This window comes from Argopecten irradians, chromosome 2 (assembly GCF_041381155.1).
Source record: "Argopecten irradians isolate NY chromosome 2, Ai_NY, whole genome shotgun sequence".
NCBI classification, from domain to species: domain Eukaryota; kingdom Metazoa; phylum Mollusca; class Bivalvia; order Pectinida; family Pectinidae; genus Argopecten; species Argopecten irradians.
Window position 1 is genome coordinate 16,304,744 of NC_091135.1, and position 63,953 is coordinate 16,368,696.

The 63,953-nt window shown below is 40.2% G+C and overlaps 2 protein-coding genes and 1 non-coding gene across 3 annotated transcripts; 2 read left to right on the forward strand and 1 right to left on the reverse strand.

Moving 5' to 3' along the window:
• Positions 1-6,750: 6,750 nt before the first annotated feature.
• On the reverse strand, positions 6,751-6,833 carry Trnal-uaa (transfer RNA leucine (anticodon UAA)). The gene has a single exon. It is a non-coding gene; the product is annotated as a tRNA-Leu (tRNA).
• A 2,651-nt stretch (positions 6,834-9,484) lies between these two features.
• Positions 9,485-39,595, forward strand: LOC138316467 (sodium- and chloride-dependent taurine transporter-like). The gene is made up of 13 exons (XM_069258161.1): positions 9,485-9,506; positions 10,513-10,686; positions 11,646-11,777; positions 12,165-12,309; positions 13,726-13,858; positions 33,421-33,555; positions 34,004-34,107; positions 34,231-34,355; positions 34,749-34,861; positions 34,992-35,129; positions 35,934-36,036; positions 39,048-39,148; positions 39,428-39,595. Exons 1-13 carry the CDS (start codon positions 9,485-9,487, stop codon positions 39,593-39,595), a joined length of 1,593 nt encoding a protein of 530 aa, XP_069114262.1.
• Positions 39,596-39,848: 253 nt separating this feature from the next.
• LOC138316468 (sodium- and chloride-dependent taurine transporter-like) lies at positions 39,849-60,405 on the forward strand. Its single transcript, XM_069258162.1, has 10 exons — positions 39,849-39,866; positions 53,314-53,448; positions 53,897-54,000; positions 54,124-54,248; positions 54,642-54,754; positions 54,885-55,022; positions 55,826-55,928; positions 58,944-59,044; positions 59,335-59,505; positions 60,343-60,405. Exons 1-10 carry the CDS (start codon positions 39,849-39,851, stop codon positions 60,403-60,405), a joined length of 1,071 nt encoding a protein of 356 aa, XP_069114263.1.
• Positions 60,406-63,953: the final 3,548 nt, after the last annotated feature.

Genomic DNA, 63,953 nt, shown 5'->3' on the forward strand with positions numbered 1-63,953 from the left:
TTCAATTAATCCATTTATATAATTCATAAGCATTTTTATGTAACACAAATAATATCTTACTTTTATACGTTGCCTAGTAATTAAGGGATATAAAACTGACTCAAGAACAGGTAAGCAAAGGTGTAAATTGCCTTCTTCAATCGCATAGCGGATTCTCACAAAAGTTTGCAAACAAAATTTATCGCATAACACGATGAAGTTAAAATAGTGACACCAATGCTTATATTTTTTTCAGACTACTTGATAACATGAAATACGTTTACACGTACGATTCCATTGACTTTCCAATTGATTATTTTTCTAAATTAGTACGCAACATCGACGTCTCTATTGTGCCATTCTCGGATTTTTTCTCCATAGTATATGAAGAAAAAGTATCTGCTAATCAGAAAGTCGGATTTACGATGAAAACAAATAAATATTAATCATACTTTAAACATGCTGTTTTCATATAAATTAGAATTGATATAACATAGTAAGGATAAATCTGCTCTATTACAGGTTTCTTCAATGTCCACAAAGCACAAAACTATTTCAAATCATTTTATAATGTATTGGGTATAAAAAAGTAATTATTTAAGGAATAGATTTTATTTTGTTGAGGTTATGGGGTATAATGATAATGGAGCATATGTAAATTATGTAACCCTGTACTTATTATTTTCGAGTCATTCATATTTTCCCACGTATATTTTTGCACGAGGTTATACTGCCGTATACATATGTACGTTTTACGCTGGAAATGTTCTTTAATATTTCCAAATGGGACAAGTCACTTGATTGTCATCGTTTTTTCAACACGTTCGCAATTTGGTAGTTCTGAACAAAGTGTGGTAAATTAAAGACAAATTAATGAAGTCAAGATAATCAAATGGAGGCGAATTACTATCTGCCGGATGCTGTGAAGCGCCTTCACATCCCGCCAAAAAGCCACAGATGGAACACTTACGTAAAATAAAACGTTAATCTTGAAGACACTGAGCCATCGGGAGTCATGCAGCTCTCTGTAGAATCTCAACGTGCTCTGTATACACCAGACAAGTATCACCCATTGCTAGTTACGTCCACCCTCCAGACAGAAAAGTCTTCGATCAGTTCAATGTGTCTCTAACATGTCAGCTCTGTAAGAAGGAAAACGTTTCATGATGCTACAAGATCAGCGGACAGACATCATGGATAGTATTACATTATTAGGTAAGACAAATGGAGTCATATATCCAGGGTCAAGAAAACGACCTCAACAAGGATGCCAGTATAGGGGTTATTTACAATAAGCGGTATACGTATACGCATATGTATACGGGGGCATTTATTATTCATGATATCTTGCAGATATTATATTTCTGCGTCTAAAATAGTAATTTTATATCATACAAATACGTATAAATATTTATCATTTAATCCGCCTGATATCCAGTGATTTCGCCCGTGTCATATTTTTGAATATTTACAATTGCCACTGTTTCTGTATCGATAAACTAAGTTGGAGCAAATATGTTTATTTCCAATAACTTGAGTGCAGAACGTGACCCAGTGCGTATGAATACTAATAAACATTGGCAGACTTCCTTTGACATTCCACAAAATCACGTGTCAATATTAACAAATAACACATATTCGAGATAATCGGAGGCATACAATAAACAAATTGTTTTTTAATATATTATTGCTATTTGACATGAATAAAATAACTGAAATATAAGAACTATTTTCTGTGACGTCATAGTAAAAAAGGCGGATGAAGCTGTCAGTCAACGGCGCGCTTTTTTGTATGGGCGTTGAGCAAGGCAATGTGAAACATGACGGCAGTATAATTTTGACGGCGAATAGCACACGGTAAATAATTGTATCTGATGTTCTGAGTGATTTTATTGTTAAAATAAAATATTGTAAATATAAGGATTAATCTCTTACTTTGTTTAGTTTATGAGATGATAAACCCAATGGAGCAGTCGGTAAATTTTACGTAACGCTTCGCGTTTACGCAATTTACCTCCTTCTCAATTGGGTTTATCATCTCATAAACTAAACAAAGTAAGAGGTTAATCTTTCAATATGTCACTAGTGTTTTCATTGGCTGAAAATTCATTGTGAGACAGAAACAATAAAATGACTTAAGGAAAAATGACTTGACGTCAGGATTACGATGACGGCGGAACAAAATGGCGATCCCTGCTAGATTTTCGGAATACATTTTTTACGTGAAAGTCCTTCGTTATTCGTAATTATTTGTAGATATGTGATAAATTAATGTTCATTTCATATGAGATCTTATGAAACTTGTCTCAAAGTTTTATTTTTTACTCGCCAAGGCTCGCAAAAATAAAAACTTCTTAGACTCGTTTCATAAAATCTTACATGGTCGATATCGGTGACAGTTCGACAGTCCACCATGTGACAACGCGACATTGCATGTCGCTTGGCGCGTTATCGCACAGTTGGATGGCGAATTATCGCACTGTCGCCTCTTCACTTGGCACATTATCGCATGGCGCAACACCTTCGCCTACCAAGCAATACCGACATACGTCGATAATCCCTTGGCCTCTTGATCCGTTTTACCGGTTCTTTGGAAACCCGCGCGCTGATTGGCTGCAGTGATAGTCGACAGCACAATCAGAGCGCACTTAAGCAAATGTGACGCTAAAATTAGCAACCCTCAAGAAAAAATTGAGCGCTCTGATTGGTCAGAATTTACGTCATCGACCAGTAACGGTACTGCCATCAGATGGCAGCAGTAGTAAAGCACCGCAAAAGCGGCGGATTCTGTTAAGGCTAGTTAGGAGTGTTATGATTATCTTGTCTTGACAGGTGAACATGATGGCGCATTGTCGCTCTACGCTTGACTCATTGTCGTATTGCCGCTTTTCGCTTAGCGCATTATTGCATGACCCATTGTCGCACGGCGCATTATCGCACTGTCGCATAGTCACACTGTTGCATGGCAGGGTCGCGACTGGCGGCAAAGCGCCATGCGAGAGTGCGCTATATGCGAATATCGACAAAGCGTCATACAACAATGTGTCATGCGACATTGTCATACTGTCGTTTATAATCAATTCCTTCTATAATAACTTACATTGAATACGTAAATTGAAAATATATGGAACATTTCTACTTTCACTTTAAAGGTTGGACAAAATCTATAAAAAGGGTGGTTGACAATTTATACATACATTTGTATAGTGCATAGTGACCAGCCTCTGCACTGGCACATAGATACCACTGTAGAAGCTTGTGTCATACAAGGGTTCCAAACTGAAGTATAGGTTCTGTCAACATTTTCGTTTAAATGGGAAACTGCCAGCTCTGACCTTGTGAGTAACTGCCTGTCATCATAAATGATATCATATTGACTTGAAATATGTTCATGCTGTTATTCAATCCTTCCCACACAAAAAAGTATTCCGATGGGGCCGCGGTGGCCGAGTGGTTAAGATGTCCCGACATATTACCACAAGCCCTCCACCTCTGGGAAGCGGGTTCGAATCCCATGTGGGGCAGTTGCCAGGTACTGACCGTTGGCCGGTGGTTTTTCTCCGGGTACTCCGGCTTTCCTCCACCAACAAACCTGGCACGTCCTTACATGACCCTGGCTGTTAATAGGACGTAAAAAAAAATAAATAAATAAACAAACCGATAAAGTACTTACTTCTCAGGGTGTTTGAAAGCTGCCGAATCTTTTTTTGTATTTCTAATTGCCTGCATTGAATTAGTGTTAGAAACCATTTTATATAAAAATCGTAGCATTAATCAATTTCTTAAGTTACATTGAATACATAACCGGGGAAAAATACATAGCATAGAACATTTCTACTTTCACTTTAAAGGATGGACAAGACCTATAAAAAACTAAGTGATTGACAATTATACATGAAGTACATAGTGATCAGCCTCTACACTGGCACATGGGAAACCATATAGTAAGATTATACTGTAAACAACGATTATTACTTGGCAGGCATATACATATACTACAGTATCAAAAGCAAAATTATGTGCATTTATGGCTCCGGTGGCAGTGAGATATGAAGACTTATTTATTCGAAGGTGTAATATTTTCCGAGGATTCGCCCGACAGAAATATTACATGTGCAAGTAAGATGTAGTAATATTTTCATCAGCAAAAAGGCACTAATTAATATTCAAAAAGTCATATTTTAATGAATAATTCATTTATATAAAAATCTTCTAGATCTAATTGGGAACAATTTTACGATGAACACTTTACGTATTATTAAATGATATTTTTATTCAAAGTTATTTCAACAATATAACACTCACTGTATGACCATATACACGTAAAAGCATTCGCACAGCAGAGACGCGCCGTACTTTTACTTCCCGCCAAACAATCATCACGCCATTGTTATCAAGTTCAAGTCCGTTACAGACCCGTTTAATCTACCAAACTCAACAGTAAGATCTTTTTCCGTCACAATGAATAACACAGATTATTATACTACACATAAAAACGTCATGTTTTTGACAATAACCACGTCACAAACGTTACGCTTTCCAGAAGCAGTTATGACATGAAGCAACGATCACAACATAGCATGACGTCACTCGATTATTCAAGACGTTGACAAATGTTGACGTGGCACTGAAAAATAAGAAGTGCGATCAATGTTCGCCATATAAGCCAATCAGAATGCGTAAAGAATTAATACCATCTGTGGTATAAACAAATTGTTAATCAACAGCTGCATCTTTTATCTGATACCTTGAGAGTTGAATAACATTGTGGCAGAAAATAATTTTAAGTAGTTTAAATTCAACGCAGAATTTTTGAATATTATTCCTGATAAGCAATACAAATAACAGTTATATGATATAATATGTAAATAATATATGTCTTGTATGTAAATATATGTAAATTGCACATTCAGAAAAAACACCAATAATAAATGATATCTAACTTATCGTTCACAGGATGTCAATTCCACAATCTGTAAAATTGCTATACATTTTCCTTTCAACAAAAACCGTCATATTTAGTTGTAACGTAAATAATATCTGACTGTAACTTAAATCTTTTATATGTTACCTAGTAAGTAAGAGATGCAAAACTGAATCAATGTCATGCATACAAACGTGTGAATAGCATTTTTCCTTAAAACTCTTTTAAAACAATAACAGTTATAAGCAGTAATTGTAGCTATAAAGGCAACACCATTTTATATCTAGAAGCCTTTTGAGCTGTAATATTGCAGTTATTTGAAATCGTGGCCAACGACTCGTACCTTCAGGTACATGTAGGCAGCCATGTATGTCTATCACTTCATCAACCCTAATATATTGAAAATGATGCTTTAATTTGATTTAAGTAACAAATAAAGTTTGGACGCAATTGATATTTAAGCCACGATCTTTTTTAAACGGTTGTTTTTATTATAAAATTGATTAGATATCGATAGAATTGTTATTAAACTGAGCTGTTGTGTGGTAAAGGTTACTATTGGTCAGAATATACACTGTAGAGGGTAAACAACAATTACAACTCGTCAGGCACATACAAATGTACTGGTATCAAAATCATTTTATATTAGTAGTTAATTTTTCAACATAGAATATATTGATAAACATTGCAGATAAGGGTTATATGTTAGATATGTAAATTATACATATATTTTATGTAATATATGTGCATAATTTGCAATTAAAATATGTCTCTATATTGTCAATTTAATATATATATATATTATTGAATTATTTTGAAATATTCAAATTATTTACATATGCAGGTATATGTTGAAACCTAAATTGGATAAAGAAGGTGAATTCAAAATTAATATCTGCTTTACTGTCATATAAACAAATAAATGTATTTGTATACATACATATACAGCATGCAAACATTTACACGTTTTAGACAAAAAAAATTCACAATTTCAACATTTCAATTATTTCTGAATAACGAATAAGTAAACGAAATTTATGAAGCGACCAATATATACATGCCAATATAAAACGTATATCTACAATCGCATCACGTATAGTTTGGCATAGTTTGATTAACCAGGTAAGTATCAGTGACTGAATGTGGGAGCTTGTGTCCTAAAAGGCTTCCAAACTTAAGTTTAGGTTCTGTCAACATTCTCGTTCTAATGACAAACAGCCAGCTCTGACCTTGCGAGGTGCTGACTGTCATCAAATGATATTCACTTGTCTTGAAATATGTCCATGGTGTTGTTGAAGCTTTCCACACAAAAAGTATTCCCAGAAAGTAAAGACTTTTAAGGATGTTTGAAAACGGCTAAATGCGTAATCATTCTTTGGAGTCATTTTTCGGCAAATGGATGCAACAGAAGGTTCGTATTTCTGCTCCTGTTGACACCTGGCCGAGGATGAAAGTTGCCATGATCATTTAGGTAATGCTGGGTAGCATTGGTCAGGATCCTTCGGCTTGTAATATATCTGCATCATGAAAACTTTGTTATAATGTAGATACATTATGTATAAATTGTATGCATGTAGGCTATATTGGTATAAGTTGTCTACAAAATGAGGTTAAAAGCGGTATAAAACTAGTTAATTGATAATCCGAAATTAAAGGCCAATATAAATTCAAAGTAAAATAAAAAATCATTTCTATGGAGTATATATTCAGCCACTATAGGGCCTTCTTCAGTCCAAAATAACGCGAACACAACGTGTTTGTCTACAAGACAAGACATCGTGTAAATATCATATGTGTCTTAAAGTTCTTAGATGTCCTTGTACAGTAAGATTCATGAGAAAAAATAGTAGTACGGGTGGGGTTCGAACCCACGCGGAGAGACCTCCATTGGAACTTAAGTCCAACGCCTTAACCACTCGGCCACCGTACTGCATGATGGGTAATTTGCAAACGTTAACCTTATCCTCGTTTATTGCAAAACTAGGTCTGATTATTGGTTGCATAATGTCTCATACATAGAATTTATCAAGAAAGAATCTAATTGTCAGGCTAAATTTACTATAATGAACAAGATGCTTTTCTATGAATAGACCTGTCTTTTTGGGACTGAAATTTCACAGACTAAAAATCGATTATTCAATATTTGCAAGTCTTGCAGAAACATAGTCTGTTACACACATAATGTTTCTCATCCTTGAAAATAACTTCATGTAGAAAATTTGTGAGAATGAAATTACACATAAACCTTAAGAAATGGTGATATAGAGCCTTAATACAAAACATTATAATTTCGGTTTTGTGAGCTCTCACACAGCAAACAGGTATTTATCCACAGACGTTCCGCCCAAACCGTTTCATCTCAAACTATTTTGCAAAGCCCAGTGTCAATGAGAGCATACTGCTTGAACTTTATCACCCAGTTCTTCTGACAAAGCAATTCATTTTAATATGCTTGCCCTTTAGATACACAGTTTTTCAAACCGTTCATGTGTTTGGGACACAACATCATCAGCTTTTGTTACAAATGTCAACTCTAGGACCTTGTGCAATTATTTACCAATAACAACGACGCTGCAATCTTTTTTTTTCTCCAACCATAGTAACTTATGCTGATTCTGTTTTAAACTATTAACTCTTATTGCAGCCACATGTCATTCACTGCATGGTCTGAGAGTGACTACTGAGTTTGCTAGCACAAAATCGAACATGGTTCTCAGTGGATTTACCTAACCTATGTAGTGATGGTTTTGCTGTCAGAAACACGGTTTCGGCAACATTGGTTTTGGCTCCTGAAAAAAATATAGACGTTTTGAAGGAATAAACATTCATTGATGGTATTTACGGTAGCAATTTGCACTCATATACAACAGAACATAGTTTAGAATAATTGTGTAAGTTTATCCTGAAACAAAAATTATTTTTAGTTTAATGATCAATAGTTCTGTAATTTTAATTGTATGTCATTAACTAAATTAAGTATTTCAAATCATATTCTAACAATTTCATACATCTAATTGATTTTTTTTCTTTAAAACAGGACACCTATTCAAATTATTCACAAAATCTGGTGAGGGGTACATGTATATGTAACTACGTATTACTACAAAATGTAAAATTCTATCTCATAGGATATAGGTTTTACAATGTATAGTCATTTTGTTATTTTTTTACTACACTAGATATATGGGTAAGAAAGGGATTGAATTGAATTGTTTGACTAGAACCTGTAGACCCAAGCCAGGATGTTAGTTACAGGTAAAACATTTCATGACCAGAGGGCAGAATTAGTGTCATTGTGGTAAAATTTGGTGTTCTCTGAACGAAAACATATAGGTTCCCAAACAACAGTCACACGTTGGGGAACTTATTTATCCCATAACTTTATACCGTGGTGACCATTTTCTCGTCTAAATTCTGAGGGAAACTTACCGCCATATATTGTGTAGTGACATCTTTCCGCCATAAAATATAGTGCCTAAATAGAGAACCAATATTCTATTGTTTGATACTTTGAATAAGCAACTACCTGTTAAACAGTAAATCCTATGCTATTTAAAAGAAAATGAGCTATGAAAAGTAGCCCGAAGTTGAGAGCCAATCGGAATCAAGAGATCTTGGAATTGACCAATCAGAGGCGCCGAAGGTGTTTACACACTGGAGTGTATAAACATGAATGATAACCAACTGCTATGGAATTTATCACATAGTTTTCCATTGTGAAACATGCATAGTTATGTAATAAATATTCATTAACAATAGATATACTTTGCTTTTGGAAACCATAGGAAGTCAATTATATACTGTTTCATATAAGCTGTCTTTATTTTCACCTGTTAAGTCACCTGAGATTTACCTGTATGTCAATCAGTATTAAAGGTCACATTGGTGTTTTTTGGAAAAAATAATTCCTTCAATACATCTTAAGAACTTTATTTGACACCGCTTACAATATAATGAAGGAAATTATTATCCGGTAATTAAAGATAATCAGTGCTTTACATTATTATATACATTTCGGTTCATAATTTCATTAATCGCTCGAACTGTTTTAAGTAGATATAAATACATTGCACACATGCTGGTTATTTTACTCCGACCCGTACTAGGTTTTACTAAGATGATCAAACTATGACCGACTTCGTCCTCTCAACAAATCTCTAGCTTTGTATGGTTGAAGACAAAAAAACACTTTACTTTACTGAATCCCTGCACTTCTTCTTATTTCCTACCCCAGCACCTTAGCACGAATGATTTATATAGTAAATATAATCAGTACTGTCCAGTTGCTAATGTGTTATATATATGGAGACGGATTGATATAAGTACTTTGTACTTGTTTCTGAATCCAACCTCTCTTACATGTTTGTTGTACTGTATCATTATTGATTGGTATTTATTTATGCAATTATATATATGTATATATATATATAACGATCGTGTTTTCTTATTCGCTAGAAAAGTAAGTGTGCGGTCTTGCATATTTATATTCATTAGTAATTTCCTATGACATTAACCCACGCTGTGTCATTAGGGAGCACCACGCATTTTGTTTGATTAGAGCGAGCTGCTTTATCGCTAATGATGGAGTTAAAAGACGACATAGGTAAGACCTATACAATTTATGTTAATATCAGTCATGTATAATTCATTTATGTATCACCATTTTAATCTATTTATTACGATTTTATGAGGACTAAAATTCCCAGCAAGGCATTGTTAATCTAAAGTAGAAAAGATAGATTTCATCGAAGTATGTTCGCCTGAAATTGGAAAAACATTATACTATTTTGATTTTAAGATGATAGTTTGATGGTAAGCGAAACAACATTTTGCTCTGGGTTTTTTTCATGCAAACGCTTGAATTAAACAGCATTTCCTCTTTGAAGTTATGATTAATGTATTTATTTGTTTTAAGAATAACTATTTTAAGTTCAAAATATTTGATTAAACATTTTGTATTTAATTTCATCGGGCAAGTTTTGTTTGTAAACAATGTGACCCCGCGTAGTAGATAAATAGTTATGGATGGACACGTTTGACAGAGACATACATGTAGGTAAGCAACACGACATACACAAAAAATGGCAATTATGTTGCAAAAACCAGTTGAAATAGGAAAGGTAATCAATTTTTACTGCTAAAGTTCATTCAATAATTCAAGCTGTTAAGATATCAGTCTATTGCTACCTAAAACTAATTATTTGTTTCTTCTCCAGTTTATTATGTTATTTAGATGGAGTCTTCAAATAAAAATCTGGCCTACACATGTTGAATATAACTTGTTCAAATATTAGATTTTATTGTTTACAGCTTCATAATAAGTGGTCACTTAGAAATCAAAGGGACTGATTACACTGTGTTTATAAGTAAACTGAAACTGGTTCATACTTGACATTCGAAAAGAGAAAAGTGAAAAACTTTGCTGAAAATCGGATCATGAGTTATATACAATTTCAGAATTATCTTAAGATGTTGATAAAAAGCAAATTCGGCAATAGGCAAGGTCTATATTAACTCTCTCCCGCAAATCATATCTATTTTATGCTACTTTCCAGTAAGTGGCATCAAGACGTTTAATACTTTTTGTTATTTTGTAAATTGCTCAATAGAAAGCGACAGTCTTGGCGTTGTGGAGAAGATAGTCGAGAAGGATGAAGAGAAACGCAGCGACCGGAGAGATGTATGGACAAATAAACTGGACTTTATACTAGCATGTGTAGGCATGGCGGTCGGATTGGGGAACCTGTGGAGATTTCCTTATCTTTGTTACAAAAATGGCGGAGGTAAATATAACTTTTGCTGATGTTTTATGCCTTACTATATCAGTGCTCAACAATGATAAATCAGAACACATTTATGCGAAACTTTCGGATCAAGACATTGATATAAGCATCGATTGTTTATTTCAAAACTATGTTATATTCGTGAATTTGTCCTACGGGTAGGGCGTAAGAATCGTACCTGCTGCCTCTATTGCATGATCGTAAATGGCGACTAAATTTTAAATCTTAGTTTCTTCTTACTAACGTGTTACTTGACACCACCCACTTTTGACCATCTATTGAACGCTCCCCTCCGTGAGGAAGGCCGTGGGCTCTGTCCCTGGCCGAGACACACCATTGTCTATGAAAGTGGTCGTTTCTGCTCCTGCTTAGACCTCAGCACAAGTGGAGTGGGACGACTGGATCTCCAGTTGTCCGTGTATTGTGATTTGTTGCTTGGTGTCTTCGGCGGCATGTTTTAGTGATATAGCACTGTAAAAAGAGTTTAACTTTACAAGAATACATAACATACCGCAGTCTCCCAAAACACACACCACACACTTAATACACGCTACACTCCGCATACATGGGAGGCCGTCCTAACATGACACTGGCTTTTAATAGGACGTTAATTTAATCAACCAAATTTCGTGAATTAGTTGTTAACATGCATATCTAAACTGGTCCTATTTTTACTTCAAGTTTTCAAATACTTACACACATCAACAGTACGTGAACTGGCTTAAACCATGTCCAAACATGTACTTCAGCAAGCATCCAAAGCATTTTTTGTTAAATTGCCTATATATTTTAGCAAAATAGCCCAGACAAAATTCTATTTTTAAATATTAATTCCTATGACTAAACATGAACATGATACTTAATATGATATCCATGTACCTTGACAGGACTTTGTAGTTGTGTTTGACAATGTAAATACTGACTAGCTTGTTCTGATATTGACCTCTCTATTGTTATAGGTGCATTCCTCATTCCGTTCCTTTTCTTTATCGTAATTGGCGGTGTGCCTGTCTTCGTGTTGGAGCTCGGCCTGGGCCAATACACCAGCTTGTCAGGCATGAAGGCGTGGAATATTTGTCCCATGTTCCAAGGTTAAATATGAATCTCTGATTAAGATTTATAATGGATGAGACAAAATAACAATTGCTTTAAAGAATTTGAACATTTAGGATAAATCCTTCTTGTGAATTATATGATTTTAAAATATTTTCGTTTTCAAATATAAACTTTTTCTGTTGCTTAATTCGGAAGGAATTACTCAGACAAATGTACAAACAAAACCATAATAACAATAATTGTTTCGAGCTTATAAATATAGCGATTTTAGACATTACTGTTAAAAGAGCAATTAAGATAATTTTGAATATTGACATTCACGCCGAAAGGACAGCAGTGACTAGGTATTTGAATACTACCGATGTAATAAAACTCTCTTTGAATTAGTCGATGAGATAGGCAATGGTATTATCATTTTTCAGGTATAGGTATAGCTAATGTCATTACGACGTCATTGACCAATATCTACTATGTCATGGTACTAGCCTGGGCCGGGTACTACTTTGTGCTTAGTCTAAAAGCCGTCCTTCCTTGGTCCAACTGTAACAACGACTGGAACACAAAAAGGTAATCAGTTCGGCTGTCTCTATCAACACACACAAAGGTACTCAACTCGTCTGTCTCTATCAACACACACAAAGGTACTCAGTTCGTCTGTCTCTATCAACACACACAAAGGTACTCAGTTCGTCTGTCTCTATCAACACACACAAAGGTACTCAGTTCGTCTGTCTCTATCATCACACACAAAGGTACTCAGTTCGTCTGTCTCTATCAACACACACAAAGGTAATCAGTTCGTCTGTCTCTATCATCACACACAAAGGTACTCAGTTCGTCTGTCTCTATCAACACACACAAAGGTACTCAGTTCGTCTGTCTCTATCAACACACACAAAGGTACTCAGTTCGTCTGTCTCTATCAACACACACAAAGGTACTCAGTTCGTCTGTCTCTATCAACACACACAAAGGTACTCAGTTCGTCTGTCTCTATCAACACACACAAAGGTACTCAGTTCGTCTGTCTCTATCAACACACACAAAGGTACTCAGTTCGTCTGTCACTACTAACACACACAAAGGTACTCAGTTCGTCTGTCACTACTAACACACACAAAGTTAATCGGTTCGTCTGTATCTGGTAATGAAAACGGATAACTCTTTACTCTTACATTAAAACATAATTATAGTAATATACTTCTAGATGGCTACTTTGAAATTCCTTTTATATGGATGCTCACCTTGGAAACAGAATTTGATTAGATCGATAATCACAAAACTTATGCTTTTATTATATTTGTTTTTAGATTTTATTTTTATTTTCAAAAAATAATAATCTTGATCGATATTGTACCAATTCTTTGTAATAAATTCGTTAATATACGGAATTATATAGCTGATTAACATGCAATTTCCATTCCAGGTGCCTGCCATATAATCTGGATGTCAGCACTACTCTGCCTGGTAACATAACTCTAGTCAACAATAGTGTTGTGAGCTACGAACCGGTCGATCCTGCTGTGGAGTTTTGGGAGTAAGATTTAAATAATTCTGTATAAAAGGAAGCTCTTACCTTTTAATGCAATGGGATAATAATAATCAACTTTATAAGTTATTTTATTGTCTGACTTATTAGGGGAATTACTTTTAGCCTTTTAGCAGCAAAATGCAATTATTCCGTCGATGGTTTTTTTTTCGATTTTGTATTGCGATCAGATGGAAAATAGTTTTTCAATTACTTCAGTGTAAATATATTTTTAGCGGTTAAACGAGTTTATTGCTTTTCGCACAATATATTTTGAGTTAAGTATTAATGCGTTAATTTCTTTTCCTGATTGTCATCAGTAAAGAAAATGCTAACGCGCCAAAATGGAGTATTAAAGTGAATTTTATTGCGCTAAATGAGTAGGTTTATAGTATCGGGTTAGACACCAGAATGAAATGTCCATACTACAGCATGTATACATATATCATCAACAGGAGAGGTTTTTTACAACTAACTACAGACGTTACGGAGGGTGGCGGGATAATATGGCAAATAGCCCTGTCATTACTGGTGGTGTGGGTGATCGTCTACTTCTGTGTGTGGAAAGGAGTTAAATGGATGGGTAAGGTGGGTATAACAACAGGAAATGTGTCGTCCGGGTAAGGTGGGTATAACAACAGGTAATGTGTCGTCCGGGTAAGGTGGGTATAACAACAGGTAATGTGTCATCCCGGTAAGGTGGGTATAACAACAGGTAATGTGTCGTCTGGGTAAGGTGGGTATAACAACGGGTAATGTGTCGTCCGGGTAAGATGGGTATAACAACAGGTAATGTGTCGTCCGGGTAAGGTGGGTATAACAACAGGTAATGTGTCGTCCGGGTAAGGTGGGTATAACAACAGGTAATGTGTCGTCCGGGTAAGGTGGGTATAAACAACAGGTAATGTGTCGTCTGGGTAAGATGGGTATAACAACAGGTAATGTGTCGTCGGTAAGGGTAAGGGTGGGTATAACAACAGGTAATGTGTCGTCCGGGTAAGGTGGGTATAACAACAGGTAATGTGTCGTCCGGGTAAGGTGGGTATAACAACAGGTAATGTGTCGTCCGGGTAAGGTGGGTATAACAACAGGTAATGTGTCGTCCGGGTAAGGTGGGTATAACAACAGGTAATGTGTCGTCCGGGTAAGGTAACAACAGGTAATTGTCGGGTAAGGTGGGTATAACAACAGGTAATGTGTCGTCCGGGTAAGGTGGGTATAACAACAGGTAATGTGTCGTCCGGGTAAGGTGGGTATAACAACAGGTAATGTGTCGTCCGGGTAAGGTTGGGTATAACAACAGGTAATGTGTCGTCCGGGTAAGGTGGGTATAACAACAGGTAATGTGTCGTCCTGGTAAGGTGGGTATAACAAAGGTAATGTGTCGTCCGGGTAAGGTGGGTATAATAACAGGTAATGTGTCGTCCTGGTAAGGTGAGTTATAACAACAGGTAATGTGTCGTCCGGGTAAGGTGGGTATAACAACAGGTAATGTATCGTCCGGGTAAGGTGGGTATAAAACAGGTAATGTGTCGTCCGGGTAAGGTGGGTATAACAACAGGTAATGTGTCGTCCGGGTAAGGTGGGTATAACAACAGGTAATGTGTCGTCCGGGTAAGGTGGGTATAACAACAGGTAATGTGTCGTCCGGGTAAGGTGGGTATAACAACAGGTAATGTGTCGTCCGGGTAAGGTGGGTATAACAACAGGTAATGTGTCGTCCGGGTAAGGTGGGTATAACAACAGGTAATGTGTCGTCCGGGTAAGGTGGGTATATAACAACAGGTAATGTGTCGTCCGGGTAAGGTGGGTATAACAACAGGTAATGTGTCGTCCGGGTAAGGTGGGTATAACAACAGGTAATGTGTCGTCCGGGTAAGGTGGGTATAACAACAGGTAATGTGTCGTCCGGGTAAGGTGGGTATAACAACAGGTAATGTGTCGTCCGGTAAGGTGGGTATAACAACAGGTAATATGTCGTCCGGGTAAGGTGGGTATAACAACAGGTAATGTGTCGTCCGGGTAAGGTGGGTATAACAACAGGTAATGTGTCGTCCGGGTAAGGTGGGTATAACAACAGGTAATGTGTCGTCCGGGTAAGGTGGGTATAACAACAGGTAATGTGTCGTCCGGGTAAGGTGGGTATAACAACAGGTAATGTGTCGTCCGGGTAAGGTGGGTATAACAACAGGTAATGTGTCGTCCGGGTAAGGTGGGTATAACAACAGGTAATGTGTCGTCCGGGTAAGGTGGGTATAACAACAGGTAATGTGTCGTCCGGGTAAGGTGGGTATAACTACAGGTAATGTATCGTCCGGGTAGGTGGGTATAACAACAGGTAATGTGCCGTCCTGGTAAGGTGAGTATAACAACAGGTAATGTGTCGTCCAGGTAAGGTGGGTATAACAACAGGTAATGTATCGTCCGGGTAGGTGGGTATAACTACAGGTAATGTGTCGTCCTGGTAAGGTGGGTATAACAACAGGTAATGTGTCGTCCAGGTAAGGTGGGTATAACAACAGGTAATGTGTCGTCCGGGTAAGGTGGGTATAACAACAGGTAATGTGTCGTCCGGGTAAGGTGGGTATAACAACAGGTAATGTGTCGTCCTGGTAAGGTGGGTATAACAACAGGTAATGTGTCGTCCGGGTAAGGTGGGTATAACAACAGGTAATGTGTCGTCCGGGTAAGGTGGGTATAACAACAGGTAATGTGTCGTCCGGGTAAGGTGGGTATAACAACAGGTAATGTGTCGTCCGGGTAAGGTGGGTATAACAACAGGTAATGTGTCGTCCGGGTAAGGTGGGTATAACAACAGGTAATGTGTCGTCCGGGTAAGGTGGGTATAACAACAGGTAATGTGTCGTCCGGGTAAGGTGGGTATAACAACAGGTAATGTGTCGTCCGGGTAAGGTGGGTATAACAACAGGTAATGTGTCGTCCGGGTAAGGTGGGTATAACAACAGGTAATGTGTCGTCCGGGTAAGGTGGGTATAACAACAGGTAATGTGTCGTCCGGGTAAGGTGGGTATAACAACAGGTAATGTGTCGTCCGGGTAAGGTGGGTATAACAACAGGTAATGTGTCGTCCGGGTAAGGTGGGTATAACAACAGGTAATGTGTCGTCCGGGTAAGGTGGGTATAACAACAGGTAATGTGTCGTCCGGGTAAGGTGGGTATAACAACAGGTAATGTGTCGTCCGGGTAAGGTGGGTATAACAACAAGGTAATGTGTCGTCCGGGTAAGGTGGGTATAACAACAGGTAATGTGTCGTCCGGGTAAGGTGGGTATAAACAAGGTAATGTGTCGTCCGGGTAAGGTGGGTATAACAACAGGTAATGTGTCGTCCGGGTAAGGTGAGTATAACAACAGGTAATGTGTCGTCCGGGTAAGGTGGGTATAACAACAGGTAATGTGTCGTCCGGGTAAGGTGGGTATAACAACAGGTAATGTGTCGTCCGGGTAAGGTGGGTATAACAACAGGTAATGTGTCGTCCGGTAAGGTGGGTATAACAACAGGTAATGTGTCGTCCGGTAAGGTGGTATAACAAACAGGTAATGTGTCGTCCGGGTAAGGTGGGTATAACAACAGGTAATGTGTCGTCCGGGTAAGGTGGGTATAACAACAGGTAATGTGTCGTCCTGGTAAGGTGAGTATAACAACAGGTAATGTGTCGTCCAGGTAAGGTGGGTATAACAACAGGTAATGTGTCGTCCGGGTAAGGTGGGTATAACAACAGGTAATGTGTCGTCCGGGTAAGGTGGGTATAACAACAGGTAATGTGTCGTCCGGGTAAGGTGGGTATAACAACAGGTAATGTGTCGTCCGGGTAAGGTGGGTATAACAACAGGTAATGTGTCGTCCGGGTAAGGTGGGTATAACAACATAAATGTGTCGTCCAGGTAAGGTGGGTATAACAACAGGTAATGTGTCGTCCGGGTAAGGTGGGTATAACAACAGGTAATGTGTCGTCCGGGTAAGGTGGGTATAACAACAGGTAATGTGTCGTCCGGGTAAGGTGGGTATAACAACAGGTAATGTGTCGTCCGGGTAAGGTGGGTATAACAACAGGTAATGTGTCGTCCGGGTAAGGTGGGTATAACAACAGGTAATGTGTCGTCCTGGTAAGGTGGGTATAACAACAGGTAATGTGTCGTCCTGGTAAGGTGGGTATAACAACAGGTAATGTGTCGTCCGGTAAGGTGGGTATAACAACAGGTAATGTGTCGTCGGTAAGGTGGGTATAACAACAGGTAATGTGTCGTCCGGGTAAGGTGGGTATAACAACAGGTAATGTGTCGTCCGGGTAAGGTGGGTATAACAACAGGTAATGTGTCGTCTGGTAAGGTGGGTATAACAACAGGTAATGTGTCGTCCGGGTAAGGTGGGTATAACAACAGGTAATGTGTCGTCCGGTAAGGTGGGTATAACAACAGGTAATGTGTCGTCCGGGTAAGGTGGGTATAACAACAGGTAATGTGTCGTCCGGTAAGGTGGGTATAACAACAGGTAATTGTCGTCCGGTAAGGTGGGTATAACAACAGGTAATGTGTCGTCCGGGTAAGGTGGGTATAACAACAGGTAATGTGTCGTCCGGGTAAGGTGGGTATAACAACAGGTAATGTGTCGTCCGGGTAAGGTGGGTATAACAACAGGTAATGTGTCGTCCGGGTAAGGTGGGTATAACAACAGGTAATGTGTCGTCCGGGTAAGGTGGGTATAACAACAGGTAATGTGTCGTCCGGGTAAGGTGGGTATAACAACAGGTAATGTGTCGGTAGGGGTCCGGGTAATGTGGTGGGTATAACAACAGGTAATGTGTCGTCCGGGTAAGGTGGGTATAACAACAGGTAATGTGTCGTCCGGGTAAGGTGGGTATAACAACAGGTAATGTGTCGTCCGGGTAAGGTGGGTATAACAACAGGTAATGTGTCGTCCGGGTAAGGTGGGTATAACAACAGGTAATGTGTCGTCCGGGTAAGGTGGGTATAACAACAGGTAATGTGTCGTCCGGGTAAGGTGGGTATAACAACAGGTAATGTGTCGTCCGGGTAAGGTGGGTATAACAACAGGTAATGTGTCGTCCGGGTAAGGTGGGTATAACAACAGGTAATGTGTCGTCCGGGTAAGGTGGGTATAACAACAGGTAATGTATCGTCCGGGTAAGGTGGGTATAACAACAGGTAATGTGTCGTCCGGGTAAGGTGGGTATAACAACAGGTAATGTGTCGTCCGGGTAAGGTGGGTATAACAACAGGTAATGTGTCGTCCGGGTAAGGTGGGTATAACAACAGGTAATGTGTCGTCCGGGTAAGGTGGGTATAACAACAGGTAATGTGTCGTCCGGGTAAGGTGGGTATAACAACAGGTAATGTGTCGTCCGGGTAAGGTGGGTATAACAACAGGTAATGTGTCGTCCGGGTAAGGTGGGTATAACAACAGGTAATGTGTCGTCCGGGTAAGGTGGGTATAACAACAGGTAATGTGTCGTCCGGGTAAGGTGGGTATAACAACAGGTAATGTGTCGTCCGGGTAAGGTGGGTATAACAACAGGTAATGTGTCGTCCGGGTAAGGTGGGTATAACAACAGGTAATGTGTCGTCCGGGTAAGGTGGGTATAACAACAGGTAATGTGTCGTCCGGGTAAGGTGGGTATAACAACAGGTAATGTGTCGTCCGGGTAAGGTGGGTATAACAACAGGTAATGTGTCGTCCGGGTAAGGTGGGTATAACAACAGGTAATGTGTCGTCCGGGTAAGGTGGGTATAACAACAGGTAATGTGTCGTCCGGGTAAGGTGGGTATAACAACAGGTAATGTGTCGTCCGGGTAAGGTGGGTATAACAACAGGTAATGTGTCGTCCGGGTAAGGTGGGTATAACAACAGGTAATGTGTCGTCCGGGTAAGGTGGGTATAACAACAGGTAATGTGTCGTCCGGGTAAGGTGGGTATAACAACAGGTAATGTGTCGTCCGGGTAAGGTGGGTATAACAACAGGTAATGTGTCGTCCGGGTAAGGTGGGTATAACAACAGGTAATGTGTCGTCCGGGTAAGGTGGGTATAACAACAGGTAATGTGTCGTCCGGGTAAGGTGGGTATAACAACAGGTAATGTGTCGTCCGGGTAAGGTGGGTATAACAACAGGTAATGTGTCGTCCGGGTAAGGTGGGTATAACAACAGGTAATGTGTCGTCCGGGTAAGGTGGGTATAACAACAGGTAATGTGTCGTCCGGTAAGGTGGGTATAACAACAGGTAATGTGTCGTCCGGGTAAGGTGGGTATAACAACAGGTAATGTGTCGTCCGGGTAAGGTGGGTATAACAACAGGTAATGTGTCGTCCGGGTAAGGTGGGTATAACAACAGGTAATGTGTCGTCCGGGTAAGGTGGGTATAACAACAGGTAATGTGTCGTCCGGGTAAGGTGGGTATAACAACAGGTAATGTGTCGTCCGGGTAAGGTGGGTATAACAACAGGTAATGTGTCGTCCGGGTAAGGTGGGTATAACAACAGGTAATGTGTCGTCCGGGTAAGGTGGGTATAACAACAGGTAATGTGTCGTCCGGGTAAGGTGGGTATAACAACAGGTAATGTGTCGTCCGGGTAAGGTGGGTATAACAACAGGTAATGTGTCGTCCGGGTAAGGTGGGTATAACAACAGGTAATGTGTCGTCCGGGTAAGGTGGGTATAACAACAGGTAATGTGTCGTCCGGGTAAGGTGGGTATAACAACAGGTAATGTGTCGTCCGGGTAAGGTGGGTATAACAACAGGTAATGTGTCGTCCGGGTAAGGTGGGTATAACAACAGGTAATGTGTCGTCCGGGTAAGGTGGGTATAACAACAGGTAATGTGTCGTCCGGGTAAGGTGGGTATAACAACAGGTAATGTGTCGTCCGGGTAAGGTGGGTATAACAACAGGTAAGTGTCGTCCGGTAGGTGGGTATAACAACAGGTAAGGTGGGTATAAACAACAGGTAATGTGTCGTCCGGGTAAGGTGGGTATAACAACAGGTAATGTGTCGTCCGGGTAAGGTGGGTATAACAACAGGTAATGTGTCGTCCGGGTAAGGTGGGTATAACAACAGGTAATGTGTCGTCCGGGTAAGGTGGGTATAACAACAGGTAATGTGTCGTCCGGGTAAGGTGGGTATAACAACAGGTAATGTGTCGTCCGGGTAAGGTGGGTATAACAACAGGTAATGTGTCGTCCGGGTAAGGTGGGTATAACAACAGGTAATGTGTCGTCCGGGTAAGGTGGGTATAACAACAGGTAATGTGTCGTCCGGGTAAGGTGGGTATAACAACAGGTAATGTGTCGTCCGGGTAAGGTGGGTATAACAACAGGTAGTGTCGTCCGGGTAAGGTGGGTATAACAACAGGTAATGTGTCGTCCGGGTAAGGTGGGTATAACAACAGGTAATGTGTCGTCCGGGTAAGGTGGGTATAACAACAGGTAATGTGTCGTCCGGGTAAGGTGGGTATAACAACAGGTAATGTGTCGTCCGGGTAAGGTGGGTATAACAACAGGTAATGTGTCGTCCGGGTAAGGTGGGTATAACAACAGGTAATGTGTCGTCCGGGTAAGGTGGGTATAACAACAGGTAATGTGTCGTCCGGGTAAGGTGGGTATAACAACAGGTAATGTGTCGTCCGGGTAAGGTGGGTATAACAACAGGTAATGTGTCGTCCGGGTAAGGTGGGTATAACAACAGGTAATGTGTCGTCCTGGTAAGGTGAGTATAACAACAGGTAATGTGTCGTCCAGGTAAGGTGGGTATAACAACAGGTAATGTGTCGTCCGGGTAAGGTGGGTATAACAACAGGTAATGTGTCGTCCGGGTAAGGTGGGTATAACAACAGGTAATGTGTCGTCCGGGTAAGGTGGGTATAACAACAGGTAATGTGTCGTCCGGGTAAGGTGGGTATAACTACAGGTAATGTACCGTGTGGGTAAGGTGGGTATAACAACAGGTAATGTGTCGTCCGGGTAAGGTGGGTATAACAACAGGTAATGTGTCGTCCGGGTAAGGTGGGTATAACAACAGGTAATGTGTCGTCCGGGTAAGGTTTGTATAACAACAGGTAATGTGTCGTCCGGGTAAGGTTGGTATAACAACAGGTAATGTGTCGTCCGGGTAAGGTGGGTATAACAACAGGTAATGTGTCGTCCGGGTAAGGTGGGTATAACAACAGGTAATGTGTCGTCCTGGTAAGGTGGGTATAACAACAGGTAATGTGTCGTCCTGGTAAGGTGGGTATAACAACAGGTAATGTGTCGTCCGGGTAAGGTGGGTATAACAACAGGTAATGTGTCGTCCGGGTAAGGTGGGTATAACAACAGGTAATGTGTCGTCCGGGTAAGGTGGGTATAACAACAGGTAATGTGTCGTCCGGGTAAGGTGGGTATAACAACAGGTAATGTGTCGTCCGGGTAAGGTGGGTATAACAACAGGTAATGTGTCGTCCGGGTAAGGTGGGTATAACAACAGGTAATGTGTCGTCCGGGTAAGGTGGGTATAACAACAGGTAATGTGTCGTCCGGGTAAGGTGGGTATAACAACAGGTAATGTGTCGTCCTGGTAAGGTGGGTATAACAACAGGTAATGTGTCGTCCTGGTAAGGTGGGTATAACAACAGGTAATGTGTCGTCCGGGTAAGGTGGGTATAACAACAGGTAATGTGTCGTCCGGGTAAGGTGGGTATAACAACAGGTAATGTGTCGTCCGGGTAAGGTGGGTATAACAACAGGTAATGTGTCGTCCGGGTAAGGTGGGTATAACAACAGGTAATGTGTCGTCCGGGTAAGGAGGGTATAACAACAGGTAATGTGTCGTCCGGGTAAGGTGGGTATAACAACAGGTAATGTGTCGTCCGGGTAAGGTGGGTATAACAACAGGTAATGTGTCGTCCGGGTAAGGTGGTATAACAACAGGTAATGTGTCGTCCGGGTAAGGTGGGTATAACAACAGGTAATGTGTCGTCCGGGTAAGGTGGGTATAACAACAGGTAATGTGTCGTCCGGGTAAGGTGGGTATAACAACAGGTAAATGTGTCGTCCGGGTAAGGTGGGTATAACAACAGGTAATGTGTCGTCCGGGTAAGGTGGGTATAACAACAGGTAATGTGTCGTCCGGGTAAGGTGGGTATAACAACAGGTAATGTGTCGTCCGGGTAAGGTGGGTATAACAACAGGTAATGTGTCGTCCGGGTAAGGTGGGTATAACAACAGGTAATGTGTCGTCCGGGTAAGGTGGGTATAACAACAGGTAATGTGTCGTCCGGGTAAGGTGGGTATAACAACAGGTAATGTGTCGTCCGGGTAAGGTGGGTATAACAACAGGTAATGTGTCGTCCGGGTAAGGTGGGTATAACAACAGGTAATGTGTCGTCCGGGTAAGGTGGGTATAACAACAGGTAATGTGTCGTCCGGGTAAGGTGGGTATAACAACAGGTAATGTGTCGTCCGGGTAAGGTGGGTATAACAACAGGTAATGTGTCGTCCGGGTAAGGTGGGTATAACAACAGGTAATGTGTCGTCCGGGTAAGGTGGGTATAACAACAGGTAATGTGTCGTCCGGGTAAGGTGGGTATAACAACAGGTAATGTGTCGTCCGGGTAAGGTGGGTATAACAACAGGTAATGTGTCGTCCGGGTAAGGTGGGTATAACAACAGGTAATGTGTCGTCCGGGTAAGGTGGGTATAACAACAGGTAATGTGTCGTCCGGGTAAGGTGGGTATAACAACAGGTAATGTGTCGTCCGGGTAAGGTGGGTATAACAACAGGTAATGTGTCGTCCGGGTAAGGTGGGGTATAACAACAGGTAATGTGTCGTCCGGGTAAGGTGGGTATAACAACAGGTAATGTGTCGTCCGGGTAAGGTGGGTATAACAACAGGTAATGTGTCGTCCGGGTAAGGTGGGTATAACAACAGGTAATGTGTCGTCCGGGTAAGGTGGGTATAACAACAGGTAATGTGTCGTCCGGGTAAGGTGGGTATAACAACAGGTAATGTGTCGTCCGGGTAAGGTGGGTATAACAACAGGTAATGTGTCGTCCGGGTAAGGTGGGTATAACAACAGGTAATGTGTCGTCCGGGTAAGGTGGGTATAACAACAGGTAATGTGTCGTCCGGGTAAGGTGGGTATAACAACAGGTAATGTGTCGTCCGGGTAAGGTGGGTATAACAACAGGTAATGTGTCGTCCGGGTAAGGTGGGTATAACAACAGGTAATGTGTCGTCCGGGTAAGGTGGGTATAACAACAGGTAATGTGTCGTCCGGGTAAGGTGGGTATAACAACAGGTAATGTGTCGTCCGGGTAAGGTGGGTATAACAACAGGTAATGTGTCGTCCGGGTAAGGTGGGTATAACAACAGGTAATGTGTCGTCCGGGTAAGGTGGGTATAACAACAGGTAATGTGTCGTCCGGGTAAGGTGGGTATAACAACAGGTAATGTGTCGTCCGGGTAAGGTGGGTATAACAACAGGTAATGTGTCGTCCGGGTAAGGTGGGTATAAACAACAGGTAATGTGTCGTCCGGGTAAGGTGGGTATAACAACAGGTAATGTGTCGTCCGGGTAAGGTGGGTATAACAACAGGTAATGTGTCGTCCGGGTAAGGTGGGTATAACAACAGGTAATGTGTCGTCCGGGTAAGGTGGGTATAACAACAGGTAATGTGTCGTCCGGGTAAGGTGGGTATAACAACAGGTAATGTGTCGTCCGGGTAAGGTGGGTATAACAACAGGTAATGTGTCGTCCGGGTAAGGTGGGTATAACAACAGGTAATGTGTCGTCCGGGTAAGGTGGGTATAACAACAGGTAATGTGTCGTCCGGGTAAGGTGGGTATAACAACAGGTAATGTGTCGTCCGGGTAAGGTGGGTATAACAACAGGTAATGTGTCGTCCGGGTAAGGTGGGTATAACAACAGGTAATGTGTCGTCGTACCGTAATTGGGTAGGTGGTATAACAACAGGTAATGTGTCGTCCGGGTAAGGTGGGTATAACAACAGGTAATGTGTCGTCCGGGTAAGGTGGGTATAACAACAGGTAATGTGTCGTCCGGGTAAGGTGGGTATAACAACAGGTAATGTGTCGTCCGGGTAAGGTGGGTATAACAACAGGTAATGTGTCGTCCGGGTAAGGTGGGTATAACAACAGGTAATGTGTCGTCCGGGTAAGGTGGGTATAACAACAGGTAATGTGTCGTCCGGGTAAGGTGGGTATAACAACAGGTAATGTGTCGTCCGGGTAAGGTGGGTATAACAACAGGTAATGTGTCGTCCGGGTAAGGTGGGTATAACAACAGGTAATGTGTCGTCCGGGTAAGGTGGGTATAACAACAGGTAATGTGTCGTCCGGGTAAGGTGGGTATAACAACAGGTAATGTGTCGTCCGGGTAAGGTGGGTATAACAACAGGTAATGTGTCGTCCGGGTAAGGTGGGTATAACAACAGGTAATGTGTCGTCCGGGTAAGGTGGGTATAACAACAGGTAATGTGTCGTCCGGGTAAGGTGGGTATAACAACAGGTAATGTGTCGTCCGGGTAAGGTGGGTATAACAACAGGTAATGTGTCGTCCGGGTAAGGTGGGTATAACAACAGGTAATGTGTCGTCCGGGTAAGGTGGGTATAACAACAGGTAATGTGTCGTCCGGGTAAGGTGGGTATAACAACAGGTAATGTGTCGTCCGGGTAAGGTGGGTATAACAACAGGTAATGTGTCGTCCGGGTAAGGTGGGTATAACAACAGGTAATGTGTCGTCCGGGTAAGGTGGGTATAACAACAGGTAATGTGTCGTCCGGGTAAGGTGGGTATAACAACAGGTAATGTGTCGTCCGGGTAAGGTGGGTATAACAACAGGTAATGTGTCGTCCGGGTAAGGTGGGTATAACAACAGGTAATGTGTCGTCCGGGTAAGGTGGGTATAACAACAGGTAATGTGTCGTCCGGGTAAGGTGGGTATAACAACAGGTAATGTGTCGTCCGGGTAAGGTGGGTATAACAACAGGTAATGTGTCGTCCGGGTAAGGTGGGTATAACAACAGGTAATGTGTCGTCCGGGTAAGGTGGGTATAACAACAGGTAATGTGTCGTCCGGGTAAGGTGGGTATAACAACAGGTAATGTGTCGTCCGGGTAAGGTGGGTATAACAACAGGTAATGTGTCGTCCGGGTAAGGTGGGTATAACAACAGGTAATGTGTCGTCCGGGTAAGGTGGGTATAACAACAGGTAATGTGTCGTCCGGGTAAGGTGGGTATAACAACAGGTAATGTGTCGTCCGGGTAAGGTGGGTATAACAACAGGTAATGTGTCGTCCGGGTAAGGTGGGTATAACAACAGGTAATGTGTCGTCCGGGTAAGGTGGGTATAACAACAGGTAATGTGTCGTCCGGGTAAGGTGGGTATAACAACAGGTAATGTGTCGTCCGGGTAAGGTGGGTATAACAACAGGTAATGTGTCGTCCGGGTAAGGTGGGTATAACAACAGGTAATGTGTCGTCCGGGTAAGGTGGGTATAACAACAGGTAATGTGTCGTCCGGGTAAGGTGGGTATAACAACAGGTAATGTGTCGTCCGGGTAAGGTGGGTATAACAACAGGTAATGTGTCGTCCGGGTAAGGTGGGTATAACAACAGGTAATGTGTCGTCCGGGTAAGGTGGGTATAACAACAGGTAATGTGTGTCGTCCGGGTAAGGTGGGTATAACAACAGGTAATGTGTCGTCCGGGTAAGGTGGGTATAACAACAGGTAATGTGTCGTCCGGGTAAGGTGGGTATAACAACAGGTAATGTGTCGTCCGGGTAAGGTGGGTATAACAACAGGTAAATGTGTCGTCCGGGTAAGGTGGGTATAACAACAGGTAATGTGTCGTCCGGGTAAGGTGGGTATAACAACAGGTAATGTGTCGTCCGGGTAAGGTGGGTATAACAACAGGTAATGTGTCGTCCGGGTAAGGTGGGTATAACAACAGGTAATGTGTCGTCCGGGTAAGGTGGGTATAACAACAGGTAATGTGTCGTCCGGGTAAGGTGGGTATAACAACAGGTAATGTGTCGTCCGGGTAAGGTGGGTATAACAACAGGTAATGTGTCGTCCGGGTAAGGTGGGTATAACAACAGGTAATGTGTCGTCCGGGTAAGGTGGGGTATAACAACAGGTAATGTGTCGTCCGGGTAAGGTGGGTATAACAACAGGTAATGTGTCGTCCGGGTAAGGTGGGTATAACAACAGGTAATGTGTCGTCCGGGTAAGGTGGGTATAACAACAGGTAATGTGTCGTCCGGGTAAGGTGGGTATAACAACAGGTAATGTGTCGTCCGGTAAGGTGGGTATAACAACAGGTAATGTGTCGTCCGGGTAAGGTGGGTATAACAACAGGTAATGTGTCGTCCGGGTAAGGTGGGTATAACAACAGGTAATGTGTCGTCCGGGTAAGGTGGGTATAACAACAGGTAATGTGTCGTCCGGGTAAGGTGGGTATAACAACAGGTAATGTGTCGTCCGGGTAAGGTGGGTATAACAACAGGTAATGTGTCGTCCGGGTAAGGTGGGTATAACAACAGGTAATGTGTCGTCCGGGTAAGGTGGGTATAACAACAGGTAATGTGTCGTCCGGGTAAGGTGGGTATAACAACAGGTTATGTGTCGTCCGGGTAAGGTGGGTATAACAACAGGTAATGTGTCGTCCGGTAAGGTGGGTATAACAACAGGTAATGTGTCGTCCGGGTAAGGTGGGTATAACAACAGGTAATGTGTCGTCCGGGTAAGGTGGGTATAACAACAGGTAATGTGTCGTCCGGGTAAGGTGGGTATAACAACAGGTAATGTGTCGTCCGGGTAAGGTGGGTATAACAACAGGTAATGTGTCGTCGTCCGGGTAAGGTGGGTATAACAACAGGTAATGTGTCGTCCGGGTAAGGTGGGTATAACAACAGGTAATGTGTCGTCCGGGTAAGGTGGGTATAACAACAGGTAATGTGTCGTCCGGGTAAGGTGGGTATAACAACAGGTAATGTGTCGTCCGGGTAAGGTGGGTATAACAACAGGTAATGTGTCGTCCGGGTAAGGTGGGTATAACAACAGGTAATGTGTCGTCCGGGTAAGGTGGGTATAACAACAGGTAATGTGTCGTCCGGGTAAGGTGGGTATAACAACAGGTAATGTGTCGTCCGGGTAAGGTGGGTATAACAACAGGTAATGTGTCGTCCGGGTAAGGTGGGTATAACAACAGGTAATGTGTCGTCCGGGTAAGGTGGGTATAACAACAGGTAATGTGTCGTCCGGGTAAGGTGGGTATAACAACAGGTAATGTGTCGTCCGGGTAAGGTGGGTATAACAACAGGTAATGTGTCGTCCGGGTAAGGTGGGTATAACAACAGGTAATGTGTCGTCCGGGTAAGGTGGGTATAACAACAGGTAATGTGTCGTCCGGGTAAGGTGGGTATAACAACAGGTAATGTGTCGTCCGGGTAAGGTGGGTATAACAACAGGTAATGTGTCGTCCGGGTAAGGTGGGTATAACAACAGGTAATGTGTCGTCCGGGTAAGGTGGGATAACAACAGGTAATGTGTCGTCCGGGTAAGGTGGGTATAACAACAGGTAATGTGTCGTCCGGGTAAGGTGGGTATAACAACAGGTAAATGTGTCGTCCGGGTAAGGTGGGTATAACAACAGGTAATGTGTCGTCCGGTAAGGTGGTATAACAACAGGTAATGTGTCGTCCGGGTAAGGTGGGTATAACAACAGGTAATGTGTCGTCGGTCGGTAAGGTGGGTATAACAACAGGTAATGTGTCGTCCGGGTAAGGTGGGTATAACAACAGGTAATGTGTCGTCCGGGTAAGGTGGGTATAACAACAGGTAATGTGTCGTCCGGGTAAGGTGGGTATAACAACAGGTAATGTGTCGTCCGGGTAAGGTGGGTATAACAACAGGTAATGTGTCGTCCGGGTAAGGTGGGTATAACAACAGGTAATGTGTCGTCCGGGTAAGGTGGGTATAAAAGGTAAGTAATTGTCGTCCGGGTAAGGTGGGTATAACAACAGGTAATGTGTCGTCCGGGTAAGGTGGGTATAACAACAGGTAATGTGTCGTCCGGGTAAGGTGGGTATAACAACAGGTAATGTGTCGTCCGGGTAAGGTGGGTATAACAACAGGTAATGTGTCGTCCGGGTAAGGTGGGTATAACAACAGGTAATGTGTCGTCCGGGTAAGGTGGGTATAACAACAAAACAGGTAATGTGTCGTCCGGGTAAGGTGGGTATAACAACAGGTAATGTGTCGTCCGGGTAAGGTGGGTATAACAACAGGTAATGTGTCGTCCGGGTAAGGTGGGTATAACAACAGGTAATGTGTCGTCCGGGTAAGGTGGGTATAACAACAGGTAATGTGTCGTCCGGGTAAGGTGGGTATAACAACAGGTAATGTGTCGTCCTGGTAAGGTGGGTATAACAACAGGTAATGTGTCGTCCGGGTAAGGTGGGTATAACAACAGGTAATGTGTCGTCCGGGTAAGGTGGGTATAACAACAGGTAATGTGTCGTCCGGGTAAGGTGGGTATAACAACAGGTAATGTGTCGTCCGGGTAAGGTGGGTATAACAACAGGTAATGTGTCGTCCGGGTAAGGTGGGTATAACAACAGGTAATGTGTCGTCCGGGTAAGGTGGGTATAACAACAGGTAATGTGTCGTCCGGGTAAGGTGGGTATAACAACAGGTAATGTGTCGTCCGGGTAAGGTGGGTATAACAACAGGTAATGTGTCGTCCGGGTAAGGTGGGTATAACAACAGGTAATGTGTCGTCCGGGTAAGGTTGGTATAACAACAGGTAATGTGTCGTCCGGTAAGGTGGGTATAACAACAGGTAATGTGTCGTCCGGGTAAGGTGGGTATAACAACAGGTAATGTGTCGTCCGGGTAAGGTGGGTATAACAACAGGTAATGTGTCGTCCGGGTAAGGTGGGTATAACAACAGGTAATGTGTCGTCCGGGTAAGGTGGGTATAACAACAGGTAATGTGTCGTCCGGGTAAGGTGGGTATAACAACAGGTAATGTGTCGTCCGGGTAAGGTGGGTATAACAACAGGTAATGTTCGTCGGTAAGGTGGTATAACAATAATGTGTCGTCCGGGTAAGGTGGGTATAACAACAGGTAATGTGTCGTCCGGGTAAGGTGGGTATAACAACAGGTAATGTGTCGTCCGGGTAAGGTGGGTATAACAACAGGTAATGTGTCGTCCGGGTAAGGTGGGTATAACAACAGGTAATGTGTCGTCCGGGTAAGGTGGGTATAACAACAGGTAATGTGTCGTCCGGGTAAGGTGGGTATAACAACAGGTAATGTGTCGTCCGGGTAAGGTGGGTATAACAACAGGTAATGTGTCGTCCGGGTAAGGTGGGTATAACAACAGGTAATGTGTCGTCCGGGTAAGGTGGGTATAACAACAGGTAATGTGTCGTCCGGGTAAGGTGGGTATAACAACAGGTAATGTGTCGTCCGGGTAAGGTGGGTATAACAACAGGTAATGTGTCGTCCGGGTAAGGTGGGTATAACAACAGGTAATGTGTCGTCCGGGTAAGGTGGGTATAACAACAGGTAATGTGTCGTCCGGGTAAGGTGGGTATAACAACAGGTAATGTGTCGTCCGGGTAAGGTGGGTATAACAACAGGTAATGTGTCGTCCGGGTAAGGTGGGTATAACAACAGGTAATGTGTCGTCCGGGTAAGGTGGGTATAACAACAGGTAATGTGTCGTCCGGGTAAGGTGGTATAACAACAGGTAATGTGTCGTCCGGGTAAGGTGGTATAACAACAGGTAATGTGTCGTCCGGGTAAGGTGGGTATAACAACAGGTAATGTGTCGTCCGGGTAAGGTGGGTATAACAACAGGTAATGTGTCGTCCGGGTAAGGTGGGTATAACAACAGGTAATGTGTCGTCCGGGTAAGGTGGGTATAACAACAGGTAATGTGTCGTCCGGGTAAGGTGGGTATAACAACAGGTAATGTGTCGTCCGGGTAAGGTGGTATAACAACAGGTAATGTGTCGTCCGGGTAGGTGGGTATAACAACAGGTAATGTGTCGTCCGGGTAAGGTGGGTATAACAACAGGTAATGTGTCGTCCGGGTAAGGTGGGTATAACAACAGGTAATGTGTCGTCCGGGTAAGGTGGGTATAACAACAGGTAATGTGTCGTCCGGGTAAGGTGGGTATAACAACAGGTAATGTGTCGTCCGGGTAAGGTGGGTATAACAACAGGTAATGTGTCGTCCGGGTAAGGTGGGTATAACAACAGGTAATGTGTCGTCCGGGTAAGGTGGGTATAACAACAGGTAATGTGTCGTCCGGGTAAGGTGGGTATAACAACAGGTAATGTGTCGTCCTGGTAAGGTGGGTATAACAACAGGTAATGTGTCGTCCAGGTAAGGTGGGTATAACAACAGGTAATGTGTCGTCCGGGTAAGGTGGGTATAACAACAGGTAATGTGTCGTCCGGGTAAGGTGGGTATAACAACAGGTAATGTGTCGTCCGGTAAGGTGGGTATAACAACAGGTAATGTGTCGTCCGGGTAAGGTGGGTATAACAACAGGTAATGTGTCGTCCGGGTAAGGTGGGTATAACAACAGGTTATGTGTCGTCCGGGTAAGGTGGGTATAACAACAGGTTATGTGTCGTCCGGGTAAGGTGGGTATAACAACAGGTAATGTGTCGTCCGGGTAAGGTGGGTATAACAACAGGTAATGTGTCGTCCGGGTAAGGTGGGTATAACAAACAGGTAATGTGTCGTCCGGGTAAGGTGGGTATAACAACAGGTAATGTGTCGTCCGGGTAAGGTGGGTATAACAACAGGTAATGTGTCGTCCGGGTAAGGTGGGTATAACAACAGGTAATGTGTCGTCCGGGTAAGGTGGGTATAACAACAGGTAATGTGTCGTCCGGGTAAGGTGGGTATAACAACAGGTAATGTGTCGTCCGGGTAAGGTGGGTATAACAACAGGTAATGTGTCGTCCGGGTAAGGTGGGTATAACAACAGGTAATGTGTCGTCCGGGTAAGGTGGGTATAACAACAGGTAATGTGTCGTCCGGGTAAGGTGGGTATAAACACAGGTAATGTGTCGTCCGGGTAAGGTGGGTATAACAACAGGTTATGTGTCGTCCGGGTAAGGTGGGTATATCAACAGGTAATGTGTCTTCCGTCAATCAGCAATACACTTATTCATAACCACTGGTAGCATCCTTATAGAGGTTATTTTTACAAATGATCAGGCTGATTCCCAGGGCCCTGAAGGATGGGTCCTAAGGGACCAATTGGTTTTTTTTTTATAAACGACTTCTCTGAAACTAAACATGGAATATCATTCATATTGCATTGGTAGTATCCTTTTGGGGATCCGACAAAATTATGTAAATGGTGGGGCCGATTCCGGGCCCTTAAAGGCGGAGCCCAAAGTGGTTTTAGTCATATTGCTATAAACGACAACTACTCTAGATGTTACGAATGAATATCGCTCATATTTTGTATGAAGCGTCCTTATGGGTAATTATAAGTCATGTTGATTTTGAATCTAATCTGCAGCAAATGCGCTGTTGTTTCAGGTTAAAAGTTTTTTAAGAGTTTTGTTAAGAGTTTTTGTCACAAATTAACCAGGTGAGAGATAAGGCCTCATGGGCCTCTTTATATCCGTGGTTTCGGTGTATATGTAAAATATATATATATATTTGTATATGTATTAACATAAAAAGTTACTATTGCAATTCTTTAAACCAGGATACACTCATATTAAGCACCAGGATGTTTTTATTTCAGTCAGGATGTAAGGTCCAAAACAATGGCGCCTGTCTCACTTTGACCACAACTATTTTGCTGTATCCTATTGGGTCGATGTTTTTTATCCCCGCGATACGCGTTTGCGGGGGATATTAAATTGGGTTCCGTCCATCCGAGATTCTTTTCCGGGCTATAAATCAAAAACCGTTCAAAAAAACTTCTTGAAACTTTCTGTATACATCAGATAAGTACCCTAGTTGTGCCTTTTGCTATTGCGGACCTTCCATTTTGGGAATTTTTCCGTTACCGAGGAAACTTACTCAAAATACCAAATTACTATTTCCTTTTGTTTCCGGTCTATAACAATAAACCGTTCAACGGTGTTACAGGAAATTTTCTGAATATATCAGACAAGTCCCCTTATTTTGCCTTTTGTTATTGCGGACCTTCCATGTTAGGTGGTTATATTTCTGTTACTATGGAAACTAAGATAAAAATACCAAATTACTACATTCCTTTTTGTTTACGAGCCATAACTCCAAAACCGGTCAACGCAGCTCCATGAATCTTTTTGTATATATCAGACAAGTGCCCTAATTGTGCTGTTGTGGACCTTCAATGTTTTGTTAACATGGGAACACACTCAGAAACTGTTTGGTTTTTTTGTCACCTGGTGTTATTTTTTAAGTTTTACAATGCTCGCATATATTTAACATTGGGTCTCTATTCTAACTGCGGGGCGCGGGGGATAATTCCACGCTTTGCGGCTTCTTGTTCTCTCATATATTCAGTACACCTATTAATACCTGACAGGATGTCCCGATGATTTTACATAACTGTATATTCTCTCGAGAACATAGTTTCCCTTACATCAGTTCCACTAATGGAACCGCGTTATGTCTTTTTTGGTATACGCAATAACACAACACTTGCACTGCCTCGAGAGTTTAAGTACGTATACGTTCTTGTCTAGCTACATGTAAAATCACATCAGGAAGGGATCCGGCTTACAAACTCTTTCCATAAAATAAACATTTGACTTCCTCTGTAAGAGTGTGCGTTGACACCTCGGCTCAAAATGAAGTAGGAAGGTATTTTTAGCCTGATAGAAATAGCAGATTTATAACAGTTTGTCGTCTATTGATGTTTCACCTGACATCGTTTGTTTTCCAAGCAAGTTGATAAAACATACCCAGATTTTTAGCAGAGTTAGTTGGAATAGTGCAAAGTGGAGTTCTGATACCTCAAATAGTCATTAATGCACGAAAGAAGTGATATCTGATGTACATTTATCTGTTACTTAAAGAGCGTATACATATCTGCAAATTGTCAAATATCATACCTAATTATTACCTATTATATGTGTAGGTTGTATATTTCACGGCCATATTTCCTTACGTCATACTGACTGTTCTCTTGGTGCGAGGACTGACGCTAGATGGCGCCGGAGAGGGTGTGGTATACTACCTTAAGCCAGACTTGTCAAGGCTAGCTGATATACAGGTATAACAAAGTATATAGTAGTTAATATGGATTGTCGTACAATGTATTTTGGTATAAAATGACTGAAGGCAGTGCCTTGCAAATTAATACGTCATGTTAAAGAATTCTCTTCCAAATCACTTGAACATTTACAAATAAGAGCGATAACATTGAGCTTCTACCGGATAGATATTACCCTAATCGGAATCAGAGGAGTGTTTAACCGCTTGGTAATATAATGAGATTGCTTCAAATCATCATATCCATGGTGATTATTTTAATCATCATTCCCATATAAAACCAAAACGTAGAAGTGTTTCACACTTCGCGCCCTTATTAACAACATATAGGCACATTCAGATTATTAAATATATATAATTACCATTCCACTGTTTTAAGATAAACTGACGAGTTACGGAAGAATTGGTCTGATATGAAGGTTGATCGTTAGCTACTGTTTTGATCACAGGTGTGGATCGATGGAGGGACACAGGTATTTTTCTCCTATGCTGTAGCATTAAATCAAATCGTAACCCTTGGGAGCTACAACAAATTCACAAATAATTTTTACAGGTAAATATATTTTTATCCATTCGATATTAAGATCTCTCATAATTCATTCCGTTACTTTTGCCTTTTGATAGGGGTCATCTTGATGCACATATATGCACATATATATCAGTTCTTCGTTTTCAGAGATGCTATTCTGATATCGTGTATCAACAGTGGTACTAGTCTGATCGGCGGCTTCGCTGTATTTTCTGTTCTTGGGTTCATGGCTAAACAACACAATATTCCAATAGAAGACGTAGCCAATGCAGGTATGGCATCTTATTTTTTGTGTCTAAATCAAAGCACTGTTAATGCATTATATTGTAGGCGTTAAATGACTAAATATGAAAATATGGATCTACATCTAAAATCTTAATATGATAGCATACATTTAATTTTTGCATTGTATGAATTTTTCTACAATGTGTTTTCTGTAGATTAAAACTACTCACAGAATATTTCACTCATAATATAATTAACATATTCATAGAATTTTATTTCATATGAAGTTGAATATTAACAACATTTTAATACCGATATATTGTTTAACAACTCCTCAACAACAAATTTGTTTGTACTTACCTTTGTTAAAACATTCCTATGTAATGTATTCGTGAAATTCCCCTTTTGTATGATGTGTGACCTGTTTACTTCTGGTCCAGGTCCCGGTCTTGCTTTCATTACCTACCCTAACGCTGTCACACAGATGCCGATCTCTCCACTATGGGCCGCACTCTTCTTTTTGATGATACTTCTGCTTGGACTCGATAGTCAAGTGAGTAAACATTGATACATAACAACTACAATCATATCAACATTTATTAAGAAACCATTCTCATTATTCATTGTCCATTAGGTTTTGATTTGTATGATTTTTTGACAATACTCTTACATGATCTGTTAAGTTTGCTGGGGTTGAAGCTGTGATTACTGCGATGATGGATTTGTTTCCCAACTTAATGCGGAGAGGAAATCGCCGGATGTTTATAGTCGGAGTGTACTGTCTTGTGACCTTCCTCGTTGGTTTGTCCATGGTATCAAGGGTAGGTGATATATGACTATCTGACTTGTCTTGTATGTGTGTAAGTCATTGTGGGTAGAAGGCGGGGGAGGGGGGAGGGGCTAAGTTATAAATACTTGAGGAGAAACATAGAGAGCCTTCTCGAAAAAAAAAGACTGTGTCTTTATTAAAATTCACATTCTAGTTTCAGAATTTTGGTGTTATTTGTATCACGAGAAATTTATTCTTGCAATTTTTTCGCTTAAAGTAGACACGCAAAAGTGTTTCCCTCTGCTATAAAAAATCCATCTCACTATTTGAAAACAAATATTCAACTTATCATTTTTGCGATGTTGTTTTAATGCAGAGATTACACAATAAAGCAAACATAAAAGAAACTTAGTTTGCAATATTGGTCATAATGTTAATTTCGATTTATATAGATATTTAAATATTAATCATATTTTTGCTGCAACGTTCTGAAGTACAGATAAAACATCTTCAAGTCAATTTGACCTGAAAAGAGCGTGATCTGAAATTCACAAAAATCACCTGAAAATGACTTGAAATCGAGATCAAATTCACATATAGAAAACGTCAGGTCATGTGAATTATGTCAAATTTTCAACATGTATTTCAGGTCAATTGCAAATTAAAAAAAACCAACAACTTATTTAGGTAAAATACAATGAAATCATGTCAAATTCAGGAGAATTGCAAATCATGTTCTTGACCTAATTTAACGTTTGAGTAAGTAATTTCCACTAATAATCTATTAGTTAGTTAACACCGAAGACGATTCTGATAATGTCATAAAACCGTACATACCGACGATTCTTTTTTCCAGGGTGGGATGTACATCTTCCAGCTATTTGACTACTACTCGGCCAGTGGAATGGTTCTGTTGTGGTCTGTATTTTGGGAAGTTGTCGTCATAGCCTGGATCTTTGGTACGTTGTCGTGTATCACTTCTTGTCGCTATATACAAAGTTATGTCACCTGTAGAGTTACATCTACCCGACTATAATATATGACTCACAAAACGAAAATACAGTAAGAACTGATGTTTACAAGCAGATTAATTGAACAGGATAAAACTGTTATCATAACCCAACAACATTCACAAAATATGACATCAATCCTTATAATGTCAAAATTTCCAATATCTCTGCAAATTGAACACAAAATTGAGGCGATATCATAGAAATTATTTAGGAGATAATATATATAATCACTCGTTTCATTTTTTAGAGGGATGTTTTCTTAGTTATAGAGTCTCTTATTATCTATCCTGTTTGCGAATACTGAATCGCAAATTTGTGTTAATTTTTATATCTGCATATGTATTTTCCTGAATTTCATACCAACGTTTTCAAGTTTCTCAGTCTCTAGGTTATTAGATATATTTCAGTCTTACTGAATTTCAGATTTACTTTACACTCATAATAAATACAAAATGAAAATTGGCCTCTCAGAGATAAGCAAAATATTTTGTCCGTGAATATAGCTTAGGGCCAGCTGCATATTATATGATATTCAGAACACCCGATGCTTTCTGAGCTCGTGTACGTTTTAGAGATCAAAGGTAGGAAAATTCCAGATTTAGTCGCCTTTTACGATCATGGGGTGGGGCATTAGGCAGAATTCTAGCATCATACATTCAGTGTAGTTGTTGCGTAGGATTTACTTTTAAAACAAATTGAAATAACTTAAAGGCATGCTATAAATATTTGGAAAAACTGCAGATGCTTAGTTGACGGATGTCATTCAGTACTCAATATTTATATTTTCTCTTCGTTTTACTTCAATGAAGCTAGTACCAATCACTCCATTTTCAAAGAAGGTGCTTGGTCACGCGCTGACCTCTGACCGACGCGAGAATACATTTTGACATTGTTAACATTGTGACCTAGTTTAACGCCTCCTTTTATTCAACTCTCTGCAGTACATTTACAAACACAGACGGTAATGTTCGATAAAGTGATATCAAATATTCTCAGTACTATGAAGGCAATTTCGGAAAGTACGCATACTTTGATAAAACGCTGATATAGGCTCAATCCCTTGGGAAAACAATGCTTAACATACTTGTACCTAACGCAATGAAGTTCACCACGCATCTAAGTAGGTTGAATCGAACTCTAATCGTTACGATAATGAACAATATGCAAACGATGACATAATTTAGAAGCGATAAGTTCCATGTAAACACGCTCAGATTATAAAAACTAACTGACCGCAAACATTTCAAATCGATATATCACTACTTACTTTAAAGCTGACAATGCAAGTTAAAATTATTAAAATGATTTTTTTAATAAGTATACTCTTTTTTTCAAGAATCGTTTATGAGACATTCCCCGGTTGAGGACAGCCATTTTTCGTTTTACATTCCGACGACTCACCGACCCCTATATAAAGCGCGTGAATCGACACACGTGCGCTCATTCATGTACCTAAACACCTAGCAGTCTACAGGTTATATTACCTACAAATAGGTATACAAAACCCTCACCTGTAAAACTATATGGAACTTTTTTAGCAAGAAAACATGTCAACTCCTCCAAGTTGTCAATTAGATGTTTCTCAAAATAAAATCCAACGCAAGTGAATAGAAATCCAAACAATAATCCGTCCACATATCTCCACGTATATCATCGTACCCGATGCACTCAACTGACCATATACACGTGACTACGTACCTGACCCGAACGAGCGACAACTATCAAAAACACACACGTGTCGTTCTACATGTACGTGTAAAACCTACTGTATATTGAAGTGTTTTATTAGTTCGTATTGGACATATGTTGGGATTTAGCTGACAACACATTCATCTATTACTTCAACGAACTATTGTCAGGTGAGTGCAGTGTTTATTTTCAATTTGACATTGTTATTTGCAATATCGGGGCATGAGTATCTGAGACAAGACATGTTTAGAATGATACACGTGTGTCAAGTGTCCCGTGCTTTATATAGGGGGTTGGCCAGTGAAGGTTACTAAGCAGAGCAAAAGAAAAATGGCTGCCACTTCCTTAGATACCACACTGTCATAACTAGGGGATGTCTCAGAAACAATTTTTGAAAAAAAATTTCGTTAAAATATTTTTTTAAAATTTCAACTGCATGTTTTTATCTTGCATTGTCAGCTTTAATCTGAAATTTTGATCCCAAATATTCAGCTGACAATGACATAACCACATTTCAAGAATAACACAAAACTATTTGCCAATGATCTGCGACAAAATCACATTTCAAAGACGTTTAAATATCAATCCCATGTTATTTTACTGCATTGCATTCCATAGACACAGGGGATCGGTTTCACGCCAGTTTTAGTAAATTGGAATTAAATATCAGCTACAAAGACGGAAATACAGCAATCTGTTACATTATTCAATAACTGAAAATGAGCTTTAAAAGTTTTGATTATGTGTAAATAAACCAACTCTTTGGCAATCACCAATCATCAATTTCTTCGAACCTTGTACTGCCCGTACTGTACAGCATATTTAAAGCGACATACAATTTTTATAAAATTAAACCAATAATTTCTGTACTTAAAAAGTATATCAAAGGCCCTGATTAAAACTATTTTCGGAACTATATTTTGTGCTACAGTGTACGTTGGCGACAACAAGATATGTACGATAAAATATGCAACTGGTACAATGTTGCGAAGTTAAAATAATGTTACACCAAATACATCAACTTTGAATTTTTCAATACTGGAAATTTAAAATTTGTTAACGTAAATGAAAGGAGTGTTTACCAAATTTGTTTTTAGCATTCACTGATGAAGCAAGTTCTGCTCGTGCAAAAAGTGCACGGACTGATCTGCAGTTGATTTCATTTGCACGCGATGAACTTTCTTCATCAGTCAATGCAAGCAAGAAAATTGGTCCGCAATCCTTAACACACGCACATGATTTATGCAATTGCGTATTTTGCTCACAAGGTGCTGATAAGTTTTATGACGCTATAGAGATGATGATTGGCTCCCGGATTAATCCTTATCTTCACTTCTGCTGGAAATACCTGTCACCCGTGCTGTGTATGGTAATGTATCCGTTATTATTGTTTGATGGTATTCAATGTAATCGTTATTAATAGTATTTGATGAGAATTATTTGTCATTATAAGAGTTGTATACCTGATGCTAACTGTTGCAGTAGCATTGTTATAGTATCTAATATGTCTGAGCCAATAAAACTCGAAATTTGTTTTTTTTTTCATTTTTTTTTTAAATAAAGTCATTTTCCTGTTTATATGTGTCTCTGTTTCTACCCTGTTTGCGATTACGGCCGTATTGGTCACATTATTATTATTTGTTTTTAGGGGCTGCTGTTGGCGAAGTTTATCATGTTTCGTCCACTAAAATACAACAAGACTTACGTGTACCCTGACTGGGCCCAGGGGTTTGGCCTCATCTTAGCACTGTCGTCTATGGTGTGTATCCCTGTCTTCGCGCTCTTCAAACTAGCGGACAGCAAGAGGATCATTTAGACAGGTAGGATATAGTGTCGTCTGTTTCCATTCCGTTGTTTGATAAACGTTTGAAATGAGGCCAGTATAGGGCTTGTATATGTTTGTAGATGGTATATTTGAAAACAGAAGGTTTTTGGTTACCGAAAACGAATATTACAAATTACAATAAGTGTCTATTATGATATATTTACAACATTGTATTCTCTTTACTATATAACGCTACCAACCAGGAAACCGTTTACACTTGCGTAAGAATACACACACCGAAACAATGACTTCCGCAAGTAGTGTAAGTGCGCATCCTATTAGATCTATTGTATCTGTATTGACAAATCCTCAATATTATGAAGTGGGTAGGTCAACATAGGTAGACACTAAATATGTAAAAAAAAAATGGAATTATTTTAAGTCTGTTTCTAACAGGGGAGATAATCAAGATATGAATTTTATGAAAATTTTTGTCAAATTTTAGTGTGGAATTCAACGAAAGATGGAAACCCCCACATAAAGGGTTAGCAAGGTGGTACTTCTTAACCAATTTTCGTTCACATCGATGTCCCGCTTCAAAATAAGTAATGATTGACCGGATTTGAAAACTTTTAACCCGGACAGTGGGACAAAACGTTAACATTGTCGTCTATGGAAAATCATTTGGTTATACGGTCTCTATTGTTAGACGTAGCTTTACAGGTCTGGTTTCGATTACATCTAGTGATAACAAGCGAGCTGTACTGTATTGTTTTTATCCCCTCTTATGTTCATTTTATTTTCTATATAGGTCCCGAGCAAAAGACACTGAGTGTATGCGTAATATAAATACCAAATATTTCACCTAAATATTAGATGATACATTTTTACAGAGATGGCGAAAAGTTACCACACCAATCTTGCCTAAAGATCGATGTCATCCTAGCTGGAAGTGAATTGTTCGAGAGTAAGAACCATACAAACTGAGAGAGAAACGTGTACATCGACAGAGAAATAATACCGAGGATATATCAACGAATTTTGATAGGAAATGGTGACAAATTTATGAAAGCAGTTACATTAATTGCATGTAATTTAGTACTGATACAATATATAGAACAAATCAGACAAATCATGATTGACTATTATCAATCCTAACGATTTTAGTAGAGACATTTGTTATGATGACCGTGTAAGTGAAGATCTGTGTTATGAGGACCGTGTAGAAGAAGAGATCTGTGTTATGATAACCGTATAAGTAGAGATCTGTAATTACCGTGGAAGTAGAGATCTGTGTGTTATGATGAACGTGTAAGTAGAGATCTATGTTTATGGTGACCGTGTTAGTGGGAGATTGTGTGATGGTGACCGTGTGAGTAGAGATCAGTGTTATGGTGACCGTGTAAGTAGAGATCTGTGTTATGGTGACCGTGTGAGTAAAGATCTTTGTTATGATCACCTTGTGAGTAGAGATCAGTGTTATGATGACCATGTAAGTGAAGATCTGTGTTATGGTGACCGTGTAAGTGGAGATATGTGTTATGATGACCGTGTAAGTAGAGATCTGTGTTATGGTGACCGTGTGATTAAAGATCTGTGTTATGATCACCTTGTGAGTAGAGATCAGTGTTATGATGACCGTGTAAGTGAAGATCTGTGTTATGGTGACCGTGTAAGTGGAGATATGTGTTATGATGACTGTGTGAGTAAAGATCTGTTTTATGATGACCGGGAATGTAGGAAATCTGTGATATAATGACCGTGTAAGTGGAGATCTGTGTTATGCGCCCTGCAGGGTAGGGCATTAGAATTGTACCTGTTTGCCCCTATATCATAATCCTAAAAGGCGGCTAAATTTAGGATCTTATCTTTTCTCTTCTTCCTAACTGACTTTATCTTTCCTAATGCCTCCCTTAGCATCGCCTCACTTTTGGCCTTGAGTTGAGCGTTCACCCCTGTGAGGGAGGCTCTGGGTTTTGTCCGCTGGCCGAGACACACCAAAGTCTATATATGTAGTAGTTTCTGCTCATGTTGGCGCTCAGCATACAGGAAGTGGGACGACTAGTTCGCTAGTTGTCAGTATAATGTGCCCGATGGGGCGTGTAGCTTGGTGTCTTCGGCGGCATGATTCAGTGATATAGCACTATAAAAAGAGCAACAGTTCCACTATACAAGAAGACAAAACACGAACATACCGCAGTCTCCCAAAACACGCACCTCGCACTTCACACACTCTACATACTGCATGCATGGGGGCCGTCCATACATGACCCAGGCTGTTAATAGGACGTTAAAATAATCAATCGAACAAACAAAAACGTAATGCTCACCGTGTAAGTGGAAATCTATGTTTTAATCACCGTGTAAGTTAAGATAATTTGTGTTATGATGACCGTGTAAGTGGATATCTGTGTTATAATGACCGTGTAAGTGGATATCTGTGTTATAATGATCCGTGTAAGTAAAGATCTGTCTTATGATCACCGTTTTAGTAGAGATCTGTGTTATGATGACCGTGTGAGTAAAGATCCTTGTTATGGTGACTGTGTAAGTGGATATCTGTGTTATAATGACCGTGTAATTGGAAATCTGTCTTATGATCACCGTGTTAGTGGAGATCTGTGTTATAATGACTGTTTAAAGTGGAGATTGGTGTACCGTGTTAGTAGGACATTACTGTGTTTTATGATGGCCGTGTACTGATGACCGTGGTACAGTGGAGATCTGTGTTATTGTGACCGTGACAGTAAGTGGAGATCCGTGTTATGATTGACCCGTGTAAGTAGAGATCTGTGTTATTGTGACAGTGTAAGTGGAGATCCGTGTTATGATGACCTTGTCAGTTAATGATCTGTTATGAAGACCGTGTAAGTAAGTAAAAAATATGTGAAACATTTATTTATGATGAATCGTGTACCGACATTAAAGCTCAGACATATTGATAACTTTAGTTTTAAATTATTTTAATTAATTTTTGTTTCAATGGATGTATGTTCTTATTTTATATAAATATCAAGAAGCTGTACCTGCAGTTGAGTAAGGCTTTTTATTTTTAACAAGATATTTTACGTTGAATTTCGAAAAGCATTGAGTTCTTTAGTCATTAAGTATTATTAAAAAAGAGATATATATCCAAAGTTGGTATGTACTTCAGAATGTAATATAACATATATATCATCAGTACATAGTACTCATGTATCACCAGCTGTTACTAGTAATCACTTTTGTTGTTTAGTTTGTTTAGGTCAAACAATATTAGTTACGAAATCTTTGATCTTAGTTTTTCAGTATTCAAGATTTTATTTCAACTCAGTTACACGTTGTGCACAACGTAGGAACTATAAATGATAACATAGATAGTACCAACAAGTATGTATGTAAAGTATTAAAGGGACAATTCAGTGAGGCTAATTCTGTTTCATAACACGAAGCAAAATATGACATAATTGTATTGTTCCCACACATTCCTTATGAAACATATGACAAGAAATAGTGACATAAATTCCGATAACATTGGTAAGTATTTTGATTTAATTACCATTGAAATTCCGAATCGGTTGTATCAATACGATTAAGCAGGTAGAACAAGTACGCAGACCACTTACCCGAGGTAAAGTCACGCACGTTAAACAAATATAATACATTACCACTGAGGAGTTGAGGAAAATTACTTTTAGACAATAATATGCATCTAATAACGTTAACACAACTGTAACAGCGTTTTGAGTAGTTCTAGACAAAAAAAATCTTTACTACACAGGCAAGGGTAAGGGTTCGGCGTACAAGGCTATGTATAATGGCGATTAAACATTTCACATACATTTGACTACAGTGAGCTTTTCTGACATATCACAATTAAACTAACTTATCTAATATTTCCATTAGAACTGGTTTGTTTCCGAAATATGTGCAGGTCTTTAATGTACTCTTTAGACGAATTGTCCCTTTAAATTTATTATGTGTACATATATGAGCTTTGATTCGTTATTCATTTGCGGTATATTATACAATCTGGAGTTACCTTTCAAACGTACGTGCAATTTTGATTGAGGGTTGCTACGTAAGTTTATATTTTGGATATTGCAATACTGAGATTAACCTTTTATTATAAAACAGAGGGACTTATAATATAATAGCTGGATACATTATCATATATGACCATCTGGGCAGGACATAATCGTCTTGGAAAAAGGAATATAAGCGTAATCCTTTCCCAATAAATTCGTTATTACAGTAATAACAAAACACAAAGGGAATGTCCGTACCAAAGTATACTTTAGCATGAGCAAATTATATAAACGTTTTCCATTATATTTGAGAAACTTTCCAAATGATGTAAGCACCAAAACTGGAAGTTTATAAAAGGACTTTGGGTACAAATGTAACATTCAGGTAATATGTCGTCCGGTTGAATGCAATATTCACGTATAACAACAGGTAATGTGTCGTAAGAGCGGGGTAAGGTGGTAGGGGTGGTAGTTATGGAACAACAGGTAGAATGTGTCGTCCGGGTAAGGTGTTAGGTATAGGGTAAACAACAACAGGTAACCAATCAGGTGTGTCGTCCGGGTAAGGTTGGTATAACAACAGGATAATGTAGTCGTACCTTGTAAGGTGGGTAAAACAAAGGTAATGTGTCGTCCGTGGTAAGGTGGGTATAATAACAGGTAATGTGTCGTCCTGGTATGGTGTGGTTATAACAACAGGTTATGTGTCGTCCAGGTAAGGTGGGTATAAACAAACAGGTATATGTGTCCGTCAGGGTATTTTTTTTTTTTTTTTTTGGAATATAAAACTACAGGTAATGTATTCGTTACCGGGTAAAGGGTGGATAGGTGAACAACAGGTAATGTTTGTCGTCCGGGTAAGGTGGGTATAACATAACAGGTAATGTAATCGTCCGGGTTAAGGTGGTGTATAACAACAGGTAATGTATCGTCCGGGTAGGTGGGTTAATAACTCAGGGTAATGTAGCGTCCCGGGTAAGGTGAGTATAACAACAGGTTAATGTGGTCGTCCGGGTACATGTGTGGGTATAACAACAGGTAATTGTGTCGTCCCGGGTAAAGGTGGGTATAACAACAGGTAATGTGGGTCGTCCGGGTAAGGTGGGTTTTAACAAAACAGTTGGTAATGTGTCGTCATGTAAGGTGGGTATAACACTAGGTAAATGTTTCGTCGGGTAAGGTGGGTATAATAACAGGTAATGTTGTCGTTCCTGGTTAAGGATGAGTATAACTACATGTACATGTGTCGTCCAGTGTAAGGTGGGTATAACAACAGGTAATGTGTCGTCAGGGTAAGGTGGGTATTAACAACAAGGTAATGTGCGTCGTCTGGGTAAGGTGGGTATTAAAAACAGGTAATGTGCTCGTCCTGGGGTATGGTGGGTCTAATAACAGGTAATGTATCGTCCTGGTAAGGTGGTATCTAACTACATGGTAATGTAGTCGTCCGGGTATGGTGGGTATAACAACAGGTAATGTGTCGTCCGGGTAAGGTGGGTATAAAACAACAGGTAATGTGTCGTCCGGGTAAGGTGGGTATAAACAACAGGTAATGTGTCGTCCTGGTAAGGTGGGTATAACAACAGGTAATGTGTCGTCCGGGTAAGGTGGGTATAACTACAGGTAATGTAGTCGTCAGGGTAAGGTGGGTATAACAACAGTAATGTGTCGTCCGGGTAAGGTGGGTATAACAACAGGTAATGTGTCGTCCGGGTAAGGTGGGTATAACAACAGGTAATGTGTCGTCCGGGTAAGGTGGGTATAACAACAGGTAATGTGTCGTCCGGGGTAAGGTGGGTATAACAACAGGTAATGTGTCGTCCGGGTAGGTGGGTATAACAACAGGTAATGTGTCGTCTCGTCGGGTCCTGTAAGGTTGGGTAATAACAACAACAGGTAATGTGTCGTCCTGGTAAGGTGGTATAACAACAGGTAAATACTGTCGTCCTGGGTGGGTATAACAACAGGTAAATGTGTCGTCCAGGGTAAGGTGGGTATAACAACAGGTAATGTGTCGTCCGGGTAAGGTGGTATAACAACAGGTAATGTGTCTGTCCGGGTAAGGTTGGTATAACAACAGGTAATGTGTCGTCCTGGTAAGGTGGGTATAACAACAGGTAATGTGTCGTCCGGGTAAGGTGGGTATAAACAACAGGTAATGTGTCGTCCGGGTAAGGTGGGTATAACAACAGGTAATGTGTCGTACCCGGGTTAAGGTTTGGTATAACAATAGGTAATGTGTCGTCCTGGTAAGGTTGGTATAACAACTAGGTAATGTGTCGTCCTTGTAAGGTGGGTATAACAACAGGTAATGTGTCGTCCTGGTAAGGTGTGTATAACAACAGGTAATGTGTCGTCTGGTAAGGTGGGTATAACAACAGGTATATGTACCGTCCGGTAAGGTGGGTATAACAAACATAGGTAAATGTGTCGTCCGGGTAAGGTGGGTATAACAACAGGTAATGTGTCCGTCCGGGTAAGGTGGGTATAACAACAGGTAATGTGTCGTCCGGGTAAGGTGGGTATAACAACAGGTAATGTCGTCGGTAAGTGGGAAACCACAGGTCGTCCGGGTAAGGTGGGTATAACAACAGGATAATGTGTGTCGTCCGGTAAGGTGGGTATAACAACAGGTTATGTGTCGTCGGGGGTAAGGTTGGTATAACAAACAATGTTGTCCTCAAGGGTATAACATCAGGTAATGTGTCGTCCTGGTAAGGTTGGTATAACAACAGGTAATGTGTCGTCCGGGTAAGGTCGTTATAACAACAGGTAATGTGTCGTCCGGGTAAGGTGGGGTATAACAACAGGTAATATGGTCGTCCGGTTTAAGGTGGGTATAACAACAGGTAATGTGTCGTCCGGGTAAGGTGGGTATAACAACAGGTAATGTGTCATCCGGGTAAGGTGGGTATAACAACAGGTAATGTGTCGTCCGGGTAAGGTGGGTATAAACAACAGGTAATGTGTCGTCTGGGTAAGGTCGTTATAACAACAGGTAATGTGTCGTCCGGGTAAGGTGGGTATAAACAACAGGTAATAATGTCGTCCGGGTAAGGTGGGTATAACAACAGGTAATGTGTCGTCCGGGTAAGGTGGGGTATAACAACAGGTAATGTGTCGTCCGGGTAAGGTGGGTATAACAACAGGTAATGTGTCGTCCGGGTAAGGTGGGTATATAACAACAGGTAATGTGTCGTCCGGGTAAGGTGGGTATCAACAACAGGTAATGTGTCGTCCGGGTAAGGTGGGTATAACAACAGGTAATGTGTCGTCCGGGTAAGGTGGGTATAACAACAGGTAATGTGTCGTCCGGGGAAGGTGGGTATATAACAACAGGTAATGTGTCGTCCGGGTAAGGTGGTATTAACAACAGGTAATGTGTCGTCCGGGTAAGGTGGGTATAACAACAGGTAATGTGTCGTCCGGGTAAGGTGGGTATAACAACAGGTAATGTGTCGTCGGGGTAAGGTGGGTATAACAACAGGTAATGTGTCGTCCGGGTAAAGGTGGGTATAATAACAGGTAATGTGTCGTCCGGGTAAGGTGAAGTATAACAACAGGTAATGGTGTCGTCCGGGTAAGGTGGGTATAACAACAGGTAATGTGTCGTCCGGGTAAGGTGGGTATAACAACAGGTAATGTATCGTCCGGGTAAGGTGGGTATAACAACAGGTAATGTGTCGTCCGGGTAAGGTGGGTATAACAACAGGTAATGTGTCGTCCGGGTAAGGTGGGTATAACAACAGGTAATGTAGTCGTCCGGGTAAGGTGGGTATAACAACAGGTAATGTGTCGTCCGGGTAAGGTGGGTATAACAACAGGTAATGTGTCGTCCGGGTAAGGTGGGTATAACAACAGGTAATGTGTCGTCCGGGTAAGGTGGGTATAACAACAGGTAATGTTTCGTCCGGGTAAGGTGGGTATAACAACAGGTAATGTGTCGTCCGGGTAAGGTGGGTATAACAACAGGTAATGTGTCGTCCGGGTAAGGTGGGTATAACAACAGGTAATGTGTCGTCCTGGTAAGGTGGGTATAACAACAGGTAATGTGTCGTCCGGGTAAGGTGGGTATAACAACAGGTAATGTGTCGTCCGGGTAAGGTGGGTATAACAACAGGTAATGTGTCGTCCGGTAAGGTGGGTATAACAACAGGTAATGTGTCGTCCGGGTAAGGTGGGGTATAACAACAGGTAATGTATGTCGTCCGGTAAGGTGGGTATAACAACAGGTAATGTGTCGTCCGGGTAATGGTGGGTATAACAACAGGTAATGTGTCGTCCGGGTAAGGTGGGTATAACAACAGGTAATGTGTCGTCCGGGTAAGGTGGGTATAAACAACAGGTAATGTGTCGTCCGGGTAAGGTGGGTATAACAACAGGTAATGTGTCGTCCGGGTAAGGTGGGTATAACAACAGGTAATGTGTCGTCCGGGTAAGGTGGGTATAACAACAGGTAATGTGTCGTCCGGGTAAGGTGGGTATAACAACAGGTAATGTGTCGTCGGGTAAGGTGGGGTATAACAACAGGTAATGTGTCGTCCGGGTAAGGTGGGTATAACAACAGGTAATGTGTCGTCCGGGTAAGGTGGGTATAACAACAGGTAATGTGTCGTCCGGGTAAGGTGGGTATAACAACAGGTAATGTGTCGTCCGGGTAAGGTGGGTTATAACAACAGGTAATGTGTCGTCCGGGTAAGGTGGGTATAACAACAGGTAATGTGTCGTCCGGGTAAGGTGGGTATAACAACAGGTAATGTGTCGTCCGGGTAAGGTGGGTATAACAACAGGTAATGTGTCGTCCGGGTAAGGTGGGTTATAACAACAGGTAATGTGTCGTCCGGGTAAGGTGGGTATAACAACAGGTAATGTGTCGTCCGGGTAAGGTGGGTATATAACAACAGGTAATGTGTCGTCCGGGTAAGGTGGGTATAACAACAGGTAATGTGTCGTCCGGGTAAGGTGGGTATAACAACAGGTAATGTGTCGTCCGGGTAAGGTGGGTATAACAACAGGTAATGTGTCGTCCGGGTAAGGTGGGTATAACAACAGGTAATGTGTCGTCCGGGTAAGGTGGGTATAACAAAGGTAATGTCGTCAGGTAAGGTGGTATAACAACAGGTAATGTATCGTCCGGGTAGGTGGGTATAACTCAGGTAATGTGTCGTCCGGGTAAGGTGGGTATAACAACAGGTAATGTGTCGTCCGGGTAAGGTGGGTATAACAACAGGTAATGTGTCGTCCGGGTAAGGTGGGTATAACAACAGGTAATGTGTCGTCCGGGTAAGGTGGGTATAACAACAGGTAATGTGTCGTCCGGGTAAGGTGGGTATAAACAACAGGTAATGTGTCGTCCGGGTAAGGTGGGTATAAACAACAGGTAATGTGCTCGTCCGGGTAAGGTGGGTATAACAACAGGTAATGTGTCGTCCGGGTAAGGTGGGTATAACAACAGGTAATGTGTCGTCCGGGTAAGGTGGTATAACAACAGGTAATGTGTCGTCCTGGTAAGGTTGGTATAACAACAGGTAATGTGTCGTCCGGGTAAGGTGGGTATAACAACAGGTAATGTGTCGTCCGGGTAAGGTGGGTATAACAACAGGTAATGTGTCGTCCGGGTAAGGTGGTATAACAACAGGTAATGTGTCGTCCTCGGTAAGGTGGGTATAACAACAGGTAATGTGTCGTCCGGGTAAGGTGGGTATAACAACAGGTAATGTGTCGTCCTGGTAAGGTGAGTATAACAACAGGTAATGTGTCGTCCGGGTAAGGTGGGTATAACAACAGGTAATGTGTCGTCCGGGTAAGGTGGGGTATAACAACAGTAATGTGTCGTCCAGGTAAGGTGGGTATAACAACAGGTAATGTGTCGTCCGGGTAAGGTGGGTATAAACAACAGGTAATGTGTCGTCCGGGGTAAGGTGGGTATAAACAATAGATAATGTGTCGTCCGGGTAAGGTGGGTTATAACAACAGGTAATGTGTCGTCCGGGTAAGGTGGGTATAACAACAGGTAATGTGTCGTCCGGGTAAGGTGGGTATAACAACAGGTAATGTGTCGTCCGGGTAAGGTGGGTATAACAACAGGTAATGTGTCGTCCTACGGGTAAGGTGGGTATAACAACAGGTAATGTGTCGTCCGGGTAAGGTGGGTATAACAACAGGTAATGTGTCGTCCGGGTAAGGTGGGTATAACAATAGGTAATGTGTCGTCCAGGTAAGGTGTGTATAACAACAGGTAATGTATCGTCCGGGTAGGTGGGTATAACTACAGGTAATGTGTCGTCCGGGTAAGGTGGGTATAACACAGGTAATGTGTCGTCCGGTAAGGTGGGTATAACAACAGGTAATGTGTCGTCCGGGTAAGGTGGGTATAACAACAGGTAATGTGTCGTCCGGGTAAGGTGGGTATAACAACAGGTAATGTGTCGTCCGGGTAAGGTTGGTATAACAACAGGTAATGTGTCGTCCGGGTAAGGTGGGTATAACAACAGGTAATGTATCGTCCGGGTAGGTGGGTATAACTACAGGTAATGTGTACCGTCCGGGTAAGGTTGGTATAACAACAGGTTAATGTGTCGTCCGGGTAAGGTGGGTATAACAACAGGTAATGTGTCGTCCGGGTAAGGTGGGTATAACAACAGGTAATGTGTCGTCCGGGTAAGGTGGGTATAACAACAGGTAATGTGTCGTCCGGGTAAGGTGGGTATAAAAACAGGTAATGTGTCGTCCGGGTAAGGTGGGTATAACAACAGGTAATGTGTCGTCCTGGTAAGGTGGGTATAACAACAGGTATATGTGTCGTCCGGGTAAGGTGGGTATAACAACAGGTAATGTGTCGTCCGGGTAAGGTGGGTATAACAACAGGTAATGTGTCGTCCTGGTAAGGTGGGTATAACAACAGGTAATGTGTCGTCCGGGTAAGGTGGGTATAACAACAGGTAATGTGTCGTCCGGGTAAGGTGGGTATATAACAACAGGTAATGTGTCGTCCTGGTAAGGTGGGTATAACAACAGGTAATGTGTCGTCCTGGTAAGGTGGGTATATAACAACAGGTAATGTGTCGTCCAGGTAAGGTGGGTATAACAACAGGTAATGTGTCCGTCCGGGTAAGGTGGGTAATAACAACAGGTAATGTGTCGTCCGGGTAAGGTGGGTATAACAACAGGTAATGTGTCGTCCGGGTAAGGTGGGTATAACAACAGGTAATGTGTCGTCCGGGTAAGGTGGGTATAACAACAGGTAATGTGTCGTCCGGGTAAGGTGGGTATAACAACAGGTTATGTGTCGTCCGGGTAAGGTGGGTATACAACATTTGGTTATGTGTCGTCCGGGTAAGGTGGGTATAACAACAGGTTATGTGTCGTCCGGGTAAGGTGGGTATAACAACAGGTAATGTGTCGTCCGGGTAAGGTGGGTATAACAACAGGTAATGTGTCGTCCGGTTAAGGTGGGTATAACAACAGGTAATGTGTCGTCCGGGTAAGGTGGGTATAACAACAGGTAATGTTGTTGTCCGGGTAAGGTTGGTATAACAACAGGTAAATGTGTCGTCCGGGTAATGTGGGTATAACAACAGGTAATGTGTCGTCCGGGTAAGGTGGGTATAACAACAGGTAATGTGTCGTCCGGGTAAGGTGGGTATAACAACAGGTAATGTGTCGTCCGGGTAAGGTGGGTATAACAACAGGTAATGTGTCGTCCGGGTAAGGTGGGTATAACAACAGGTAATGTGTCGTCCGGGTAAGGTGGGTATAACAACAGGTTATGTGTCGTCCGGGTAAGGTGGGTATATCAACAGGTAATGTGTCTTCCGTCAATCAGCAATACACTTATTCATAACCACTGGTAGCATCCTTATAGAGGTTATTTTTTACAAATGATCAGGTGATTCCCAGGGCCCTGAAGGATGGGTCCTAAGGGACCAATTGGTTTTTTTTTTTATAAACGACTTCTCTGAAACTAAACATGGAATATCATTCATATTGCATTGGTAGTATCCTTTTGGGGATCCGACAAAATTATGTAAATGGTGGGGCCGATTCCGGGCCCTTAAAGGCGGAGCCCAAAGTGGTTTTAGTCATATTGCTATAAACGACAACTACTCTAGATGTTACGAATGAATATCGCTCATATTTTGTATGAAGCGTCCTTATGGGTAATTATAAGTCATGTTGATTTTGAATCTAATCTGCAGCAAATGCGCTGTTGTTTCAGGTTAAAAGTTTTTTAAGAGTTTTGTTAAGAGTTTTTGTCACAAATTAACCAGGTGAGAGATAAGGCCTCATGGGCCTCTTTATATCCGTGGTGTCGGTGTATATGTAAAATATATATTTATATTTGTATATGTATTAACATAAAAAGTTACTATTGCAATTCTTTAAACCAGGATACACTCATATTAAGCACCAGGATGTTTTTATTTCAGTCAGGATGTAAGGTCCAAAACAATGGCGCCTGTCTCACTTTGACCACAACTATTTTGCTGTATCCTATTGGGTCGATGTTTTTTATCCCCGCGATACGCGTTTGCGGGGGATATTAAATTGGGTTCCGTCCATCCGAGATTCTTTTCCGGGCTATAAATCAAAAACCGTTCAAAAAAACTTCTTGAAACTTTCTGTATACATCAGATAAGTACCCTAGTTGTGCCTTTTGCTATTGCGGACCTTCCATTTTGGGAATTTTTCCGTTACCGAGGAAACTTACTCAAAATACCAAATTACTATTTCCTTTTGTTTCCGGTCTATAACAATAAACCGTTCAACGGTGTTACAGGAAATTTTCTGAATATATCAGACAAGTCCCCTTATTTTGCCTTTTGTTATTGCGGACCTTCCATGTTAGGTGGTTATATTTCTGTTACTATGGAAACTAAGATAAAAATAACCAAATTACTACATTCCTTTTTGTTTACGAGCCATAACTCCAAAACCGGTCAACGCAGCTCCATGAATCTTTTTGTGATATATCAGACAAGTGCCCTAATTGTGCTGTTGTGGACCTTCAATGTTTTGTTAACATGGGAACACACTCAGAAACTGTTTGGTTTTTTTTGTCACCTGGTGTTATTTTTTAAGTTTTACAATGCTCGCATATATTTAACATTGGGTCTCTATTCTAACTGCGGGGGCGCGGGGGATAAATCCACGCTTTGCGGCTTCTTGTTCTCTCATATATTCAGTACACCTATTAATACCTGACAGGATGTCCCGATGATTTTACATAACTGTATATTCTCTCGAGAACATAGTTTCCCTTACATCAGTTCCACTAATGGAACCGCGTTATGTCTTTTTTGGTATACGCAATAACACAACACTTGCACTGCCTCGAGAGTTTAAGTACGTATACGTTCTTGTCTAGCTACATGTAACATCACATCAGGAAGGGATCCGGCTTACAAACTCCTTCCATAAAGTAAACATTTGACTTCCTGTGTAAGAGTGTGCGTTGACACCTCGGCTCAAAATGAAGTAGGAAGGTATTTTTAGCCTGATAGAAATAGCAGATTTATAACAGTTTGTCGTCTATTGATGTTTCACCTGACATCGTTTGTTTTCCAAGCATGTTGATAAAACATACCCAGATTTGTAGCAGAGTTAGTTGGAATAGTGCAAAGTGGAGTTCTGATACCTCAAATAGTCATTAATGCACGAAAGAAGTGATATCTGATGTACATTTATCTGTTACTTAAAGAGCGTATACATATCTGCAAATTGTCAAATATCATACCTAATTATTACCTATTATATGTGTAGGTTGTATATTTCACGGCCATATTTCCTTACGTCATACTGACTGTTCTCTTGGTGCGAGGACTGACGCTAGATGGCGCCGGAGAGGGTGTGGTATACTACCTTAAGCCAGACTTGTCAAGGCTAGCTGATATACAGGTATAACAAAGTATATAGTAGTTAATATGGATTGTCGTACAATGTATTTTGGTATAAAATGACTGAAGGAAGTGCCTTGCAAATTAATACGTCATGTTAAAGAATTCTCTTCCAAATCACTTGAACATTTGCAAATAAGAGCGATAACATTGAGCTTCTACCGGATAGATATTACCCTCATCGGAATCAGAGGAGTGTTTAACCGCTTGGTAATATAATGAGATTGCTTCAAATCATCATATCCATGGTGATTATTTTAATCATCATTCCCATATAAAACCAAAACGTAGAAGTGTTTCACACTTCGCGCCCTTATTAACAACATATAGGCACATTCAGATTATTAAATATATATAATTACCATTCCACTGTTTTAAGATAAACTGACGAGTTACGGAAGAATTGGTCTGATATGAAGGTTGATCGTTAGCTACTGTTTTGATCACAGGTGTGGATCGATGGAGGGACACAGGTATTTTTCTCCTATGCTGTAGCATTAAATCAAATCGTAACCCTTGGGAGCTACAACAAATTCACAAATAATTTTTACAGGTAAATATATTTTTATCCATTCGATATTAAGATCTCTCATAATTCATTCCGTTACTTTTGCCTTTTGATAGGGGTCATCTTGATGCACATATATGCACATATATATCAGTTCTTCGTTTTCAGAGATGCTATTCTGATATCGTGTATCAACAGTGGTACTAGTCTGATCGGCGGCTTCGCTGTATTTTCTGTTCTTGGGTTCATGGCTAAACAACACAATATTCCAATAGAAGACGTAGCCAATGCAGGTATGGCATCTTATTTTTTGTGTCTAAATCAAAGCACTGTTAATGCATTATATTGTAGGCGTTAACTGACTAAATATGAAAATATGGATCTACATCTAAAATCTTAATATGATAGCATACATTTAATTTTTGCATTGTATGAATTTTTCTACAATGTGTTTTCTGTAGATTAAAACTACTCACAGAATATTTCACTCATAATATAATTAACATATTCATAGAATTTTATTTCATATGAAGTTGAATATTAACAACATTTTAATACCGATATATTGTTTAACAACTCCTCAACAACAAATTTGTTTGTACTTACCTTTGTTAAAACATTCCTATGTAATGTATTCGTGAAATTCCCCTTTTGTATGATGTGTGACCTGTTTACTTCTGGTCCAGGTCCCGGTCTTGCTTTCATTACCTACCCTAACGCTGTCACACAGATGCCGATCTCTCCACTATGGGCCGCACTCTTCTTTTTGATGATACTTCTGCTTGGACTCGATAGTCAAGTGAGTAAACATTGATACATAACAACTACAATCATATCAACATTTATTAAGAAACCATTCTCATTATTCATTGTCCATTAGGTTTTGATTTGTATGATTTTTTGACAATACTCTTACATGATCTGTTAAGTTTGCTGGGGTTGAAGCTGTGATTACTGCGATGATGGATTTGTTTCCCAACTTAATGCGGAGAGGAAATCGCCGGATGTTTATAGTCGGAGTGTACTGTCTTGTGACCTTCCTCGTTGGTTTGTCCATGGTATCAAGGGTAGGTGATATATGACTATCTGACTTGTCTTGTATGTGTGTAAGTCATTGTGGGTAGAAGGCGGGGGAGGGGGGAGGGGCTAAGTTATAAATACTTGATGAGAAACATAGAGAGCCTTCTCGAAAAAAAAAGACTGTGTCTTTATTAAAATTCACATTCTAGTTTCAGAATTTTGGTGTTATTTGTATCACGAGAAATTTATTCTTGCAATTTTTTCGCTTAAAGTAGACACGCAAAAGTGTTTCCCTCTGCTATAAAAATCCATCTCACTATTTGAAAACAAATATTCAACTTATCATTTTTGCGATGTTGTTTTAATGCAGAGATTACACAATAAAGCAAACATGAAAGAAACTTAGTTTGCAATATTGGTCATAATGTTAATTTCGATTTATATATATATTTAAATATTAATCATATTTTTGCTGCAACGTTCTGATGTACAGATAAAACATCTTCAAGTCAATTTGACCTGAAAAGAGCATGATATGAAACTCACAAAAATCACCTGAAAATGACTTGAAATCGAGATCAAATTCACATATAGAAAACGTCAGGTCATGTGAATTATGTCAAATTTTCAACATGTATTTCAGGTCAATTGCAAATTAAAAAAAACCAACAACTTATTTAGGTAAAATACAATGTAATCATGTCAAATTCAGGAGAATTGCAAATCATGCTCTTGACCTGATTTAACGTTTGAGTAAGTAATTTCCACTAATAATCTATTAGTTAGTTAACACCGAAGACGATTCTGATAATGTCATAAAACCGTACATACCGACGATTCTTTTTTCCAGGGTGGGATGTACATCTTCCAGCTATTTGACTACTACTCGGCCAGTGGTATGGTTCTGTTGTGGTCTGTATTTTGGGAAGTTGTCGTCATAGCCTGGATCTTTGGTACGTTGTCGTGTATCACTTCTTGTCGCTATATACAAAGTTATGTCACCTGTAGAGTTACATCTACCCGACTATAATATATGACTCACAAAACGAAAATACAGTAAGAACTGATGTTTACAAGCAGATTAATTGAACAGGATAAAACTGTTTATCATAACCCAACAACATTCACAAAATATGACATCAATCCTTATAATGTCAAAATTTCCAATATCTCTGCAAATTGAACACAAAATTGAGGCGATATCATAGAAATTATTTAGGAGATAATATATATAATCACTCGTTTCATTTTTTAGAGGGATGTTTTCTTAGTTATAGAGTCTCTTATTATCTATCCTGTTTGCGAATACTGAATCGCAAATTTGTGTTAATTTTTATATCTGCATATGTATTTTCCTGAATTTTTATACCAACGTTTTCAAGTTTCTCAGTCTCTAGGTTATTAGATATATTTCAGTCTTACTGAATTTCAGATTTACTTTACACTCATAATATAAATACAAAATGAAAATTGGCCTCTCAGAGATAAGCAAAATATTTTGTCCGTGAATATAGCTTAGGGCCAGCTGCATATTATATGATATTCAGAACACCCGATGCTTTCTGAGCTCGTGTACGTTTTAGAGATCAAAGGTAGGAAAATTCCAGATTTAGTCGCCTTTTACGATCATGGGGTGGGGCATTAGGCAGAATTCTAGCATCATACATTCAGTGTAGTTGTTGCGTAGGATTTACTTTTAAAACAAATTGAAATAACTTAAAGGCATGCTATAAATATTTGGAAAAACTGCAGATGCTTAGTTGACGGATGTCATTCAGTACTCAATATTTATATTTTCTCTTCGTTTTACTTCAATGAAGCTAGTACCAATCACTCCATTTTCAAAGAAGGTGCTTGGTCACGCGCTGACCTCTGACCGACGCGAGAATACATTTTGACATTGTTAACATTGTGACCTAGTTTAACGCCTCCTTTTATTCAACTCTCTGCAGTACATTTACAAACACAGACGGTAATGTTCGATAAAGTGATATCAAATATTCTCAGTACTATGAAGGCAATTTCGGAAAGTACGCATACTTTGATAAAACGCTGATATAGGCTCAATCCCTTGGGAAAACAATGCTTAACATACTTGTACCTAACGCAATGAAGTTCACCACGCATCTAAGTAGGTTGAATCGAACTCTAATCGTTACGATAATGAACAATATGCAAACGATGACATAATTTAGAAGCGATAAGTTCCATGTAAACACGCTCAGATTATAAAAACTAACTGACCGCAAACATTTCAAATCGATATATCACTACTTACTTTAAAGCTGACAATGCAAGTTAAAATTATTAAAATGATTTTTTTAATAAGTATACTCTTTTTTTCAAGAATCGTTTATGAGACATTCCCCGGTTGAGGACAGCCATTTTTCGTTTTACATTCCGACGACTCACCGACCCCTATATAAAGCGCGTGAATCGACACACGTGCGCTCATTCATGTACCTAAACACCTAGCAGTCTACAGGTTATATTACCTACAAATAGGTATACAAAACCCTCACCTGTAAAACTATATGGAACTTTTTTAGCAAGAAAACATGTCAACTCCTCCAAGTTGTCAATTAGATGTTTCTCAAAATAAAATCCAACGCAAGTGAATAGAAATCCAAACAATAATCCGTCCACATATCTCCACGTATATCATCGTACCCGATGCACTCAACTGACCATATACACGTGACTACGTACCTGACCCGAACGAGCGACAACTATCAAAAACACACACGTGTCGTTCTACATGTACGTGTAAAACCTACTGTATATTGAAGTGTTTTATTAGTTCGTATTGGACATATGTTGGGATTTAGCTGACAACACATTCATCTATTACTTCAACGAACTATTGTCAGGTGAGTGCAGTGTTTATTTTCAATTTGACATTGTTATTTGCAATATCGGGGCATGAGTATCTGAGACAAGACATGTTTAGAATGATACACGTGTGTCAAGTGTCCCGTGCTTTATATAGGGGGTTGGCCAGTGAAGGTTACTAAGCAGAGCAAAAGAAAAATGGCTGCCACTTCCTTAGATACCACACTGTCATAACTAGGGGATGTCTCAGAAACAATTTTTGAAAAAAAATTTCGTTAAAATATTTTTTTAAAATTTCAACTGCATGTTTTTATCTTGCATTGTCAGCTTTAATCTGAAATTTTGATCCCAAATATTCAGCTGACAATGACATAACCACATTTCAAGAATAACACAAAACTATTTGCCAATGATCTGCGACAAAATCACATTTCAAAGACGTTTAAATATCAATCCCATGTTATTTTACTGCATTGCATTCCATAGACACAGGGGATCGGTTTCACGCCAGTTTTAGTAAATTGGAATTAAATATCAGCTACAAAGACGGAAATACAGCAATCTGTTACATTATTCAATAACTGAAAATGAGCTTTAAAAGTTTTGATTATGTGTAAATAAACCAACTCTTTGGCAATCACCAATCATCAATTTCTTCGAACCTTGTACTGCCCGTACTGTACAGCATATTTAAAGCGACATACAATTTTTATAAAATTAAACCAATAATTTCTGTACTTAAAAAGTATATCAAAGGCCCTGATTAAAACTATTTTCGGAACTATATTTTGTGCTACAGTGTACGTTGGCGACAACAAGATATGTACGATAAAATATGCAACTGGTACAATGTTGCGAAGTTAAAATAATGTTACACCAAATACATCAACTTTGAATTTTTCAATACTGGAAATTTAAAATTTGTTAACGTAAATGAAAGGAGTGTTTACCAAATTTGTTTTTAGCATTCACTGATGAAGCAAGTTCTGCTCGTGCAAAAAGTGCACGGACTGATCTGCAGTTGATTTCATTTGCACGCGATGAACTTTCTTCATCAGTCAATGCAAGCAAGAAAATTGGTCCGCAATCCTTAACACACGCACATGATTTATGCAATTGCGTATTTTGCTCACAAGGTGCTGATAAGTTTTATGACGCTATAGAGATGATGATTGGCTCCCGGATTAATCCTTATCTTCACTTCTGCTGGAAATACCTGTCACCCGTGCTGTGTATGGTAATGTATCCGTTATTATTGTTTGATGGTATTCAATGTAATCGTTATTAATAGTATTTGATGAGAATTATTTGTCATTATAAGAGTTGCATACCTGATGCTAACTGATGCAGTAGCATTGTTAGAGTATTTAATATGTCTGAGCCAATAAAACTCGAAATTGGTTTTTTTTTTTTTTTTTTAGTCATTTTTTTTTTAAATAAAGTCATTTTCCTGTTTATATGTGTCTCTGTTTCTACCCTGTTTGCGATTACGGCCGTATTGGTCACATTATTATTATTTGTTTTTAGGGGCTGCTGTTGGCGAAGTTTATCATGTTTCGTCCACTAAAATACAACAAGACTTACGTGTACCCTGACTGGGCCCAGGGGTTTGGCCTCATCTTAGCACTGTCGTCTATGGTGTGTATCCCTGTCTTCGCGCTCTTCAAACTAGCGACAGCAAGAGGATCATTTAGACAGGTAGGATATAGTGTCGTCTGTTTCCATTCCGTTGTTTGATAAACGTTTGAAATGAGGCCAGTATAGGGCTTGTATATGTTTGTAGATGGTATTTGAAAACAGAAGGTTTTTGGTTACCGAAAACGAATATTACAAATTACAATAAGTGTCTATTATGATATATTTACAACATTGTATTCTCTTTACTATATAACGCTACCAACCAGGAAACCGTTTACACTTGCGTAAGAATACACACACCGAAACAATGACTTCCGCAAGTAGTGTAAGTGCGCATCCTATTAGATCTATTGTATCTGTATTGACAAATCCTCAATATTATGAAGTGGGTAGGTCAACATAGGTAGACACTAAATATGTAAAAAAAAAATGGAATTATTTTTAAGTCTGTTTCTGACAGGGGAGATAATCAAGATATGAATTTTATGAAAATTTTTGTCAATTTTTAGTACGGAATTCAACGAAAGATGGAAACCCCCACATAAAGGGTTAGCAAGGTGGTACTTCTTAACCAATTTTTGTTCACATCGATGTCCCGCTTCAAAATTAGTAATGATTGACCGGATTTGAAAACTTTTAACCCGGACAGTGGGACAAAACGTTAACATTGTCGTCTATGGAAAATCATTTGGTTATACGGTCTCTATTGTTAGACGTAGCTTTACAGGTCTGGTTTCCATTATATCTAGTGGTAACAAGCGAGCTGTACTGTATTGTTTTTATCCCCTCTTATGTTCATTTTATTTTCTATATAGGTCCCGAGCAAAAGACACTGAGTGTATGCGTAATATAAATACCAAATATTTCACCTAAATATTAGATGATACATTTTTACAGAGATGGCGAAAAGTTACCACACCAATCTTGCCTAAAGATCGATGTCATCCTAGCTGGAAGTGAATTGTTCGAGAGTAAGAACCATATACACTGAGAGAGAAACGTGTACATCGACAAAGAAATAATACCGAGGATATATCAACGAATTTTGAAAGGAAATGGTGACAAATTTATGAAAGCAGTTACATCAATTGCATGTAATTTAATACTGATACAATATATAGAACAAATCAGACAAATCATGATTGACTATTATCAATCCTAACGATTTTAGTAGAGACATTTGTTATGATGACCGTGTAAGTGAAGATCTGTGTTATGAGGACCGTGTAAGAAGAGATCTGTGATATGATAACCGTATAAGTAGAGATCTGTAATTACCGTGGAAGTAGAGATCTGTGTTATGATAAACGTGTAAGTAGAGATCTATGTTATGGTCACCGTGTTAGTGGAGATCTGTATTATGATGACCGTGTGAGTAGAGATCAGTGTTATGGTGACTGTGTAAGTAGAGATCTGTGTTATGGTGACCGTGTGAGTAAAGATCTTTGTTATGATCACCTTGTGAGTAGAGATCAGTGTTATGATGACCATGTAAGTGAAGATCTGTGTTATGGTGACCGTGTAAGTGGAGATATGTGTTATGATGACCGTGTAAGTAGAGATCTGTGTTATGGTGACCGTGTGATTAAAGATCTGTGTTATGATCACCTTGTGAGTAGAGATCAGTGTTATGATGACCGTGTAAGTGAAGATCTGTGTTATGGTGACCGTGTAAGTGGAGATATGTGTTATGATGACTGTGTGAGTAAAGATCTGTTTTATGATGACCGGGAATGTAGAAATTTGTGATATAATGACCGTGTAAGTAGAGATCTGTGTTATGCGCCCTGCAGGTAGGGCATTAGAATTGTACCTGTTGCCCCTATTTCATAATCCTAAAAGGCGGCTAAATTTAGGATCTTATCTTTTCTCTTCTTCCTAACTGACTTTATCTTTCCTAATGCCTCCCTTAGCATCGCCTCACTTTTGGCCTTGAGTTGAGCGTTCACCCCTGTGAGGGAGGCTCTGGGTTTTGTCCGCTGGCCGAGACACACCAAAGTCTATATATGTGGTAGTTTCTGCTCATGTTGGCGCTCAGCATACAGGAAGTGGGACGACTAGTTCGCTAGTTGTCAGTATAATGTGCCCGATGGGGCGTGTAGCTTGGTGTCTTCGGCGGCATGATTCAGTGATATAGCACTATAAAAAGAGCAACAGTTCCACTATACAAGAAGACAAAACACGAACATACCGCAGTCTCCCAAAACACGCACCTCGCACTTCACACACTCTACACACTGCATGCATGGGGGCCGTCCTTACATGACCCAGGCTGTTAATAGGACGTTAAAATAATCAATCGAACAAACAAAAACGTAATGCTCACCGTGTAAGTGGAAATCTATGTTTTAATCACCGTGTAAGTTAAGATTTGTGTTATGGTGACTGTGTAAGTGGATATCTGTGTTATAATGACCGTGTAAGTGGATATCTGTGTTATAATGACCGTGTAAGTAAAGATCTTTGTTATGGTGACTGTGTTAGTGGAGATCTGTGTTATAATGACTGTTTAAGTGGAGATCTGTGTTATGATGACCGTGTTAGTGGAGATCTGTGTTATGGTGACCGTGTACATTGTAAGTGGAGATCCGTGTTATGATGACCGTGTAAGTAGAGATCTGTGTTATTGTGACAGTGTAAGTGGAGATCCGTGTTATGATGACCTTGTCAGTAAAGATCTTGTTATGAAGACCGTGTAAGTAAAAAATATGTGAAACATTTATTTATGATGATCGTGTACCGACATTAAAGCTCAGACATATTGATAACTTTAGTTAAATTATTAATTAATTTGTTTCAATGGATGTATGTTCTTATTTTATATAAATATCAAGAAGCTGTACCTGCAGTTGAGTAAGGCTTTTTATTTTTAACAAGATATTTACGTTGAATTTCGAAAAGCATTGAGATCTTAGTCATTAAGTATTTAAAAAGAGATATATATCAAAGTTGGTATGTACTTCAGAATGTAATATACATATATATCATCAGTACATAGTACTCATGTATCACCAGCTGTTACTAGTAATCACTTTTTTTGTTCAGTTTGTTTAGGTCAAACAATATTAGTTACGAAATCTTTGATCTTAGTTTTTCAGTATTCAAGATTTTATTTCAACTCAGTTACACTTTGTGCACAACAGTAGGAACTATAATGATAACATAAATAGTACCAAGAAGTACGTATAAAGTATTAAAGGGACAACTCAGTGAGGCTAATTCTGTTTCATAACCACGAAGCAAAATATGACATAATTGTATTGTTCCACATTCCTTATGAAACATATGACAAGAAATAGTGACAAATTCCATAACATTGGTAAGTATTTTGATTAATACCATTGAAATTCCGAATCGTTGATCAATACGATTAAGCAGGTAGAACAAGTACGCAGTACCCTAACCCGAGTTAAAGTCACGCACGTTAAACAAATGCAATACATAACCACTGAGGAGTTGATGAAATTACTTTTAGACAATAACATGCATCTAATAACGTTAACACAACTGTAACAGCGTTTTGAGTAGTTCTAGACAAAAAAAATCTTTACTACACAGGCAAGGGTAAGGGTTCGGCGTACAAGGCTATGTATAATGGCGATTGAACATTTCACATACATTTGACTACAGTGAGCTTTTCTGACATATCACAATTAAACTAACTTATCTAATATTTCCATTAGAACTGGTTTGTTTCCGAAATATGTGCAGGTTTTAATGTACTCTTAGACCGAATTCTGTAGATAATAATATAGATTGGGTAAGATATTATTTCCTTATTATTTTGGTATTATATTTACATGTTTTGCTTTGTATTTTAAAAATACATATGAAGATATGGGATGAAACATTTTTCCATTATACAACTGGAGTACCTTTCAAACGTGCCAATTTGATTGACGTTGCTACGTAAGATAATATTTTGATATTGCAAACTGAGATTAACCCTTTTATTTTATAAACAGAGGGATTTATAATATATTAGCTAGATACATTTTTATATGAATCTGGCAGACATAATCGTTTGGACAAGAAATATAAGCGTAATCCTTCAATAAATTCGTCATTAAAGTAAAACAAAACACAAAGGAAGTTCGAACAAAGATACCTTAACATGGGCAAATTATATAAACGTCTTCCATTAGATTTGAGAACTTACCAATTGATGAAATTTAACGCACACACAAACTGGAAGTTTATAAAAGAACGACTTTATTGATAATAAAGCATTCATATTCAGAATTATTATAAACCGTTTTGTCCATGTTGATGCAATATTCCGTCATCACTACGGGGTGGTAGGAGGTGGTAAGAGTTAGGAGCTGGTAGAGGTGGTAGGAGGTGGTAAGAGTTAGGAGGTGGTCGAGGTGGTAGGAGGTGGCAGTCATTGGTCACTATTTAAATAACGGCACCTTACGGACATTTGTACTATATCTGACAGCAATTTCTCGAAACATCCTAAGACAAGTTTTTTTTTATACGTTCATACTGCATAGGAGAAACTTAAG

Coding starts and splice junctions, on each gene's coding strand:
- LOC138316467 (XM_069258161.1), top strand. CDS start 9,485: ATGGAGTTAAAAGACGACATAG. Junction 33,556..34,003: donor CAAGGCTAGCTGATATACAG/GTATAACAAAGT, acceptor TTTTGATCACAG/GTGTGGATCGATGGAGGGAC. Junction 39,149..39,427: donor TGTCACCCGTGCTGTGTATG/GTAATGTATCCG, acceptor ATTTGTTTTTAG/GGGCTGCTGTTGGCGAAGTT.
- LOC138316468 (XM_069258162.1), top strand. Junction 53,449..53,896: donor CAAGGCTAGCTGATATACAG/GTATAACAAAGT, acceptor TTTTGATCACAG/GTGTGGATCGATGGAGGGAC. Junction 54,249..54,641: donor AGAAGACGTAGCCAATGCAG/GTATGGCATCTT, acceptor CTTCTGGTCCAG/GTCCCGGTCTTGCTTTCATT.